This window comes from Protopterus annectens, chromosome 1.part0 (genome assembly GCF_019279795.1).
Source record: "Protopterus annectens isolate FY-2018-M chromosome 1.part0, PAN1.0, whole genome shotgun sequence".
NCBI classification, from domain to species: Eukaryota; Metazoa; Chordata; order Ceratodontiformes; family Protopteridae; genus Protopterus; species Protopterus annectens.
This window is the reverse complement of record NC_056725.1, coordinates 447,252,406-447,324,494: the sequence shown is the minus strand read 5'-3', so window position 1 is coordinate 447,324,494 and position 72,089 is coordinate 447,252,406.

Below are 72,089 nucleotides of genomic sequence, written 5' to 3'. Positions count from 1 at the left end.
GCAATTTACCAGTAAGCCACCTCATCTGCATTGTTTAAGGATGTTTTCTCAAACATACCCTTCTTTATAGCCAGTTTACAATAAGGAAGAGACAAGTGTGCAATTAGGAAGGATTGGTATATATATATATATATATATATATATATATATATATATATATATATATATATATGAATCGAAACATACATAGTGAGAGAGTGAAATATGTAGGGAGATCCATATATGTGTACAACAATATATAGATATATTACCAATAAATACTGAAGTGTATATATGTATGTATATATATATATATATATATATATATATATATATATATATATATACATATGTATACAAATGTATATATATATATATATATATATTATATATGTGTGTGTGTGTGTGTGTGTATATACACGTGTATATATATATATATATATATATATATATATATATATATATATATATATATATATATATATACACACACACACACACACACACACACACACACACACACACACACACACACACATACATACAAACATACATGCATATACATACAAACATATGCTGCTGATAGACCACCCACAACTGGGGCAGCATGCACAGGTGGATACAAATGCAGCCATGACACTCACATCTGCCCCCCTTCCTACAGTCCAAATAACTGAGTGAACAGTACACTGCTACAAAATCATGACAGGCCATACACAATGGCTAGACATATAACAATCTCTTAGCAAAACAAATAAAATGTCTGAACATAGTAAAGAAAATACAACCAGCCAGTAATTCCCACATGTCTATTATACTCTAATGTCTTGGCAAAAGCCTTCAAGGAGTAAACATCACCAGAAATACATGCCTTAATCTCAAGAGGCAATTAACACCTAATTACATAATTGAATGCACAGCCACCAATTACACTCGTCATTTAACCTCATACAGGATAAAGTATCACAGTTAATATTTATACTTTGAAGTCTGTACATAACAATTGTCCTTTTATGAATGCTTGATCACACGGAGGAACAGACGTTTTCAGAAACAATACCTGAGAACCACTAATATCCCCATTGTGTGATTTATTCAAATGTACGGCTATAGAACTGATAAATTTCTTATTAGTAATACATCTGACATGTTCTAACAGCCTAGTTTTAAAACATGTGTTACTGTCCCCCACATAAAATATGTTACAAGACCATCTAAGAGCATTTTCTATACACCTACCTCTTGAATGTACGGACATCAACATGTTTCCCAGCCATTCCCCTCAGCAGGAATTACAGCAGTAAATAATTTATTTATTTATTTTTATTTTACATTTGTTGACCGGGCTAGTCTAGCTGGATATATATCCGTTTACAGTAGAGGCCCGGGGAGAAAAGCTCCGGTACAGTAAAAATTACAGTGTTGAATATACATATACATAAAGTAAAAATATTTAACAATACATCAAAGATTTTCTACATAGATTTTTAAGTGGTACAAGAGTGGCAAGGCAATAACATTTCAGAAACTTATCAGTCTTACATTTCAAGAGAGAAAAACAAACAAATTTAAAATGTACAAGTCTAGTTCTACTAGTAACATAGTAGGCTATAAAAAACAAGACTAAGGATAGAATGATTTAAGGCATAACTAAGATTAAATCTCATCTCCAGGGAGGCATCAGGTAGGGGCTTAATTAGAAGATAAAAAAAATTTAGTTGTATTTAGAATATGTTTCAGTCGGGATTGGTACAGGGACATAGCCAATGTGAAATAAGATGTTCTTTGATTTGTTTTTTGAATAGAGAGGTAGACACTAGGCAAGTTATATTCTGAGGGAGTTGATTCCATATTTTACCAATGGAATTAGAAAATAAAGCATCTCCAGCTTTATTGTATGATTTAATTATGGATACAAGGAACTTATTTGCAGAACGAAGTGTGGTTAGGTTCTTGTATGGAGAAACGAGGTATGCTAGGCTGGGAGTATTTTCAGGGAAATGAAGGGCTTTATGAATGATAGACCAGTATACCTATCCACCTACTACTGTATGCCATCTGGACAAAGCTTGAGATAATTGGTAGACAGAAGCCCAAATACATGGCCATACATGAAATATTGCTGTTACACACTGAGAAAGTTGCTGGTGTTACAGGGTTTGTTGTAGCATATATTTTCTGAGGGATATCAAGTCAGAAAAACAAATGGATATTACCATCTACATAATGCAATCACCAGAGTATGCTACTGATTTGCCAAGGACAACACCTGTCTGGGGAACAGCCCATACATAACAGGCTAACCTGTGGCCATTATGTGGATGGCCCTACAGTTGAGAGCTATGCAGAGACAGAACTTTGTCAGACTTAAACCCATGCAGAAGGAGCATGTGGAGACAAACCCTGTTAAACTAGCAGTATTCCAAACATATAGCAGCAATACTCACATTCTGCTCCAAAGTCTTGAACCTTCCCCACTATTTAGTTGTCTTGTCTCCACAAGTCTTGTTGTAAGAGTTAGTAGCTCACGCAACTCCAGGACATCTTCCTCACAAGTAAGGGAAAGGGCCAATGCCTACATGGAGTGCTCATTTTTAGGAGTGTGTTGCCCTGACATTGGCTATTGGAAGAACTACACAGCTGTTCTGCATGCAATTAGCAAGTGGGGAACCCCAATATGTGCACAGGCCATCACCTGGTCATAAGCATCACCTACAAAAGCCATGCTGCCACCTATCAAACCAGCTCTATCCCTGTAGTGCACAGAGAGAGAGATAGATAGAGAGAAATAATCAATGAAACAAAGTGGAAAAGAGAAGAAAGAAAAAAGGTAACATGTAAGCAAGTAATTGAATGTGTTACTTGGTCTGTAATAATGGGAAATAGGATTTGGAGGCATATATGTCCCAAAAGACTTGCTGTACTAATGTCCTGCTAAACAGCTGCTATGGCCATAGCATCTGGCCCTCTCTACAGTGGGAGATCTCACAGACATACCTCTCAACTGTACAGATCTTCACAGAATGTCTACATTTTACCTTCATGTATTTTTGTCTGTTCCTCCTGAGATTTGTACTTTTCCTGGCAAATAGCTGAGGATTGAAGTCATCAGGTAATGACAAACACTTGAGTTTAAGACTCCACATCTTTAAGAATATTCACTGTAATGCTAAATATATCATTCTACGACCTTCCTATGTTTGTAACAGGTATATTTAAAGTCTGTCCCTATTTATCCCCCCCATCATTTTAGGCTTTGTCCAGATGTGATGCTCTGAGAGGTTGTGAGGTAGGATCACAGCTCAGGAGCCTGACTCACCTGGGAAAGGACAGCTCATATATGACAACTGCAGGGGTGTCTGTCAAACAGTTTTGACTGTGCCACTGCTAGGCCAGTTAATGGGATGTTTTCCATATCCATGTTACCTGTGATTATGAGTATGACAGATCTTTGCCTTGTAAAGCTAAGACACTAATAGAGGGCGTGTGCATAGTAAAGTACTGTTGCAGATGTGTGTTGAACTGCAAGTGATATATTGAATTAATAACATTCAACTGTACAGTGTTCTGCAGGACAATAAGCACATTTATGACTGATATCTGTAGTCACATACACATATACCTGTGTTATGTCAGCCAAACCATTGGCAGGTCTGTGAGCAATGGCATTGTAACATAATAGCCTACTTATGACTGTTGGATATCTTCCAGGTTATCACAGTGATGTCAAACCCTACTGTGAAATCAATGTATTAATGTATGATGCAGCTATATTAATACAGTATCAATATTCATGTTCCTTTTGACACCCATTTATGTGTGCCATTGTCCAGACATATACTGCTATAACAGGTTGAGACGTATGATTGAGCAGCAAGACTGTAAATACAGTGTGCCAGACTTACATTCAACAGAAATGTATACCAGGTATCCCCTGAGCACATGTATGTAAGCATATGTTCAGCACAGAACTAATCACATGGGTTTCAAGCAGTCAGGTAAATAGGTTTTGCATGTTGCACATATGTGTAATATCAGTGTCACTGCATACAACAGACATATATGTGTACAGTTATTGGTGGTTGCATTGCCCTGACACTGATGTGAGGTACTGGAGTAGGCATGATTATCAGGTATTAATCAGAAGAGTATCCACCTGTGTTATGACCCTCTGTCTATGCCTACCACTACCAACTATATCAACACCTATATACAGTGGATATCACAAGTGTACACACCCCTGTTGAATGCCAGGTTTGTGTACTGTATGACAATCAGACCACAGAAGATCATTTCATAATGTTTCACATCATGAATGTGACCTCTAACCTGTACAATTCTATTGAAATGCAATCAAAAGTGTTTCTAGGAAGGTGAGCAACTATTGCTAAGTGAACATGTGCCATGATGTTAGAGTCCAGACCAAGACGGATGAATGCTGTAACCATCTCAAGAGGTCCATACACAAGTTTAAGGGTGTGCACACTCATTCAGCTGGCTTACTACACTGAGTATTATTTCCATATGTTTTCACAGACCAGATTGTTATGTTTTCAATTGAATTGTACAGGCTTTAGGACATACTACAGGTGGTAATTGCTATGAAATGAGTTATTGTGGTTTCATGTTCCAATTGCACAAATACCAGGCAGTGTATCAGGGGTATGTGCCCTTTATATCCACTGTAGCTATATGGACACAGCAGTATCTGACCTGTATATCCAGCCTCCACCAAGGTAAAGTAATCCCCTTTGGTGGACAGCAGCAATACACAAACCACATAATAGGTTGCTACATTGGCTGTACAGGGATACTTAGGTGCAGGCAACAGCTTTGAAGCAAGTCCACCTATATATGAGCAAGCAGGTAAGTTCACAGGTGACGTCCTGTAAGGCTGACTATGACTATGAATCGGACATATCCACACCATCAAGGACAATTGCAACTGTGTCTCCACATATGTTGTAAGTCTCAGATGAAACAACACAATTCACCCTGTACTGGGGGTAAAGAACACCTCATACACACATGCCATGGATATAGGCAACCTGCATCACACAGGTTAGGTGGGAACATCGCCACCCTGTCCACCCCAGTCATACATGGAGATATGCACATCAACCATACTCTGCCCCTCAGCAATGGTGAGCATGTACATATTGCCTACTGATGGCAACAACAGCATATCTCCATGGGGCATAATAACATCAGTGTCTACCTCCTACATGAACTTGGGCATGTGCTCAGAGCTCCATCACATACCACAGTCAAACATAGACCTGCCACCATACACACACTAGCCACATGGAAGATGGCCACTGTCAACCCTCTACATAGAAATGAATAGAGGATAGAGGCTTATGCAATCATGTGTCCAACATTGGAGGGAGTAAGATACCTCAGGGAGAGGCGTGTAATGAAAGCTGCTATAGCCATGATAGCTTGGAGGGTTCTGGTGTAGTCTGGATTATTTGCAAGTAATATCCACTGTTGGTGTGCATTTTGACAACTGTATGAGGTCCTGTGACATTTTCCTGTTTATGTCTTCCAGGTAACATGCAGAGTGTTCACCTACCAGCATTCTCTGTTGGGTTAACAGATATCATCACCCAATATGTGATTGGACATTATGCACTGTCATGTGAAAGGAGAGCAAAAGATGTGCGGGAGAGGACTGCCCTGTGGAAGAGTGTGGTCCACAGGGTAAATGATGCTGGCCTGCACAGCAGAACTTATGTGCATGTGCAGCATCAGGCCACCGACCTCAAATGCCATGCCCATCAATGGGCTGCTCCTGTAGCAAGGGACCAACTACCCACAGGTGGGGGCCCAGTCATCCAGCCCCCACTGACATCCACCAAAAAGCTCCTCACCACACTTGGGCGACACACTGAACGCACAAGCCATGGCACTGAGGGAAGCATTGTGGAGGTGGGTTGCACACGCACACACTCTGGATGAGGAGCATGCAGGTAATGGCCCAGTGGTGATTACTACACTAATGTATCAGACATATATGTATCTGTATTGTATCTACATGCATGTGTCATGTCCGATTGCAGTTTTGGAAGGGGTTTTCTAATGCACAGAGGTACACATCTACGCGTAGGACAGGACATTGTGTATTATTGTGGTTAGTACTGTAGATGTGCAGACATGCTGCATCCATCCTATACCAAGGCCATATGTGCAGCTGCTGAAAATAACTCCCTCTCACAACTACCTAGGACCCTCTGGTCTGCATATGGGACAGCAGCCTGAAGCTGGTGAGTATTAAATTTTTCTGTTGTTGCCTGGCAATATCCCAGGCATGTAAAGCACATGCAATTTACCATACGCACAACCATCAGTAATAGCTATATTGCTTTATGTAATAGCTATATTGCTTGTTGTGCATGTTCACTTGTGCTGGGGTTAATTGTATTGCATCACAGTGGTCACCACTGGGGCCTATCTGACATGAATTCAGCATTCCTGTAGCATACCTCGCAACTTGTCAGTGCCAAGATGTCTGGACACAGGCCAGCAAATTGTGCTGGACAAATGGCTTAAGGTAAGGTCATGTGTGACACATTACTGGTATACAGTGGATATACATTGTGTACACACCCCTCTTAAGATGCAAGGTGTTCCTGTTACATACTAATTAGGACCACAATATGACAGTCCACACCTCTTCCAGCCTTTAATGTGACCCATAACAGCTACAGTTCACTTGTAAAACCAAGCATCTGTACTCATGTATTGCACCTACAAGGCAGGCCACCTGTGAGGGCAGTGGACGTCTTATCAGCATGGTGTTACAGTCGGGTATGATAACTCATGCTGCCAAATGTGTCAGTGCACTCACTGTGGCCTATTTGGCTATAATATCACATACATGGGCCTTGTTAAGGCACACAGACCATTTCCGACCATGTATAGGTTTCAAACATATGGATATTCCAAACACATCTGTACAGAGGACTGTACAATGGTTTAACCTGCTGCATGTGAGGCAGATGCTGTCACCACACTATATAAAGTAATGGCAGTGGGAGGTGGTCACCAGGCGTGTATGGTATACACATCAAAATGGTACAAGCCACACATAATATGATTCTCACACACACACAAACAGTTGCCAGCATTAGGATTAGAACTCCTGCCTATCTAGGTATTCCTACTATAGTGCTACGCAGGTGTCAGACCCGTCACAGCACTTATACATTTCCACCTATTCCAAAGGTACTTCTGAGATGGATGACATCAAATGGTCTACTAAATTGGAGTGAAAGGAAGTGTAAAGGGTAGTACACAGGTCAAAATTATATGAGCCAGATAGTACATAATTCACACACACATACACTTGCCAGTATTGGGGTTAGAACTCCTGCCTATTTGGGTATTCTTTCTATAGTACTACACAGTTATGAGACATGCCACAGAGCTTGTACATATCCAACTCTACAAAATGTACTTCTGAGGTGGATAACATCAACAGACCTTCTAAACTGGAGTGAAGGGAAGTGTAAAGGGTAGTACATAGGTCAAAAATGGCATGAGGCAGATAATACATGATTTACACACCCAGACATGCACACACCTACCTACCAGTATTGGGATTAGAAGTCCTGCCTATCTAGGTATTTTCACTACAGTGCTATGCAGTTATGAGATGCGCCACCGAGCTTATACATACCCAACTCTACCAAAGGTACTTCTGAGGTGGATGACATCAACAGGTCTACTAAATTGGAGTGAAAGGAAGGGTAAAGGGTAGTACACAGGTCACAAATAGTATGAGACAGATAGTACATGATTCACACACACCTGCCAGTATTGGGATTAGAATTCCTGCCTATCTAGGTATTCCTACTATAGTGCTTTGCAGTTATTAGACGCGCCACAGAGCTTATACATAACCAACTGTACCAAAGGTACTTCTGAGGTGGATGACATCAACAGGTCTACTAAACTGGATTGAAGGTAAGTGTAAAGGGTAGTACACAGGTCAAAAATGATATGAACCAGATAGTACATAATTCACACACACATACAACTGCCAGCATTGGGATTAGAAAGCCTGCCTATTTAGGTATTCCTACAATAGTGCTATGCACATTATGAGATGCACCACAGAGCTTATACATATTCAGCTCTACCAAAGGTACTTCTGAGGTGGATGACATCAACAAGTCTACTAAATTGGAGTGAAGGAAAGTGTAAAGGGTAGTACACAGGTCAAAAACTGTATGAGCTAGATAGAACATGATTCACACACACACAGCTGCCAATATTGGGATTAGAACTCCTACCTTATTATGTATGTCTACTATAGTATTACACAGTTATCACACATGCTACAAAGTGTATTGAACTTTCATATGGCCAAAGTTGCTGATAACTGCACAGCTGTGGTAAAATATTACAGGTGGCAGACAGTGCACTTCAACTAGCATTATGGCTTGGCATTTCAACAGGTTATTGTATCATGAAGTGTGGCACACCTGTGACCCATCAGCAGTACTCATTCATCACAGATATCTCCCCAGTACTTACTTGTTATGTCCACCCTTCCTGGCATGTTTGAAGGGTGAGTATCTGTGCTTTCACCCATTAACCTGGTGCACATGTCCATTCTAGGGCACTGTTGCAACTGCCACATGTACACCAACATCCCTCCCCTCTAAACTCCAAACACTCAGACCTGTGAGGGTTACCCCATATATCACCCAATGTGGACATATGCACTCTTCAGCGAGGACTGGACTAGCAGGTCAAGAGGATAAGATCAACACCTGCACCTCACCATGTGGAACACGTAGCTTACCATGACACCCCCTTTGACAGCCATGACATACAGTGAAAAGCCACACACCCACCTTCTCAGAGGCACTCAATGGACATCTACCCAAACAGCACAGACCAGCAAGGCAGGCACCCACTCAGACACCGTGACATGGCACATGCCAAGGGACACATATTTAACCTACACAGTGTGCCCCCAATCTAAGCCCCTAAGGCTAACCACCTTGCACAATACAGTGATCATGGGTAACTCAATACTGAGACACACACATCCCACTCACTGGGTTAAATATGGAGCAGGTAACAGCCAAATATCAATCACATGCCAGCATCTAACACATGACACAGCCAGTCATGTCACTCCACAACAACTATGAGTATCACTCTGTATCCATGTGGGTTTGAATGACTTGTGACACACTTCCCTGGACTACGTGACAGGAGACAAAAGCAAACAAGTAACAAGCTCAAGATAAATTGCTTAAAGGATTACTGCACAGGATATGGACCACACATGACAGATTGGCATTCTGTTTAGTTTATGGGTATAGTTTTCCAGTTTATGGATCCCATTGGTATTCTATCTCATTATTTTAGCTGGACAAGCACTCTCCTCCCTTCTTCCCATCACCCTTGGTGTACCTCAAGGCTCCATATTAGGTCCCCTTCTTTTCTCCCTCTTTATCACTCCTCTCCACACACCTCATGCATGCAAGTTTTTTTCCACTTTTATAATTAATATCTGTCCAACTAAAATAATGAAATAGAATACCAATGGGATCCATAAACTTGGAAAACTATAACAACTTTGGCTTTGATGATTAATGCAGATCTGTGGTGCTTCTCTTATTTCTCCACATCGTGATAAATATTGGCAAGCAAAAAACAGTGACCCTAGTAAATTCAATAAGATTATTCCCCATTCACACATCTGATCTAAAATAATGAATGAATTAATAAATTAATAGATGTAAGTAAAGACAGACATATATATTTTTATACATTTATGTGTATATATAAAATTGTGTGTATGTGTGTGTTGAAATGTCAGTAGATCACCAAGCACAACATCAAAAAACAAAATACACAATGTACATGCTGAAAGACATAACCTCTTGCACCCCTCCCCACACACTTCATGCTACTTAAATATAGTAACTCTGAAATTTCACAATATCAAAGAAAGGCATATTCCCCAGTCCTGGTATTATAGTGACACTGTACAAAAAATAACAGTGTCCTGTTGACCAAATGTACATATTTATATAATTTTGCAGTGTCCAGAATCCTTACAGTGTTTCCCATACATGATGAAGTATCTAAACAACTGGCAAAGGTAACAACAGGATACATGAACAAGCTGTATAGACCAGGAAAGACAATACAGCACTATGTAGTATGATAGTTGCATGGCTACAACTGCAGTTATTCTTCCTACAGCTACTTTAGGCTAGGGAGATATGCAGTAATGCAAAGAATATTAGGGAATGAATGCCTTTTGCAGCACAGGCTGTAGGGAGAAGACCATGCTCAAACAAAGAAGGAGCGACTTTTTTTGTTTGTTTGTTTGCTTATATGCATACTAGGCATAAGGGTTACAGCCTGTTTTGTTTGCTTATTTGTCTACTAGGCCCTAGGGTCTGTCTTCAAGAATAGACTTGTAATGCCTTTTAAATTAATTGATTGACCTGCTCAGGAATATCTTCTGTGCAAAAGATGAAGGAGGGAATCAAACCCAAGAATACAGGTGAACCTCATTAAAAGCTTGGAGTCTTGATCCTCTAAGATTACTAGCAGACCATCCCTTCTAGGTTTAATGAAGAAAAGTGTAAGTGCTGCTTTTTTTGGCACTTCTGCAGTACTTTCTGTAATGTCTCAAGTTAAGCAGATCCTTAGCTGTGTGCACATCAAAACCTGAAGACAACAGAAACATAACACAAGGAAAATACAAGTAATCATGCAGCCATGAGTTTCCTCACATAGCTTTCCATTTTGTTTAAATAATAGATGATGTTCAAAATGCTAAAAAACACCAGATATTTGACAATTCCCAAATGGTAAGGAGATTTTCTTCTTTAACCTACGACACCACCAGAATACATAATATAATATAGAAGTGCAAAACATGTATGCGAACACACACACACACACACACACACACACACACACACACACACGCACGCACGCACGCACACACACACACACACACACACACACACACACACACACACACACACACACACACACACACACACACACACACACACACACACATTACCTGAATCATCTGCTCCACATATCTTCTGCTTCGGTTTCCACACATACAATCGTCTGCTCCATAGATACATCCTCTGGTTTGGTACCTGAATCGTCTTCTCTACTTCGGTTTCCTGCTTCAGGCTTTTACCTAATCCTCTGCCACAGTAAAAGAACATTTCCGCTCCTTGATGTTGATGCTGGAATGTGTGTCATGCACCCTTCATGTTTCCTAGTGCCTGCACGCACAACCTGCAGAACTTGCAGTCTGATCCCCTTCCAGTCTATGCAGTTGTAACTGCATAGACGTCTGGGGTTTTTGTGGACTGCTGCCTTCTTCCCGAATCTGGACTGGTTAAATAGCAGTTCGGATTCAAGTTACTAATCATGCATGTGTGAGTTACGGATTTTTTTATCTTATTTTACAGCTGGGGGGCTGCAGTCCTGCAGTCCAATATCACAAGCCGCCACTGCCAGGATGTACCCCTACAGCAAGGCCACAGGGTATGGCAGTGTGGTGACACATCCATGTCATAGGCAGGGTATAGTATGTGCACGGTAGTTCCTGGTCTGTAACACAGTGATTGCATATGCCTCACAGATTATAGGGCTAAGGATTGTACATAGGTACATGTTGCTCTACAACATCTGCTGTAGAATGGAGAATGGTACACATTCTGGTTTGGACACACCTCCAATTGCTAATAACCACAGCAACAGGGGATATTCATCAACCAAACACACTGGGATTACTATTCACACACACACACACACACACACACACACACACACACACACACACACACACACACACACACAGACACACAGACACACAGACACACACACACACACACACACACACACACACACACACACACACACACACACACACACACACACACACACACACACACACACACTTGCCAGTACTGAGATCCATAGGTTCATTGCTTCATAGTAGTAGTAGTAGGTGAATGGGCCTGAAGGCTCTACAAGGCTAGCCCAAGGGAATACCTTGGCATCAGGCCACATGACAATAGTCCCCAGTGTGGCTCAGGTTTATAGTCACTGGAGTCATCCCCAGGGGTGGGTCTTGTATTCCCCATCCATTTATCCAGGTTTCTATTGTGGATGGCCAGTGATGTGCACTGGTTCCCATGTATGTGATCTATATCCCATAACATGGACAGTGTCTGGGTTGTGCACATGTCCCACATGCATGTTCTTTGATGTGTGGAAATGTGCTTGAGGTCTGTGGGGCATGTTGTGTGGACAGATTAGTATCTTCTGATGTAGCATTCCTGACCTCATTTGGTGAGACCTGGCTATATAACTGAGGTAGTGATTGCACCTACATTGACAGTATGATATGGGTATTCAGTGGAGTTATTGGCATCTGTCCATGCAAGGCATGTGTATAAGGTGTGGTATTCCCTTTGCGGGGTATGTTTGCAGACTCTGGAGTTGTTGCAGGTGTCCAGTGGGGAACATGGCAAAAGCACCACTGTACACACTGATTGGGCTACTGAGGGGATGGAACAGGGAGACATGCCCTTTTACTTGCTGGATAACACACACTAAGTCAGGAGATGTAACACATCAAAGTACTTTTTGATGTCAGTGGAACTGTTGTGGTCAGCAGGCATGCAGTCCATTGCAATCACACTGTGGGTACTATCTATGAGGCAATATGCAGGGGAACTACCTATATAGTGGTTGCTGCCTAGCCAAGTGTGTTTGTGTATGAAACTTGGGTGGAGAATGGTCTCTGAGTAATAGAAGGGTTGCCTATATTGTTCACTAATCCATACTGTCACATTTAGGGCTGTGGATTGTCTACACCAACCTCTACGGTGTTTGACAACTGTTGGCCTTGTAATGTGGACATTGTGACATATACTAGGTCCTCAACATAAATAATTTAGCAAAACCCACCCCCAATGAATCCTGTTATTACACAGTCACACCCCCCACAGGATACTGATGACGCACACACACACTTGCCAGTAGTGAGTTTCTGACCCCTACCTAGCTATGTATTGCTACTACATTGTACTGCATTTATCACACATGCCAGGGAGCTTATAGGATGAATGTTGTCCCAAGTTACTTCTAAGGTGAGGAACATCACCAGCCTTTGTAAATACTGGAATTGGGTGATGTAGTGGGTACATTTGCTAGGGGTGAGGTTCATACCTCTATCTAACTATATTTTCAGACCATTATGTTATGCATTTACCACATGCACCACTGACCTTACATGGGTTAGGGTTGCCAACAGGCACTTCTAAGGTGGATGATATCTGCAGGACTGCTAAAGTCAGGCACTGAGATGTGTACTAGGGTTTAAATGGGGCTGAAATTTTTGAGGTACAGACATACATATGTACACACACAAATACTTGCCAGGGATGAGATGTAAACCCATAACTACGTAGTTATTGCTACTACAGTGCACCACATTTATCACACACGCCACAAAGCTTATGAGATGGATGTTGTCCCAAGGTACTTTTAAGGTGAGGAACATCACCAGCCCTTGAAATACTGGCATTGGGTGATGTAGTGGGTGAGAGATTCCAAAACACTTCATTTGCCAGGAGTGAGGTTCAAACTTCTAATTATCTTTCTGGACCAGTATGTTACACATTTACTATATGTACCACTGACCTTACATGGTTTAGGGTTAACAACAGGTACTTTGAAGGTAGATGATATCTTTTGGATTGCTAAAGTCAGGCACTGAGATGTGTAGTGGGTGTAAATGGGGCCAACATACTTAAGGTACAGACATACATATGTACACACACAAACACTTGCCAGGGATGAGATTCAAACCCATACCTATGTAGTTATTGCTACTACATTGTTCCGCATTTATCACATGTGCCATGGAGCTTACATGTTAAACAGCTGTGCAAAGGTATCTTCGAAGGTGAGTGACATTAGCAGCAGTGCTAAAGGAAGGATAAGGGAAGTGTTTTAAGTGTGAATGACCACAAAATCAGGTCTCTCCAGAGATACACACACTCTCTTACACAAACACACACATTTGGCAGGATCAGGATTGGAACACCTACCTAACTAGTTTGCTATACTATAGTATTACACAGTTATCATGAGCGCCACGGCGCTTATATATTAGAGAGCTGTCCAAAGGTATCTTTGAAGGTGAGTGACATCAGCAGCAGTGTTAAAGGAGGGGTAAAGGAAGTGTTGTAAGTGTGAATGACACTCAAAATCAGGTCTCTACAAAGATATACACATTCTCTCACACAAACATTCATATTTACACAGTTGCCAGGATCAGGATTGCAACTCCTAACTAACTAGTTTGCTACACTGTAGTATTACACAGCTATCACAAGCACCACAGAACTTATATGGTGGAGAGCTGTCCAAAGGGATCTTTGAAGGTGAATCCCATCAGCAGCAGTGCTAAAGAAGGGGTAAGGGAAGTGTTGTAAGTGTGAATGACCACAAAATCAGGTCTCTACAAAGATAAACACACTCTCTCATACACTCACATTTACACAGTTGCCAGGATCAGGATTGGAACTCCTACCTAACTAGTTTGGTACAGTATAGTCTTACACAGCTATCACAAGTGCAAAAGAGCTTATATGTTACAGAGCTGTCCAAAGGTATCTTTGAAGGTGAGTCATATCAGCAGTAGTGCAGAAGGAGGGATACAGGAGATTTAGTGAATGTGAATGGCCTCACCCACATTCATCTAGAAACACACACACCCACACACACACACACACACACACACACACACACACACACACACACACACACACACACACACTCACAACTTTAGATTTGACAGGACTGAGATTACAGCTGCTACATAGATACCTATTTGTACTGTAGTCTTATACAGTTATCACAAGCATCACTGACACTATGGGCTGAGGGCTAACCAAAGATATTTCTACAGTGAATGGCATCAGCACATCATGTGATATAGGCCAATGGGATGTGTAGTGGGTGAGACAGGCCTCATAATGGGATTCTCTCTATCACTGTCTGTCTTTCTCTTCCCCACATCTGTGTGTGTATGTTTGATATATTATATTATGTTGGCCTTCGATACGTGTGTGTATTCCTATCCAATGTGTGTGTGTGAATTATCAATGGTGTACAATTTGGTGTGTGTGCACAGACAGCTGCAAATAACCAATATCTGTAGTCCACTGTGTTGTGAGTCATGGGTTTCATTTCTCTGTTGTGAGACATAGGCTTCATTTCTCTAAGTGTAGGAGCATGCCCAGTATGACCTTCTATATTGAGTGTGTGCATCCATTCCAGGGAGGGTTGGACTCCAGTTCAGGGTTTTTTTTGTGCTACAGCTACATCTAGCAAACTGTTTCTGCAGGATATCTGTTGATAGGTTTCCAATATGGAGACACAATGTGCTTATCATACAGGGGATACCGTAACTATTACTGTCTGTGCTGCTTGTGTGACATATTTTGTTTTAACATAGATATTCTACATATGTACTGTTTTACACTGTGATGTGTCATGTCATCAACTACTGAGTTATACTGACAGTTATAATTCTTTGTTCACAGTTATTTACCGGTAAATACAAGATGAACGAAGCTGAGAGCAATATTCTGAGGCATATAGACTACACATTCTGGCACACACCTGCCATTGTGGAGGGGTAGCTACAGAAAACAGACTGCTGCTTCTGTGTAAATGGTACAGCACCTTGTTAGTATGCTGCCTGGGGTTTCGCTCCATGTGCTTTTCTCAACTTCATGGAATGGCCATATCCTGCTGGGGCCATACCTCTCAGCTGTACAGATATACCCAGGTTATCCAGAGGCAGGACTCGTATATCTGGTCTGTTTACCTTCACATTGTGGTTTACAAGCAGTTTTGTGGCTATTTATTCATGTGTTTGCATTCGGGAGTAGTCTGGTGGACATTGGAGTTTCAGACTTCACATGCTCCATGACATCCATGCTTTTACACCCCCCCGTTATTCTCTCATCCACCTAACATTATGTAAGCAATATCTCAGAGGTATCCCTACAGTTTGGCCTTTATCCCAGTAGTATTTATGGTCTGATACACAGTCCTTGCAGTAGGACATGGGGAGGCATGCTACTGGCATTTGTCAACATGGCCTTGCATTTGTTTTCTGTTTACTGTTAGGTTGTTAGTTGGGGCCCCCTGACATTCCATACATTGGCACTATGGGTGAGGCATGGGCCTTTGCCAGAGGACTGTAGGCCATTTGGGATGGCTGCAGGCCATCTGTTACTGCATTTCTTCATGGGATTGTGGGGGGTTGCACACCTGCAGACTTTAACATTTGATATGACTGTACTGGTATTTCCGTTACTCTGTTGGCTTCCATTTCATATTGTATTGTGACCTATCATGCAGTCAGGAAGTATATTAGTAGAGTACACATGTTAGATCTTAATGGCATATATTTCAGTTTCAGACTTCTTACCCTTCAGAACTGGAATGCAACTGCCAGACCTGTTGTAGTATGTCTGTGTAGGTCTGGTGGTGGGGGGTGTTCACCATTGCCATAATTTGGGGGCCTTAGCCCAGCCTTTCCTCATGGTCATCTACACCTGTCATGCTGGGTGAGGCTGGTGGTGGATATGTGACCCTCATTGACATCCATGTGTGTGACCTATTGACACCCACAGTTCTTTGGGCCATCACATGTACTGCAGTGGGGGTTTTCACTTTGTGTACTGCTGCCTAGTATGTTGACACCAGTATTTGCTATGAATTGTCTGCTGTCCCATACAGCTGTCTGCTGCTATCCCATTCAGCCACCCAGTTCCCTTGCATGCTTGGATCCATATCATACATACAAATATGAGAATATATTACTCCATTCAGTAATCAATAGGAAGAGTGACTTACCTTGTTGCTGGGCCAGTACTGAGGACAGTGTTGAAGGGCTGACTATGTTGGATGCACATAGTACACTCCCTGTACATGGTAAAGCTCAGTTAGTGTCATGTTTGGCATCCTTTTTACTGTATGTGCGAGACAGAGAGAGGTATCAGTCCTTGGGTCCCTACAGTGTAAGTGTGTGTGCTATACATTGCCTCTTTTCCAAGGCCTGGGCATACTGTGCATGCCTCCTTCTGCCTACAGGGGCAGGCTCAGGATGTTCCTTCTCCGATTCCCTCTGTGCCTGTGCTGGCCTTGTCAATGGTGGGGGGCTGTGTGGCTCTGCCCCATGCTGTTCCTGCTGCAGCTGTTTCCACAGGATCATATTGTGTAGCATGGCACATGCTATGAGCATTTGTGTACATGTAGCTGGAGAGTATTGCAAGGCTCCACTGGATATGTCAAAGCAGTGGAACCATGACTTCAGCATCCCAAACACATGGTCTACAGTAGGCCTGGTTTGTGCATGTGCCTCATTATGGTGTTCTTGTTTGGGTGTGTGTACATTTATGACGGGTGTCATCAGCCACAGCTCTAGTGCATAACCAGCATCCCCCACTAGATGGCCATATGGGATGTCCCCTCTGGCAAACACCTGATACACCTGTGAGCAATGCCAGATGGAGGAGTCATGATAGCTTCCAGGGCTGCCAGTACACACATTCATGATAATGCCCTGGGCATCGCACATGACCTGGCAGTTGATGGAGGGGAAGCCCTTGCAGTTTATGTAGACCCTGCCCTGCTCACCGGGTGGTGCTTTGATGTGGATGTGCATGCAGTCTATAGCACCAACTCCCTCAGGGCATTCTGCTATATGGTGGAAGAGATGCATACATGTAGTCAGCGCCTCACAGGCGGTGGGGAAATATATGTGGTCATTGGCATGTTGTGTTATGGCATCCAGGAACTGGTGGAGTACCCTGGGTGCTGATGCCTGTGAGACCCCATGATATCCTCAGTTGGTCTATGGAAGGTACCTGTGACTAGTATTTTTAAGCCTAGACATACCTTGGTATCCACGGGGATGGGTTTCCCTCTATTAGTTCTGTGTGTAAGGCATGGCCGGCACAGCTCAATGATTTGCTGTAGAACGTCCCTGTCCCTCCTATAATGCTCTACTATCTCCAGCTTATGTAGGCCCTGGTAGGTTACCCTGGGTCTGTACACTCTTCTCCTCCTCCTCACTGTAGGTTGGTTGTCAGCATTTTCCTCCTCATCACACTCAGTCTCTAGCACATATTGATGGAGTAAAGGAGCAGCAGCCTCTAACATATTTAGCTATTTCTGCCAGTTAAAAATCCCTTGTCTGTGTACACCGGTGGTGTAGACTTTGTGGGAAAAAACAGTCTGTAGGGTGTTTTCATTGTCTGTATTAGTGTGCTGGGCTGCTGCATGTGTAATTGGCTGATTCTGATACAGTCTACCTGCCAGCTATGCTAGTTCTCACTGATTGCCTTCCTACTGCAGTTTCCCCTTCCCACTTCCTCCCTATTTAAACCCTGAGGCATGCTGCGCTTACCTGGTGCTCAAATGTAGACATTTCTTCTATTTCCTGTGTTTTTTTTTTTTTTTTAGGCCCGCCGTGTGCTGCACACACCTGTTTAGCTAATGTAAGCACTTTTAAGCAGAAATGGCCCTCCCTGGTCATTGACACGCAGTACATTTCATGCTATAAGACAATACAGCCTCAGACACACCCCCCTCCTTAGCTGTGCTTAGCTAAGGGAAAACACGGGCCACAGAGCTCCAATGAGCTTACAGCAAGCATGAAACATCCCCTTATGAAGTCATTCAGCTCTTATATTTGCACTGTTGTATTGCTGCACCTACACGTTAGGTACAAGCTGACACTTTGAGGAAATCTGTGATTCAATATAACTCTCCTCATTTGCATACCCCAGTGTGCAAGTCATTAGTTACTGCACTTAGACGGACCCTTTCCCCTTGGCAATCAGTGCTCCATGGTATTGTTTACATTCTGCATGCCATTGACTATAATGACAAAATGCAGAATTATCTTACAATTGACTTTTCTCATTTTTTTAAATTTATTTTCGACACAATCCTGTTTGCACGCTGCTCCCCTAAGCTTAAACGGACGAGATCGGCCAAAAAAAAAGTTTAATTTAAAAAAAATAAATAAACATTTATTAATGCCAATGGCCTTATGTTTTGCCATTGGCATGTGTGTTTGGCTGTAATACATGCTTTCCACAAGCTGTCCTACCACCGTTTGCTCAGATGCAGAAATGTATTCATCTACTGACTGAATACATTTCTGCTCTGACATTGTTCCTGCACGGAGTCTGGCCAGCTTTGTGGATCACAAAAATCACCTCATTTGCATGGTCTTTACCAGCAGATGAGGTGATTTGCATCCCGCATGGCTTTCCATGCAGGAATAGGGGTAGGGCTGCCCGTGCATGTGAAAACGGCACTTTCCTGGATCGCTTGGCAGCCATTTTCCATACAGGAGCTCCTACATTGTTCCTGCATGAAAAATACAGCTTCCTGAATCCCAGGGCATGACTAATACACCAGTTGCTGGTCTGTGTGAGACCCTTCTGGAGTATACTGACATCATTTGGGGATTCAATGTCTGCACCTAGTTTGCAGTTGTCTGCAAACCTAGTCAGTCACAGCCCCTTAGTTTTAACCTGAACTTCTGAGAAGCATATACCAAACATTTGGGGGTCCAGCACTGACTCCTGTGGCACTCAGCTGGTAACAGGTCTGCTGGTTGATGTGGAGTCACCCACTTTGATAGTGTCCGGTTAGTGAGCCAGTTGGCAACCCAATATACAATGAAGGTATTTACATTCAGTTTGCTAAGTTTATTGGTAATGCCTGAATGTGGGATTGTGTTGAAAGCATTTGCCAAGTCAAGGTATGCTGTGTGCACAGATTTGCCTTCATCAATGGCCTTGGTTGCACTTTCAAAGAAATGTACCAGATTTAACAGGCAGGATCTGCCCTTCACAAAGCCAAATTGGGTGGAATCCAGGGTTTGGCAGTCACCTATGTCTTCATTTATGAGGTCCATAATGATATGTTCCATGGCCTTACAGATGAGGCTGGTCAGGCTTATGGGTCTGTAATTCCCTGGCTCTGTTGCTAGACCAACTTTGTGGACTTGATAACTATAGCTGTTCTCCATTCCGCAGGAACAAAGCCTGTGGTTAGGCTATGATTAAAAAGGGTACTTAGTGGTGATGCTAGTTCATGTTTTAGCTTGTTTAGAAGACAGCCTGGGATTGTCATTGGGTCCCATAGATGCTGTGTTTTTTTCCTTGGACATGGCTTTGAGGATCTTCTCTTCAGATATGTAGGGTGGGGGGAAGTTTGGGGGAGGGTGTTTTGTAAGTTAGGAGGAGATAAGGGAGTGACATTTTTGCTAAACTTATCCGCTAGTAGTTTTGTTATTTCTGGGAAGTCAGTGTGGGTGATACCATTGGGCACTAGTTCTGCACATGCTTGGGTCCTACCCTTTAGGATACTTACCTAGCTGTAAAAGGCCTTATGGTCATCCTTGGCAGTACTTGCTAGGTTTCTCTCAAAGGAGTTCTTGGAGGATTTGACAAGTTGTCTTATTTGCCTGCTCAGGCTGAGGAGGGTGCTTTTCAATTGTTGGGCCTTGCCTTTGTTTTCTTGGACAGCAACATTTTGCATTTATTGCAGAGTTTGTTGAAGCTGGATGTGCACCATGGCCGCTTGTTTTTACTTGGGGCTCTGGGTTTGATTCTTCCTGGTACAGGAGAGTTTATACACTTGTGCAAGTGATTGTACAGGGCTTTAGTGTAAGCTTCGGTTTAGTTATCACTTTCAGCTTGGGGTGGGGCTTGGAATCTATTTATACCTTCACCTAGGAGGGTTTAGTTTGCCTTGGCTATATATTTTTTTATGATTTCACCCTTTGTGTGTTCTGGAGTTACTGTCAATTTGAAGGTGAATGATTTGTGGTCAGTTTTAAATAATGAGGGCCCAACAGTTGCAGCAATCCACCTGTTTGACATGTTGATGAGTACCAGATCTCGAATGTTAATTCCTCTTGTCGGGGCATGACCAATTTGTACCAGGGCATTTAAATTCACAGAGTCAAGGAACTTTTGTGCTAGCGAGTTTGGGCTAGTGGAGGTTTCCCAGTTGATGGTGGGATAATTGAAATCTCCCATAACCAGTGCGTTTGGTAAAATTTGGATTGTCTTCAGTTTGATTAAGTAGGCATTGTGGGTGTTGTGATCCATGGAGGGGGATCTATAACTGGCTAAGACTCGAATGGGGTCTCAACCACCTTAACCTGGACCTGGAGTAACTCCAAGGAGTTGTCCAATCTAACTACACGGGAGGTGCATTTATCTCTAATATAGATTGAGACACTGACTACTTTGGTTTTCACACATTCATTTTGTGGTCTAAAGGTGTGGAAGGCATTGTAGCCTTGCAAGGCTGGGGTACTGTCTGAGGCCTTAAACCAGGTTTCTGTGAATACACAGACATCTACATCTTCTAGGGAGTGCAGTTTTTGGTCTAAGCTCCTAGCATTTACCAACATGACCCTTATTTTGTTCTGATTGATTACTTTCACATTGGTAATGTTGTTTTCAAGACCCTACCTAAAAAAGGCAGTATGGGGGAGGCAAGAGCCTTTGCCAGCAACTGAAAGCCTAGGGGTGCCAGGTACAAACTGTCTCTGGCAAAGCAGTGAGGTTTGTCGACCATGGCTTCCCAGGCAGGCAGGAACTGGATCCCCTTTGAATGACACCAAAAACTGAGCCAAATATTGAAATCAATCATTTTTTTTATACTGTGGTATCATTCTAGGTGATGGTAGCATGCTGCTCAAGGCTAGGGACATATCTGCTTGGGACACATACTCAGAGAGCTCAACCGTGTCTCTCTTCATATAGTCCAGTGAGGTACATCTCAGGTCATTCACACCAACATGAACTATGACAGTGTCCTAACGGTACTTGTTACTGAGAGACCTGAGTACATGTGTGATTTGATGACTCCTGGTACCGGACAGGCAGCTGAGACTTTCTCCTTGTCCAACCTGGTGAGTGGGACATCCATGTAGCTCACTATTGAGTCTCCAATGACAAGAAAACTTAGTTTTTGAGTGTTACGCCTTACAGGGTTGGTGGATGAGACACTGGTGTTGCTATGTGTCATGGATGCTATGGGGACTGTGTTAGCTGTAGCATACTTGTTTTTTGGAGGTCTCTGGTGTTTCTATAAGTTTTTCAAGGGAACCTCCATGAACGTGGATTTACATGTTTGATTCGTACTATGTGTATGAGTAGTGGTATGTGTATGAGTACTGGTAGTATGTGAATATGTAGTGGTGGGTGAGTTGACAACCTTCTCAGTGTTAGTGTTTTGAGTGAGAAAGAGCATGGATTCTAGATTCTTGGTGTAAATACATCTCTCACACTCTGCACTAGATTGTTTTATTAGTAGAGGGTTGGCTGTGTACACGAGGCAATTGCTACACTGCCTCAAGAGACCCAAGTCAACAAGGTTGGTAGGAGAAACAAGAGTAGTCCAACTGTCCATAATGCTAGATTGAAGACTTTTGTCACTAGGGGGTGGATTTTCAGAAATGATCATGGAGGAGCTCGGCAAATGGATATTTCTGCCTGGGTTTTAACTCATTACATCTGAGTGACACCTCCAGATGCATCTGCAGTTAACTCCTACTGATGCTTCTAGGCGTCAAATACTGTTTATTCATATTTGCATCAATAATTCCAAAAGCATGCTATGCACAAAGTGTAAATGATTTCATCTTAAAGATTACACAATGGCAAACTCAACTGGATTAATATTTGACCCCTGGCTAGTGCATGTAAATATATATTGACTTGTTTTTATGATATTAATTTATATAGATATAATGTTCACATTTTTCTAAATATCTCACCAACCAAGTAACATAGACCGAACTACTTAGCCTCATATGAAAGCTCTCAGCTAGATGAATAAAATGCTGCTGACAGTATGTGTGTAACTTGAATGGTTGTTGAGATATTGTAAGTTGTTTACAAAATGCTACAAACATATCAGTTATGTTTACTGTGATTTACAAAATGTGGTTTAACACCTAGAACCTAAAGAAAACTATAAAAATAGTTTGTGCTGAAGAGTTTGCCATTTATGCTACTTTCATAACCCTTATGGTTCCAGAGATATGAACATTTGTTTGAAATGTGAGAACATAATTTGATTCTGTCAAAAGGCTTAGGGTCTGCCCATTGAAAGTTACATGCAAACTTCCTGAGCTCCATTGGAGTGAATGAGTTAAGGGAAAATTTATTGAATTTAACTGTCCAGCTTTAGCGCACAATTTTACAATAGTGTGCAGTGCTGAGTGACGTGCAAATAAGCAGAAATCTGCTCAAATGCAGGGCCGAAATTCCAGAAGCTAAAACTTGAAAAAACTCAAAAGATTCAAAAGGACTAATGAGGATGCTTATTCCAAGGTCTAGACTGGTCTCCCTTTACCAGACAGGTCCCAATCAACACAACTCTCTCACAAAGGTGCAGATAGGCCCCTTCCAATCCAAGATAGCCTGGAAAATGTGCTGAGAACAAACAAATCAGTACAAACAGTCCCAGAAGCAGCCAGCCTGAATCTGGACTATGCTACAGCTGCTATCTGCCCTAGTTTCAGCGGGAAACACTAGAGAATGTTTAATACAGCAGAAAACTAGCAGTGAAACACTGAAAAAATTTTTAAAACAACAGAAAATCAGGCAGGAGTCTCTAAGGAATGTTTTAAACAGTTAACAGATTAGTTAATTAAACACTGCTTGGCAGGAAAACCAGAAAAGGCAGAACAGGTAGCTATAAATTGTGTAAAAATAGTAGTAAATACTTAACAAACAGTAAAAAACAACAAAAAAGCTTTATAAACAGTGAAAACGGCAATAAAATTTGATTTTACAGGCACAGTGAAACAGGCAATTGGAGTACAACAGAGTAGTTTAGTACACAGTAAATAAATACAATATAAAAGTATGTGGCAGGCAATAAAAAAGTGCAGTAAATAGTATAAATAAGCAAAAAGAAAGGCAACTTATCTTTTTTTTTGGAAGCTCAGAAGCCTCTAGTCATCTGGTATCTCAGCTCAGAGTTGTGGCTGGTAGCCCACCTTGCTTCGGCTCAGTACAAACAAGCAGAAACCTGTGTAAATACCAGAAGCTAAAACTTGAAAAAAAAAAACCTGGACCAATGAGGATGCTTATTTTAAGTGGTAGACTGGCCTCCCTTTACCAGACAGATCCCAATCAGCACAATTCTCCCACAAAATTTCTGATGTTAAAGCTGTAAGTGGTTTAAAAAGAAAACATCAGAATGAAAGAATATCCACAATATACACAATAATTCTCCGGTTCCACCAATAAGTGCTCACGACTGCCAAAATTATGGTAAATCCACAATTTAATGAAGTCAAAGTACAAATAAAAATGAACTGATACGACAAAACACTATAAGCACATACAGACAAAGCGAACTGTTTAACAAAGTTAAGCGCTTTCAACCAAATCAGCTGGTCTTCATCAGAACTAAAGCATATAACTGTTACACTGTTTAAATAACTTCAATGGCGCCAAAAAAACATTTACCTTTCCTTAAAGTTGTATTCACTATTTGTTGACATAAAATATTAACGTCCCTTACAATGCCATCAAATTTCGCTCATAAAAATTTTATCTTTCTTGTACATATTATAAACAAATAATACATTTAATAAAATATACTATAATAGATAACTATATTAATTAAAATAATATAATATAATATAATCCACTACTGTGGCTGTGAACTGCCTATTCTATCACCCGATAAGGCTATACATAATTCATAAATATTAATACTTATTAATTCATCATTACTGAACATTGTTAGTAAAGGAAATATGTGTACACGTATATGCGTATATAAAAAAAAACACATCTTCTTTTTACATTATTGAGAATGATAAACCAAAGTTTCCATGTGCAAATTCAACATTAGATAATATAGACTATAATTGTTATAATAATGTAAATAAAATATATGGAAATGGTGACAATGATATAGTGGTTAATGGGAATATTTATTCCTACAATAATTTTAACATATACAATTATTCTAACATTTCTATAGAGACTGTTCATTTTGAATTATTTGAAAAAGGTATGAAATTCATACCTAACCCTAAATTTAACTTAACTGAAATATTAATTGATTTTAAGAAATACATAAGGAAGATTAATTTGGAAGTATTTTTTAAAGATATACCAAAAAAGGACCATATATGTGTAGATCAAGGAATAAACAATCAGATAAGTATAAAGAGTACCTTTACGCCACCTAATCATCCTATTATTGATACTTTTGATAAAGTAGTTACAAGAGAAATATATCAGGAATATAAGAATTTGAAACAGGTAACAAATGTTAATAATTTATCATATGATGAAATGAAATTACTTTTTGAAATTAAGAATGATAATAGTACTAGAATAATGAAACCAGATAAGGGGGGGGGGTAGTGCTATATGATAGTATACAGTATACAAAGAAAATTTATGACATACTATATTTAACTGGAAATTATGAGACTATTTCTTTGAACGAGTTGCATATAGCCTATCAGCGCATTGACTCGTACATAGAGGAATATTTATTAGATGGTAGAATTACAGAAGAAATATATACATTTATTAAGGTTAAATTTCCAAAGGTATCCACCTTGGTAGGTATAGCAAAGGTACACAAAGACACCAAGGACCCTCCCTTTAGACCGATAGTATCTGGTAGTTATTCTAAAACTTTCCCTATGGGAAAGTATATTGATATCAAGTTAAAGAATATGTATTAATTTATTAAACATATGTTGAAGGATTCGTGGGTCTTTCTATCTAATTTTCCTGTCTACACTATAGTGAATAATAATACTATTACAGTGACAATTGATGTAATAGATTTATTCTTCTGCATCCCAAAGCAGGAAGGTTTAGAGGCCTTTAATAACAGTTTAGTGAGACATACAAACCTAGAATGGGATGTAATATGTTTATTATCTGAGATGATGTCCATTGTATTGGATAACAACTTTATTTATTTTGAGGGGGAATATTTTAAGCAAACCATGGGGGTAGCTATGGGGGCAGCGTGTGCCCCCATTTACACCAACCTGGTTATGCTTAATTGGGAAGATAGCATTTTATTCCCCAGCAAATATTACCAATACATAAAATATTATTCCAGATTCTTGGATGATATTTATATTTTATGGGAAGGAGAACAAGACACGTTACTACAATTTATAAATTTCCTTAACAATAGTAGTGATTATTTAAAATTTACTTATTCTTTTGATAAAAATGGATTACCATACTTGGACACATACATATATCATGATGAAGGTCAAGTCTACTCCAAAATTTATAGGAAAAGTACATTTTCTAATAATTATTTAGACTATTCCAGTTGTCATCCTTTTAAAGTTAAATATAATGTGTTTAAATGTCAATGTATTTGTGCAGCTAGAATGGTCTCTGATTATGAAGAGATGAAAAGTGAATTGATATTCATTAAAAAACTTTTTAGACAAAGAGGATATCCTGAGGAAATGATGGAAGAAATTATTAATTATGTTACCCAACAGTGGAACATTAAATATAAACCATTATTGGGAGCTGGAAATACACATACCAATAACTTGGACAATAATTTGGCTATGAATAAATCAGTTTCAAATTTTCAAAGAGTTTGTATTTTACAATATAATTTAGGAGTAGACAATATTAAAAGTATAATATATAAATTTTGGCATTTAATTAGTATGGATATGGGCTTAGTCCAAATATTGGGATCCAAACCCAATTTTATTTATAAAATGGGTAGTAACACGAAGTGTTTAATGGAGTACAGAAATATTGACAGGAAAAGAAGTAGTAAGAAAAATAACAATAGAAGCAGAAAATGTGGGTTTTGTAACCAATGTAGACATATGTCACAGGAAAATAAAATAATATTACAGAACGGACATAAGACCATTATCAGGTGTAGATATGGAAATTGTAACACCAAAATGGTAGTATATTTAGCTACATGTGACATATGCCCAAGCTTCTATGTAGGAAGAACAGAAAGATGTCTCAAATAACGCATCTATGACCATACATATAGCATTAAGACCAAAGATAAAACAAATGCATTATATCGACATATAGAAAGTAAAGGAGAAGAACATCAATTCAAGTTCAGCATTCTTGAAATTATAGAATTAGATCTAAGAGGTGGTGACCATAAGAGTTTATTGGCATATAAAGAGACATGGTGGCAAATATGGTTGTATGCCACCACCCCACCAGGTTTAAATGTATGTATTTCAATTAAATCATTATTATATTCATAGAAAAAGTAATTAGTTAGGAAAGTAGTATTACATAGGAGGAAGGGAAACAAATTTTAATACAAAAAAATTTTTAATACAAAAATATTTAATAATTTGAAAACATATATTTATTTGTATAGAATTTTTTGTATTTAAATAATAGTTGTATATATATTTATTTATTTGATATATCAGCAGATGAGAAGACAGGAGCATATATAGAGTTATATTGAATTAGTATTTTTATACAGATTTTATACAGATTTTAAGAATATTTCATTAGTGATACTTTTAGTAAGTTGAGCAATTTTGATGTGTTTTTTTTATATACGCATCTACGTGTACACATATTTCCTTTATTAACAATGTTCAGTAATGATGAATTAATAAGTATTAATATTTATGAATTATGTATAGCCTTATCGGGTGATAGAATAGACTGTTCGCAGCCACAGTAGTGGATTATATTATATTATATTATTTTAATTAATATAATTATCTATTATAGTATATTTTTATTAAATGTATTATTTGTTTATAATATGTAAAAGAAAGATAAAATTTTTTATGAGCTAAATTTGATGGCATTGTAAGGGACACTAATATTTTATGTCAACAAAGAGTGAATACAACTTTAAGGAAAGGTAAATGTTTTTTTGGCGCCATTGAAGTTATTTAAACAGCATAACAGTTATACGCTTTAGTTCTGATGAAGACCAGCTGATTTGGTTGAAAGCGCTTAACTTTGTTAAACAGTTCGCTTTGTCTGTATGTGCTTATAGTGTTTTGTCGTATCAGTTCATTTTTATTTGTACTTTGACTTCATTAAATTGTGGATTTACCATAATTTTGGCAGTCGTGAGCACTTACTGGTGGAACCGGAGAATTATTGTGTTTAAAAAGAAAACCAAGATTATGGCATGTTTTCTAATGTCTTACTTTCATTGTCAACTTTTTTTAAAAAAAAACACAGTGACAAAATGATGTTAGCTGAGATACTGACAATAATTTACATGCACTAACAAACCAATCTAGGTAATCAAAGCACCATAAGGCACAGTTACATACTTTATGGTTTCACTAATAAATGATCAAATGTGTTCATCTCTAGAGTTTTCCACCACTGAGATATAGTAGACAATGTCTCTTACTAATATAAGATTTTCCTGCTGCACTTAAGATGGAAAAACAGTAGCATGTACTGCAATATAGAGAGTGAGGCACTGTGGGTTGACTCCTTCATCATGCCATGTCAAGAGTTTTCAGATTTAAGAAAGTTTTCAAAGACCGTCTTTGTCACCAAAATTAATTGTAAAAATGACTCACTGTTTCTATCCAATACTGTTAAATTTGATATTGTATATGGAAAGGAGATTAGTTTAATCACTACGGGTTTGCTATTTACATTTACTATTGACAGTGTGACAATATATTTAAGTTTAAAAAAAAATTGTATTTGTATTTAATGGGCTTCTTGGCAAGGTAAAGTTGTTAAACTTAGTACTACAGGCAGCCTGTCTTCCTACAAGGTCCTGCCTGTAGTATCTAGTTTCACATACAGGTGGGGGTCTATGTCAGATGATCAAGTTTACAGAAACTCGAAATTCATATGGTTGAGACCATATGATTGAGTTTCTAAAAACTCGAACAGCAAAAAAAAAAAAAAATAAACATCTACCTTTTTTACGTTTTTGCAGGAGGTGAGGCAAGCCCTCTTGCACCCCCCACATCTCATGCAAATTATATATACCAAATATGAGATCAAACTACAGTGAGGAAAAGGGTATATTTCCCAATCCTCACTGTACCACAATCTCCATTCAAAAGGTTTGAGTTTTCAAAAACTCAATCATATGTATTTTGAGTTTCTGAAAACTCGATCAGCTGATAGGGACCCACAGGTGGAACTTTGCTCTGCCAAGAAGCCCATTATGTTCAATGAACAGTTTTTATTCCAGTGCTAATCCAGTCAATGTATAACACACACTTTCATACTTTACTGTTGGCTGTCATTGTACTGATTAATATATCCCCATATTTCTTCCTAAGAGTGATAAACCCAACTAGTAGACAACTAGTTATTACAGTATATGTGTGTTATTACACAGTATGCCAAGCACTATACACTTTAGAAGGAATCTTCTTTTAGTTCACTTATTTTTTACTTATTTGAATATAAATGCATTTAGTAATTTATTGATTTCTCATTTTCCGATTGCCTGAATGCATGACTGATTGATTGTGCTGTAGTCTGTGACACTTTATTTAAATCTGGTGCAAACTGCAGAAAACATGCTTATCCACTACAAGCTTTTTACTTCCCCTATTGCATCTTCAAAATGCAGGACTGCATGACAGAATCAGGCAGTGCCTGGAGAGCTGCTCACCAAACAGGGAATACAAGCACCGATTTACTAAACATACTAAATATAGTTCCAGTGAAAAAACTAAAGTACAAGCTGCATATGAAAATAAAAATATACATGATGAGAGCATAATTATTGCAAAACTAAGCAGTTAGAAAAATACTTTTGTGCACAATCTTTATCCATCTTCATAGCAAGTAATCTCATGTGCTCCATGATTGCATGCCTGGTATGGTTCATATGTTCCTAATTCAGAAGCAGAAAGTTTTATCTCAAAGCCAACAAGCGGCAGATGGTTGCACCTAAACATTTTCCTCATCAAAAGGAGATTTTTTCATAGCTTCCCTACTACACACCATCTTGCTAATGCTTGCTAACACTAACCCTGCCCTATCCCTCTAAACCTTACCATAGAAAAGCCATTTCCGTAACAACATCATATACACCAGCAACAGCACACATGCACAACTCTAATTTGAGGATTCATCAATGGTCTACCACATCGCATTAAAGGTCATGGTAAAAAGGACCTGTTAACATGGTACAGTATTTTGTGATTCATAGACACATTATTCACAATGAGGAAAGAAGTCATTATTGGCTAATATGGATGCCTATGAATCGCAGTTAACTGCAGCAAAGTGCACTTCCGATAGTAGTTAACTGCACATTGTGTATGCACAGGCATCCCTTCCCCAGCAGTGACTCTCCTACGCACCAAGTAAACATTTAAACACACACACACACACACACACACACACACACACACACACACACACACACACACACACACACACACACACACATAAAACACCCTGCCACAGCCACTCATACATACACACACACACACACACACACACACACACACACACACTCAGACATGTAGCTCCTCACATACGCATGCACGCGCGCACACACACACACACACACACACACACACACACACACACACACACACACACACACCCACACACACCCACACACACACACACACGCAGGTACTCACATACACTCATAGGTTCATAGGTAGGTACTAGGCTATCGGCCCTAGGGCCTATACAAGCCTAGCCAAAAAGGTACCCTAGCTTTCATCACCCAAGAAAATTATTTTCTTGTGCCCCTGTCGAGTGGAGCCACAGAGGTGATCCCTGGGGTGAATTTCCTATCTCCCATCCAATCATCAAGATTTTTTTGAAGAGTGCTAATAAGGAGCTTTGTTTGATATAGATAGGTAGTTTGTTCCAGAGTATGAGTTTGTTCCAGAATATACACACACCATACCATTACACTCCCTCTATACTTACTTCTACCATAAAGGCTGAACAAGGCCTTTTAGCCATGTTGCACAGAAATTTGCTAAAGCCGTCACTCCTTGAGAAAACTAAATTTATTAAAACGCTAAAATAAACCACATTTTTTGTCTAACCTGAGTGGTTAGACTTCTTCAGAACAAAAGCCAAACAATGTCAGTTATGATTCAAACCACTTATTTAAAAACTTCCCCACCAAAAATTTCAAGGGCTTAAGTGTCTCTTAAAGATATAGACTACTGAAAAGCATGGTATTTCATTCATAAAAATCGAACTGCTTTTGTTACTGACCTATATTTAAAAATACATGTATATAATTGCAGCAACCCTATTTCCTTCTACTCACATAAATAACAAAAACATTACACGAATTCGAAAACACAGATGTTATGAGTGCAATGATGAATTCATGGAATGCTGTCTATAAAGCGCTCATCATCTAGGATCCATCCTTTTACATATGTCTGTTATCCTGTTCTCAAAATACATGTAAGCATATACCACAAATTGTGCCATACTAAAAAATTGACAGCAAATTGTACATTTAAAACATTAATGACCCAAAAGCTCAAAAAATGAACAGTGCATCCCACCCAATCTAATAACCCACCCATTACATTCATACTGTGTGACTACTATAACTGTACTAGATTCAAAATATAAAAAAGATATTCTAAAATTACTTTCTCTTATGTTATGGTGATCCACCTTATCCAACCATCCACATAAGTAATAATGCATTCGTAATTTAGCCATAAAAATAATATATATGTGTGTATACATCAATAGTGGTTTAAACGTGATAAACCTATAATTAAATTATCTATCTAAACTTTTAAGTTTTAATAAGCACATAAGGGAACACTTATCATTTAAGCCTGGGCTTGTGTATGCATTAAGTTTGATTTGCCATAATAACTCCATTTTCTCCAGCAATAAACCAAAAGGACCCCCCCCCTCACATCTTGTCTAACTTGGTCGATTACTTTGAATCGAAATTTGTGATCCGGGAAAGTAAGAATATGCCTAGCAAGGGCATTTTCTTCTTTTTGTAGCTTAATACTCCACTGATGCTCATAAACTCTATCCTTTAGTCTATGCTCGGTTTTCCCTATATAAAAAGATGGACAGCATTGACACACAGCCAAGTACACTACTCCCTTTGAGTTGCAATTAAATTTGCCTCTAGTGCACAATTTAAATCCATTAACTTCAGTATTAACCCCCAATAACATTAAGCAACAAAATGAACAATTGCCGCATTGTGTCATGCCTCTATTGACTGTTAAGGGATTATCTTGTTGTTTTTCTTTAATAATTCCTTAAAACTTAATCCCTTTCTCCACACTAATTTTGGTTATGTTCCCAATTTACACACTAGTGTGCTGTCATCATTCAATATGGTCCAATTTTTCATTATAATTTTCCTTATATCATCATAATCTAGGGAAAACCTTAAAATACAGGCTAAATTAAAATTAACCTTACTTTCTTGTTGAATACATCCTTGTGTTACTGCACAAATGCTTACGTCACTTTGATCGTGCAGACGATTAATTTGTTGTATTAATATGGGTGTATATATCCCATTTGTTCTTTTAAATGTTACTTCTTCTATTAATTCTTCAATTAATGTAATAGGATATGCCCTATTCAAGGACATTTGTTTTAAATTGGAGCATTCTTCTTCTAATGTTATCATACGCGCAGCCCGTACCAGCTGACCTTTAACCACTGACTTTTTTTGATGTTTTGGGTGTGCACTAGAATAGTGTAAAAATGTATTTGAATAAGTGGGCTTCCTGAAAATCTTTGCTTCATATTCTTTCAAGGTATCATTTTTAATCAGTGTTATATCCAAATATGAAAATTCGCACAAAACAAACTGTTGAAGCAAAAAAACACCAACGAAACCAAATCCACGGGTCCACGGTAAAGCAGCGGAGGATAGCCAAGCACAAAACAAAAGTAACTTGAACGCAGTTTTATTTTGTAAGATAAAGAGCGTTTTCGCTGCTAACCAGATACAGCAGCTTCTTCAGAAAGAAATACAAACAAGTAAAAAAGAGCTACTATTTTAAATACCTTAAGGAAGTGTGCAAAAAAACATCACTTCCTGTGAAGTGCCAAATGCAAAGAAAATACATAACAAAATGAAATGGAAACACAATCAGCCAAACAATAATAACTTCTCATTTTGAGAACTGCGGAGATGTTGTAAATGAGAACTGCAACATCTCAGCAGTTCTCAAAATGAGAAGTTATTCCAGGTGAAATCCGTTGTGCAGTTAGGCAATACTGTAGTTAATTATGTAAATATATACACATTTTAATATACTATAGGTTTTATGTTTATAGTATCTAATATATTATATATTGAATAGTTTTTATATAAAAATTGGTAAAAACAACGTAAAAAACTCCTGTTAAGAGATGAACGCTCCTGGTTTCAAAACAAGTGTTAATATATAAAGACAACAAACTGGAGCAAAATGACCTCAGTAAAATGACGTTTCCAAAGGCACACAAAAGAGTTATTCAACTCAATAAAAATAGCGTTCCAAAGGCACTGAAAGGTTATTCAACCCAGTAGAAACAAAAGTTCACACTTTTCCAGTCCAGTAACCACGCACAATGACATATAATCCAAACGAAATATTTATTTGAGCTAGCAAACAGTAAGCGCTTTCACCATATGGCTTTTTCAAACTTCAACAGTAGCATTTGAGATTAGGCAGCTTATATACATAAGGGAAGAAGTTCATTAGTACAATCAAATCAAGTTAATTGATTAATTAGTTAAAATCCATCTCATTTGAATCATTTAAGGGCAAACCAAACCTATCCTTATAAAGCATGTGTTGAAACTTGAATAAGGTAACATTTATACATACACAGAATTCTTGTAATACTATTTAATTCAGTAGCCCCTATAACTTTATAACTTCAATTCATTTCCAATCATAAATATCTTTAATGATAATACAATAAATAAATAAGGAAAGTATAAAATATATATAATATAATATATAAAATACATAATACTGAGATATGAGTAGTCATACCAATAGGGAATAAACACATAAAAGGACATATGATGAAAATGTATTCCTAGCTCATATTTAAAAAACTAAGCAGGTAATGAAAAGTGCATATAAAAGTTTATGCATAATGAGTAGGCTGGAAGTGTGTGCATGTATATATAATGTGAGCATTGGAGCATAGACAATAAACTACAACTAAAGGTCTAGGGTCTGATGATATAAAGCTAGTGATAGAGGGCTATAAGGCAGATTAATTCATGATTTAGGCCTAGCCAACCTTTTCCTGCGTAGTAAAGGTTTCACTTGTACTTTATCATTTATGCCTGGAAACTTGTCAGCTCTTAGGCGGACAATCCATCTAAGTTCACATTCCCGCAGGTAAGAGTCTATATCTCCTCCTCTAATACCAGGTTTAACCTGTTGTAACACCTTGAAGTTAAATAGATGACCTGGTGCTGTATTCCTTACATGTTTTGCTAAGGCATTATTCTCAGAAGCAGTCCTAATACTATATACATGTTCTCTAATACGCTCCCTGAGTTGCCTACAGGTCTTGCCTACATAAAATACTGGGCAGCACATACATTTAGCAATATATACTACATTAGTACTCGTACAACTAGTCCCAGTATTAAACTTATAGACTTTTTGTGTAGATGGATGTATAAATCTATCACTGTTATCTATGTATTGACATTGATTACATTCTAGACATGGTGTAGTATTGTAATCTTTCATAGGGACATTGCCTTGTCTAATTAAAGGACGATGACATAATGTCCTTTTCAAATTAGATTTATTTCTGTAGGAAAAACATGGACCATCACCCACTATCTTAGATATATCATTATCCAATTCAAGGATTTCCCAGTGCTTACAAACAATTTCCCTGATACTATCTACATCTCTCGAGAAGAATAGGGATAGCCTAATATTATCATTGCCGTTCTTAGCAGATGCTACATGTGGACTTTCCTTCTCAGAGAAATATGGTTTGGCCACAGTTTCCCTCGACTTATTAACTAATCCTATGTTCCTATCTATCTCTTTCACTTGGTACTTCCTTTCTAATAATCTATTTTTAAGGGCATTAACTTCTTTAGAATGCCCCATATGGCAAGGATTCAGCCTGGACGCTCTAATAAACTGACCTTTCATAATGTTATCAAAAACAAACCTTGGATGCATGCTTTGACGGTGTAATAGTGTGCTCCTATAACATGCTTTCCTGTATATAGAGGTATTCAAAAGACCAGAAGGTAATCTATTAATATGTATATCTAGAAATGACACTTCATTTTGGGAGTAATTAATAGTGAATTTCAAAAAATCTGAGAGTCCATTAACTATTTCAAAGAAATCCAAGAGAGATTCTTCATCCCCTTTCCAGATGAAAAAAAGGTCATCTACAAAACGTCTGTAGTGACCAATATTTTCTTGGAACTGTGATAAAACAAATAAAGAATTCTCTTCCCAGTCAGCCATCACAATATTGGCGTAGCTATTGGCACATGAAGTGCCCATAGCTATGCCATCTTTTTGTATGTAAATATGTTCCTCGAACACAAAAATGTTGTTCTCAAGGACAATTTCTAAAAACAATGAAAGTAAGTCAACAGTCCCTTCATTAAAATCTGAATGGTTTCTAACATACCTCTGGAACCTTATTAGACCCTCTTCATTTGGGATCTTAGTAAATAGACTTACTACATCAAGTGTTACAAGAAAATAGGGTTCCCTATCATCCAAGGTACTAGTATATTCATATAAATCAACTAAAAAATGTTTACTGTCTCTCAGTATATGCTTATTCACATCTACTAAAGGTCTCGTAAAGAATTCCATTTTGAGAACTGCGGAGATGTTGTAAATGAGAACTGCAACATCTCCGCAGTTCTCAAAATGAGAAGTTATTCCAGGTGAAATCCGTTGTGCAGTTAGGCAATACTGTAGTTAATTATGTAAATATATACACATTTTAATATACTATAGGTTTTATGTTTATAGTATCTAATATATTATATATTGAATAGTTTTTATATAAATTTTAAACATGATATTTATATTATATTTTTCTAGTCCCATTTAATAATTATGTATTATTTCCATTCAATGTGATAATTCTGGGTGGCAATTTCACATTGGTTGGGTGATGCTATGGGCTAGGATTGTTTTTATTTTATTCTTGATGTTTGGCTGATTGTGTTTCCATTTCATTTTGTTATGTTTTTCTTTGCATTTGGCGCTTCACAGGAAGTGATGTTTTTTTACACACTTCCTTAAGGTATTTAAAATAGTAGTGCTTTTTTACTTGTTTGTATTTCTTTCTGAAGAAGCTGCTGTATCTGGTTAGCAGCAAAAACGCTCTTTATCTTACGAAATAAAACTGCGTTCAAGTTACTTTTGTTTTGTGCTTGGCTATCCTCCGCTGCTTTACTGTGGACCCATGGATTTGGTTTCGTTCAAATATGAAAATTGATTTTGAATTAAATGTATGTGTTAATTGCAAAAATTCTGTGGATCCATTTAGCATGTTAACTACATTCTTACCCGTATGTTCATCTTCTTCAATAATCATAAATATGTCATCAATAAATCTAACATAGAATTTTACGACATCCTTAATAGAATTATTCCCAAACACATATCTGTTTTCCCAAAATGACATTACCAAATTGGCAAAGCTGGATCTACATGGAGAGCCCATGGCTACTCCTTTTTTTTTGGATGTAGAACTGATTATCAAAAAGTATAAAATTATATGAGAGGATGATATCTAAGAGTTCTTGTACCAAAGAAATTTCATCTTCTGGTGTACCTTTCTGTCTCATCCTTGCTGTTGCCCATTCAATTCCTTGTTGGTGTGGAATGCTGGTGTATAATTGTTTTACATCTACTGTTAAAAATTATTTTCTTGTTGGTATGCAAGATTATTAATTTTCTCTAGGAAAATCCAAGAACCCTTCACTATCCATTGTTCCATTGCCACATATTTTTTCATAATTACATCCACAAGTTTGGCGCAAGCATACGTGGATGACCCTCTCCCATCCACTATTGGTCTGAAGGGGAGTCAAATACATTTTTATGAATTTTTGGAACACCGAACATATAAGGTACTCTTGGTGACTCAACCACTAAATAATTATACATATGTAAATCTATTCTTGCTTCAATAAATAATTCATTTAAGAAGCTTTTGATAAATTGATTCAATCTATTATATTCATTAATCGATGAGAGCTCATATGTATAGATGGTTAAGATTTCCTTAATTTTTCTATCATAGTCCGGTGTATCCATCATCACCAACCCCCCTCCTTTATCTGGGTTCATCACCCTCACATTTGCTGTCAGTAACACCTCCAAGTTCTTTTTTTCCTCCTTACTCAAGTTGTACTTATAATCTAATTTTGTTTCACTCAATTTCCTCAGATCTAACTCACATATTTTCTCAAAAAAATATAACATGTTGTGCAATGGTGGATTAAAGCAACTAGAAACCCTTAATGGGACATTATTCGTGAATTGACCACCTAATAGTTGTTTTAAATTCAATTTTCTCACAAATAATTTTAGATCACAGATTGTGCCAAGTTCATTTTGCGTGCAGGAACAAAAGTTAAACCTTTTGACAATATGTCCACCAATTGTCCCGAAATATGGAAAGATGAAAAATTAAAAACAGAAAAGTCCCCCTACTCATTTTTAATCACATCACATGTTTTATGTTGCTGGTCGATCAATGTTATCTTCTGTTGTTGTGCTTTCTCTTCTTGTTCCATTGTTTCTTTTGGTTGCGTCTTGGAAAACCCTGATTAGTATTAGAAGTGGACGCCTGTTGGCTACTTCTTGTTTCATTGTTATTATTATTGTTGTTATGTGTTCTAATCCTTTCACTTCTCCTAACATTGTCATTATCAGCTTCTTCATTGTCAAGATTATTCTGACCATTATCTTGATGAGCTTCCTCATCCCCATTTTGGTGAGCATCAAGAGTTATGTCTCTCTTATCATTATATCCAGGGCTAACAGCTTGTTGTTTGGTCCATATTTGTGAACCTGGGGGTGAAAGGTAAGCTGTCCCTGTATTATATTGTTTCTGATCCCTTTGAAGATTTTTGATTTTAATTTGCCTTATTTTATCCAAGTGTTGCTCAATGCTATGAAAACAGCGGAGGTAGTCATATTTATATCTCTCAAAATCTGCATGCTGTTTAATTTGCCCATCCAAGGATTCGATACACTGCTCCAATTCTTTATTTATCAAGCTGCAATGCTTGATCATAGTTTGTAATAATTGTAAACCTTGTTGGTTAAACAGTTTAATTAACTGCTGATGGAAAAGTGATCCTGGCAAAAGTCCGGTGGGGTATCGCCAGATTCTAAGCCCTTTCAGCACAATTTTGAGTTTCAAACATTCTTCAAAATACTCTATTTCCAAACACAGCTTTTTATATTTCAACATGTTCTGGTCAAGTGAGTTTAAAAGCTCTGGTAATGTTTTGTCTAAGTTGTTTCTATCTGATGCTGCATTAATCGAGTTATTTGCCCCCAAAAACCCTATTGGGGAAGTTACCCAATCCTTTAAGTTCGGAACTTGTGATGTCTCACTTACACAAATCTGCATTGGTTGTTCATGCATAGCTTGAACATTTTGTGCCATTGAACTATTATTATTATCATTAATGCCAACAGCACAAGTGCTTAGTGGGTTAGATACAAGTTCTCTTTGCATTGATTGTCTATGCTGCCCTTGGTTACGTTGAGCATTACAAATAGGCAAGTACCTGTTTGCAACGATTGTGTTGAAGATGGTACCATCACTTGCCCCATTTGTCCTGGTTGAAGAAGGTTAGAATCAACTTGTCCTGTCTGTGATAACTGACCAGAATTAGGAACGACCATTCGGTCCTGTTGCTGCTGCTGCTGCACAGTTACAACCGTATCCAGTCTATCATTCATCAACTCCACTTTCTGAGATAGGAGTTGAATTAACATAGTAAGCTTGTGCATTGATTGCGGTTCCTCATTTGAGTCCTTTAAAACATTAGGTATACTCTTGAATGAGTTATCGGCCATAGCGATCCAAAACGAACAAATAATACAATCCACTTGAACACCAACTTGCACAGAAATTCGCTAAAGCCGTCACTCCTTGAGAAAACTAAATTTATTAAAACGCTAAAATAAACCACGTTTTTCATCTAACCTGAGTGGTTAGACTTCTTCAGAACAAAAGCCAAACAATGTCAGTTACAATTCAAACCACTTATTTAAAAACTTCCCTGCCAAAAATTTCAAGGGCTTAAGTGTCTCTTAAAGATATAGACTACTGAAAAGCATGGTATTTCATACATAAAAATTGAACTGCTTTTGTTACCGACCTATATTTAAAAATACATGTATATAATTGCAGCAACCCTATTTCCTTCTACTCACATAAATAACAAAAACATTACACGAGATCGAAAACACAGATGTTATGAGTGCAATGATGAATTCATGGAATGCTGTCTATAAAGCGCTCGTCATCTAGGATCCATCCCTTTACATATGTCTGTTACCCTGTTCTCAAAATACATGTAAGCATATACCAAAAATTGTGCCATACTAAAAAATTGACAGCAAATTGTACATTTAAGACATTAATGACCCAAACACTCAAAAAATGAACAGTGCATCCCACCCAATCTAATAACCCACCCATTACATTCATACTATGTGACTACTATAACTGTACTAGATTCAAAATATAAAAAGGATATTCTAAAATTACTTTCTCTTATGTTATGGTGATCCACCTTATCCAACCATCCACATAAGTAATAATGCATTCATAATTTAGCCATAAAAGTAATATATATGTGTGTATACATCAATATTGGTTTAAACGTGATAAACCTATAATTAAATTATCTATATAAACTTTTAAGTTTTAATAAGCACATAAGGGAACACTTATCATTTAAGCCTGGGTTTGTGTATGCATTAACTTTGATTTGCCATAATAACTCCATTTTCTCCAGCAATAAACTTTTCTGTTTTTAATTTTTTGTCTTTCTATGTTTCGGGACAATTGGTGGACATATTGTCAAAAGGTTTAACTTTTGTTCCTGCACGCAAAAGGAACTTGGCACAAACAATCTGTGATCTAAAATTATTTGTGAGAAAATTGAATTTAAAACAACTATTAGGTGGTCAAGTCACGAATAATGCCCCATTAAGGGTTTCTAGTTGCTTTAATCCACCATTGCACAACATGCTATATTTTTTTGAGAAAATAATGTGAGTTAGATCTGAGGAAATTGAGTGAAACAAAATTAGATTATGAATACAACTTGAGTAAGGAGGAAAAAGAAAACTTGGAGGTGTTACTGGCAGAAAATGTGAGGGTGATGAACCCAGATAAAGGAGGGGGGTTGGTGGTGATGGATACACCGGACTATGATAGAAAAATTAAGGAAATCTTAACCACCGATACATATGAACTATAATCGATTAATGAATATAATAAATCGAATCAATTTATCAAAAGCTTCTTAAATTAATTATTTATTGAAGCAAGAATAGATTTACATATGTATAATTATTTAGTGGTTGAGTCACCAAGAGTACCTTATATGTTCGGTGTTCCAAAAATTCATAAAAATGTATTTGACCCCCCCCCTGTCAGACTAATAGTGGATGGGAGAGGGTCCTCCACATATGCTTGCACCAAACTGGCGGATGTAATTTTGAAAAAAATATGTGGCAACGGAACAATGGATAGTGAAGGATTCTTGGATTTTCCTAGAGAAAATTAATAATTTTGCATACCAACAAGAAAATAATTTTTTAAGTAGATGTAAAATAAGTATACACCAGCATTCCACACCAACAAGGAATTGAATGGGCAACAGCAAGGATGAGACAGAAAGGTGCACCAGAAGATGAAATTTCTTTGGTACAAGAACTCTTAGATATCATCCTCTCATATAATTTTATTCTTTTTGATAATCAGTTCTATATCCAAAAAAAAAGGGTAACCATGGGCTCTCCATGTGGATCCAGCTTTGCCAATTTGGTAATGTCATTTTGGGAAAACAGATATGTGTTTGGGAATAATTCTATTAAGGATGTCGCAAAATTCTATGTTAGATTTATTGACGACATATTTATGATTATTGAAGGAGATGAATATATGGCTAAGAATGTAGTTAACATGCTAAATGGATCCACAGAATTTTTGCAATTAACACATACATTTAATTCAATATCAACTTCATACTTGGATGTGACACTGATTAAAAATGATACCTTGAAAGAATATGAAGCAAAGATTTTCAGGAAGCCCACTTATTCAAATAAATGTTTACACTATTCTAGCGCACACCCAAAACATCAAAAAAAGTCAGTGGTTAAAGGACAGCTGGTACGGGCTGCGTGTATGATAACATTAGAAGAAGAATTTTCAGAGGAATGTTCCAATTTAAAACAAATGTTCTTGAATAGGGCATATCCTGTTACATTAATTGAAGAATTAATAGAAGTAACATTTAAAAGAACAAATGGGATATATACACCCATATTAAAACAACAAATTAATCGTTTGCGTGATCAAAGTGACGTAAGCATTTGTGCAGTAACACAGGGATGTATTCAACAAGAAAGTAAGGTTAATTTTAATTTAGCCTGTATTTTGAGGTTTCCCTAGATTATGATGATATAAGGAAAATTATAATGAAAAATTGGACCATATTGAATGACGACAGCACACTAGTGTGTAAATTGGGAGCATCACCAAAACAGTGTGGAGAAAGGGATTAAGTTTTAAGGAATTATTGCAGAAAAAACAACAAGATAATCCCTTAACAGTCAATAGAGTCATGACACAATGTGGCAATTGTTCATTTCGTTACTTAATGTAATTAGGGGTTAATATTGAAGTTAATGGATTTAGATTGTGCACTAGAGGCAAATTTAATTGCAACACAAAGAGAGTAGTGTACTTAGCCATGTGTCAATGCTGTCCATCTTTTTATATAGGGAAAACCGAGCGTAGACTAAAGGATAGAGTTTATGAGCATCAGAGGAGTATTAAGCTACAAAAAGAAGATAATGCCCTTGCTAGGCATATTCTTACTTTCCCTGATCACAAATTTCGATTCAAAGTAATTGACCAAGTTAAACAAGATGTGAGGGGGGGGGGTCCTTTTGGTTTATTGCTGGAGAAAATGGAGTTATTATGGGAAATCAAACTTAATGCATACACAAACCCAGGCTTAAATGATAAGCGTTCCCTTATGTGCTTATTAAAACTTAAAAGTTTAGATAGATAATTTAACTATAGGTTTATCACGTTTAAACCAATATTGATGTATACACACATATATATTATTTTTATGGCTAAATTACGAATGCATTATTACTTATGTGGATGGTTGGATAAGGTGGATCACCATAACATAAGAGGAAGTAATTTTAGAATATCTTTTTTATATTTTGAATCTAGTACAGTTATAGTAGTCACACAGTATGACTGTAGTGGGTGGGTTATTAGATTGGGTGGGATGCACTGTTCATTTTTTGAGCATTTGGGTCATTAATATTTTAAATGTACAATTTACTGTCAATTTTTTAGTATGGCACAATTTTTGATATATGCTTACATGTAATTTGAGAACAGGGTAACAGACATATGTAAAGGGATGGATCCTAGATAATGCACGCTTTATAGACAGCATTCCATGAATTCATCGTTGCACTCATAACAGCTGTGTTTTCGATCTCGTGTAATGTTTTTGTTATTTATGTGAGTAGAAGGAAATAGGGTTGCTGCAATTATATACATGTATTTTTAAATATAGGTCGGTAACAAAAGCAGTTCAATTTTTATGAATGAAATACCATGCTTTTCAGTAGTCTATATCTTTAAGAGACACTTACGCCCTTGAAATTTTTGGTGGGGAAGTTTTTAAATAAGTGGTTTGAATCGTAACTGACATTGTTTGGCTTTTGTTCTGAAGAAGTCTATCCGCTCGGGTTAGATGAAAAATGTGGTTTATTTTAGTGTTTTAATAAATTTAGTTTTCTCAAGGAGTGACGGCTTTAGCGAATTTCTGTGCAAGTTGGTGTTCCAAGTGGATTGTATTATTTGTTCCTTTTAGCCATGTTCACTACTATGAAGTGCAAGGAGCAGCCATGCTAATCCTCAGGGTGAAGTGGTTCCATGAATCACTAAGTGCATAGGAGCCTTCATTGAGACAGTTCTGGGGGCAGATCGCATGACTAATCAGCATATATCACTTCCCCCAGACTGGCTTATTACCATATAACATGGCCATGGAGATACTCTGATGTGGTGCTGCACATCTTCATGCAAAAGCATCATGTTAGGGCTGTGTTTGAATTCGTGGAGATTATATTGATGTTTTTCTCCAGATGTTTAGTTTGTCAATGAAGTGCAGATTCACCAGAGTGAATGATACTCATATACATATATGCAAGAGCTTCATGGAGAGTGTAAATGAAATATGTGTTCTTTTCATGACTGTAAGTAATGAAGGTAGAAGCACTTTCTACCATGTATATGTAAACCATAAATTAGCTAGAGTGAGGAAATAGCAGAGTGTGTGTATGGTCAGTGTGTGTGGAACATAAGAAGAGTATGCTGGAGTGTGTGTTATATGGTTAGGATATATAAATGGGGGTTAGGTGACACTGGCATTGATGATTTTTGCTAAATAACAAGTCCAACCTACTTAAAAGTAAAGTTATAGTTTGAAGGAGTTGAGAGGGGAGAGAGGGAGAGTTAGCATGGTGGATTGCTGAAAAAGCATTTGCAAGTGTTTTTTTTAATTTTACTGATTGCTATCATTTTTAAGTGCTAATAAACCACCTGGTGGCACTGAAAGACAGACTATAATTAGAATATTTAATATTGTGTTATGATTAATGGTGTCCAAAGCCTTTGATAGGTCTAAAAGCATATCTTAACAACGCCACTGCTGTTTGGTTGAGAATATATGAAATCAAGGCTGCATCTGTTCCACATGCTAGTCTGAAGTTATGCTATGCCTCTGGAATGAATCTATAATTGCGTAGATGCTGTGGGATTTCTGAGAGTACATTTTCAGTGTATCAGATAAAAGGGGACACTAAAGCAATAGGTCTGCAATTATTAGGGCTATTGATGCATCTGGCAGTCAGTACAGAGGATTAAGACTATAAACCATTAATGTGTTGCTTTCTTGTAGACTTGGGCTTGATTCCCTTAGTATTACTTTGTATACTGTGTGACTCTGATCAATTTACTTAATGAGATAGTGCTCTGGGGCAACTAAAAGATTAATCTAGCCTCAGTCTCTGGTGAAACACATGGCTACTAACTGCCTATAAACCTTTGAGCAAGGGTATGGAGAGTGTCTATAGGGCACAATACCTTCCTTAAAGGAAAATTCTACCTGTCATTTTCTTCTCTTTCCACTTATTTCCTTGCTACAGATCATGGAGGTACCATATTTTTTTCTATTTGGATCTTACATTTCTTCAGAAAACACAACACAGGCTAGATGATACAGATTCTGTAGTTTTCACTGTGGCTAATGGCCCAGAAATTTATATCATGAGATTGTGTCTTGTTGAGGACACGTTCAATGTAATCTAAAGATTTCTTCACCAACTAGTTTTTTCAAAAAGTGTTTCACTTCTGCTGATAATATGCACGTCACAAAAAACAGGGATTAGTTATACTGCAACCCTTATAAACAGAATGGTAAATATTCTTATTTTGGAAAGTGATGAGTTACCTTTAGCCAAGTAACTGCAAAATTAAGCACAGTACCAAAATGATAGGGGCAGCTATCATTTAATTTAATAGCTCTTTGAAATGACAACTGCAAGTCATTCATGCATGAGCAGAGCTGACAACCTTTACACCTGGCAAGAGTGATAGTGAGTTTTTGTATTTTATTAAGGATTGCAGCCTTGAATATTTAACAACATTCTGATTTTTAACTTCCTTTTTATTGAAGAAAATGTTAAAAAACTAATGAAAAGTTTAGCTAGATCAACTGCTGCCCTGGGTATTGCCCAAATGACACTTCTTAAACAAAAAAAAAGCCCTCAGCAGTTGAGGATCCAAAAACTCCAGATTTGAGAAAAAATAAAAAAAAGCCCTATAGACAAAGCTTTGCTACTAACACACACACACACACACACACACACACACACACACACACACACACACACACACACACACACACACACGCACACACAGTGCAAGTAGTCTTTGAAATAATTTAACCAGCCATGCTTTCAATCACAGTTGCTTAAATGATCTCAGATATTGTTTGCAGTCTTGAAGTTACCAGAACTGACTGTTTTAGATGTACCATCACTCACACCCCACAAAATGCACCACAATGTATGAATGTCAGTTAAACAGCCGTGACTGAGATGACTGCTGCTTAAATGAGGGATTGATTAACAGCATTCTACAGTGCAAATTGCACTCCCCCAACTGCTTGTGCTTATGGCAGCTACCCCTTTGCACCACCCTTGCTATAGGACTGGTATAACACTCTCACTACAGCTAGATGGAGAAATAAAGAAAACTAATTTATGATTTCTAAATTGTGTCATATAGTGACACAAGCTACATGCTGCTAGAAGGAGAAAGAAACTGAAAAAAATCATATCAGCATGGTAGTCCCCATGATGGCTATTTTAAAGTATTAACATTAAAATATGATAAAAAGCAGTTGAGTGATTCTAATACATTAGTAGTACATACAAAAAATATGAAATTATGCTGAAAATGAACAAATAAATATATATATATATATATATATATATATATATATATATATATAGTATATATAGTTTTGTTTTTTCAGTTTTAGAGTTTTGCTTTAACAAGACAATTGAACAGTACTTTACTAAGTACACAATAGTAGATGCTAAGAATTTTAGCCTCTCTAAAGAAAGTTTGTCAACATTTGTAGGTTTATAACAGGTTTAATTGTGTTTAGGTCATGAGAACTATGTGGAATATAGATGCCTTGCAGTCAGAAATAAACTTATGGCTTCCTACACAGTTGTTGAGTAAATGTTTAAAAGTACGAAAATCCTTAGAACTTCTAACATTCAGAGGAAATCTGTTCCATAAGACTGGAATAATTTGTGAGATGTTGTTGTCCCTCTTTATTGCATCATTCAAGGAGATTTTATAGATAAGAGGCTGAAACTTCTGTGATTTTCTTTTAGTTATAGACCCAGATTAGACCTTAGCATGTCATCACAGATAGCTTCACAGGGCATACAATACTTCTCCAAAGTATGTGGTAGTTGATACTGAAAGGATTTCTAGCTTTTAGCTGTTTACTATGTGGAAAATACAAATTCATGGAATTCTTCTCAAAATATTTCTTTGAACTGATTCTAATAAGCTGATAGCCAGTTTATAAGCAAGCAAAGAAGTTTAAATTTAATAAGTGGATAAATAATCAATGTGTACAAATGAGTAAAAGAGGAGGAGGTCTCTAATTGCAGAGCTTCAATATAAGAGGCTGACTTATCTTAATTCATTGTTTTTTTTAATCAGGATGATATTTTTATTAAATTAAACTTACTGATGTTTGTGCCTAAATCATACATTTTCCAAACAGTCTTCAAGGATACATTACTTAGCAGACATGATGTTTCTGGTTGCAGCCACTGAAGCTGATACATTTACATTTATCACAGCTGAGAGTTAACTTAGGGTGTTTAGCTCAGAGTTCAGTAGTTCATGAATAAGAGTTTACTAGGTTAACATCATAAAGAGATGCTAATACAACACCAAACTTCATTCTCGTGCATATTGGCATAACCAGCAGTAGAGAACTTTAGGGAAGGTCAAGAAGACAAAATTGAACAAATGGATGTCAGAACAGGCCGAGGATTCACCGATTACCAGTGTGAGTAACTACCCTTAAGGATAATGTTCTGAATCCTACCCTGAAGCCAAGACATGAATCTGACAAATAAATGGATTGGTATTATGTTTGATTGCAATAATTATTATTCCATTTGAGGAACAGAGTCAAATGCTTTGTCAAGATCTACATATTTATCAAAAGAGAAATGCCTCCAAATGGCACACATACAGGCACAGGTAACCTTATTAAAATGAATTGAGTTTAGCACTTTCATTCCTAATAATATGGGACTTTATCAGAACAGTTAAACAACTGTGATGTAACTTATATATATTTTAAAACCTCGTATGATAAAAATTCTCAACCCAGCATAAACCTAAGTTTTAAAATATAAAAAGATAAGTAGGTTACTTACTTGTCTGTATGTAAATTTTATATTTTAAACCTTGTCCTAGATTATTATGGAAGAAAATGCTAAACCCAATTAATTTCAATACAGTTGCCTGTATGTATGTATATGGCCATTTGGATACATTTTTTTTTGGATTAGTTTGGTTTAATATACATGGTCGTGTCTTTCTGTGGTTCTAAGATCTACATATTTCACAACAGCTAAGCCATTATCAAATATCAGGCAAGCAGTTGCAAATCTTAAATCTCTGAGTTAAATCTGTGCTGTTAAACATTTATAAGCATACTATACCTGTTAGCATCTTTCTTTAAACTAATTAACATTCTATGAGTATTTTTGGTTATCAGAACAAACCCTTAAAATAGTAATACACTGAACAGAATATACAGACTTTCAATGATGATGTCAGGTAAGTTATATATAGAGCTACCTAGGATACTTTCTGAATAACATTCCTGTGAATCATTAAGCAAACTGAATAATAATATTACCAAGATAATTAGAAATGCTATTGTACAGATTATTGGCTATGCTTGTATAATAATTATTAAACATTTCTGCCATATCTTTGACTGAAATAATATGAAGACTATGATGAACAAGAGGACCTTGTGGACAGTAGACATAAATTATAGAACAGATGTATCTCTAATAAGACTTCTTATTATCATGTATAATTGAAAGACAAGACTAAAAGTTGGTTTTAGTTTTAACAATGCCTAACTTAAGCTTCTTGGTAATTATATTTTGAGATGAAATATATTTTCAGTAAATTTGTGCATTATATTTCCTTTTCCTTAGAGGCTCATATGGTAAAATATTCTACTATAAGGGGACATTATTCCCACCAAAGGGTACTGTTCAGGTTTTCACATAAATCTTGTAAGGTATACCAACCTTTGGAAGTAGCACCTGGAGAAGTAAATGTATTCTAGTCAATATTTTGGAGTTCTGAAATTATTTTAGAAAATTTTACCAAAATAAAATAATAAACTACTGTGTTAGTATCATAGAACTTTACTGATGGAGTAATTAACTTAATAGCTAACTGATCTGATGCACTTAATGGTTCAGTAGACTGGGAACGTGTCACATGATCAGTAACATTTGTCATTATTAAGTCCAAAATATAATCACCTCTCACGGGGGCTTTAACCAGCTGAAAAAAATCCTTCATATTTAGAATATCTAGAAATTCTGAAGCATAAAGAAATGCACTGGGACATAAATGTAAATCTATATTAGAATAGTTCAAATACCTAACCAAAATTGTAGCACCATGATTAAGTATATTTAATAAGTTTGACAGAAACCCATTATGATAAATAACATTAAGGTGGAGGCTCTAATAACAAACAACAAATCATATGGGTGAAAAACTAGATATACTTAATAAATAAGGGGTCAGAATAGCTCTAGTTGTGAAGTAAGACCAGAATACTACTTTTATGAGATGAAGACTGAGTTCAAGAGAATTATTTGAAATGTTTAAGGTGAAATTGAGAAGAATCACTTGTCTCAGTAATAATGAAGACTATAGAATTATTATTGGTTATTATGACTTTAACTTGATATCCTTTATTAACAAGACTTCAGGCACTGGAAATGTGATGACTACACTTAAACCCAGGGCAGTAACTAAGGGTCCTCACCACTGTCTCCGATAAGGGAGCATCACTGAAAGCAGATATAAAAATACAAAATTTCCCCTAAGAGTACACTGGGAACAGGATCCAAACTGGGGACTGGACAATATGCTTCACTCCAAGTCCTCAAATGAGTCTTCACACTAACCACTGTAGAGCACTGTGTCCCAGTTCTAGGTATTTGACACACTCACTCTTAAATATTTGATATTTATACATACAAACACTCTTAGGAAAGACTGGCACAGATTTACTTGCTATGTCCTCTTTCCCAAATTACAAGGTAATGGATGCCACCAGTCAAATACCACAACACCCTTCAAAAGGGGTGTTCGATTCTATTGGGTAAAACAAATATTGATATAAAGGATAGCATGTAATACAAGCAGTAAGACTTTTTGGAGTGGCTCTGGTGTTATCACAATAAGCATAAATACTCTCAGATTATTAAAAGTACTTCCTAAATAACCAGACACAATAAAAGGTAGTAAAATATTTAATCAATAAAATGATTTAAAACATATATACACTCCATAATGGATTTCAATAAACTACAGGGTTTCACACACAAGAATTATGAAAATAACACTGTAGAATGAGTTTCACACTAATTGTGGAAAAACCTCTAACTATCGAACTATAGTTCCCTGTCTAAAGATTAACTCTCCCTGTCTAATCTAATTAACTCAGCAAGGCAAGATGACACTCTTATTTCTTCCAGGCAAGATGAATTTATGCCCACTCTTCAGGATGTTGTCTGGTCCTCAGCAACTGGAATAAGAACTCCTACTATTTCTGTTGCACAGTTCTGGAAAACTCATAGTGATAACTACTGATCTGGAAAACAACTGACTACTGAACAACTACAACTACTGAACTTTAGCTGACTAAGAAGCTGCTTTTATAGCAGAATTTTTTAAAAGTCACAGAAAGCTGTTATGAGAATTCTACTCCCTCATATCAGACTTTAAAAAGTAAATAAAACTGTGTCTGTGAAGATTCTATTCCTTTCAGCTCTGGCATAATACGATGACATCACATCTAGGTCAGCTGAGTGGCATAACCTACATTCAGAATTCTTTTAAAAAAACATTTGGTCAGCCAGAAGAACACTGTTCGATTCAAACTTCTTACATAAATCAAAGTAATAATCAAAGAAACAAACTTATTTACAAAATTATAGCTAGTCATGATGGCATATATATAACACAGGGTAATTTACAATTATTTACAAGTATGTACAAAACTTCAGCTAGTCATGCTAGCACAGATAACAATATCTAATATCCTCATATTAATAATATGCCTTTATGGGATTATTAGATTTAAACTGCCTAAATAAAATGAATGCTTTATACCACAAGTTCCTAAAAAAAACCTTCAAAATACCTTTAATTTTCTTGCTCAGGTATTTGTGGTTTGATTAGCTAAGAGGAACTATTCTCAAGCGAACATATTAAAGGTCCAGACCATCCCCGGGATTCAGCAAACTTTCGTGCAGGAATAGCCTAGTCCTGCATGGAAGAGACTACATGGGAGCAGCACGGCAGCGCTCCATGCATATGCATGAAGGCGTGCTGCCGTGCTGCAATACATACATGGAAATTTGTACGAGCACAGGGGGCGTGTGTGAGAGCAGTGCTCTCACAAGATACATGCCCCAGCACACCAGAATTACCATACAGCAATGTAAAAAGAGCGAGATTGCTCTTTTCACAGAATGTAAACCCCCAACAGGAGAGATCCCCAGAGAATGTCCAGATTTCTGCCATATAGTGTACGGCCATGAAATAAATAAGTGGCCACTGCTAAAGTAGTGGCATATCATTATATCATTAAAGAATGAAGTTAAAAAATAATGACAGAACTAAGTTTTAGACATAATACCCGTCAGAAAATGTATGCAAATGCAAACTCTGTTATTCTAACAACTGTCTAAGTTTGTAAGAGCAATATTTAAAAAGTGTCCGTAATGTTTTTTTTTTTCACATCAGCAGGAAAGTTTAAGCGTAGCTGCATGGGTGTCGCTCTTGCTTAGCTACGCTTAGGCCACCTTAAATGGCCCAAGAAGTTAAATAGAAATCAGCAGCCATAATAAGCAGTAGTGTAGTAGTTAGAGCATATGCTTTGCATGTAGGCAGTCAGGGTTCTAGCGCCACTGTAGCCCATTCTGTTTTGTATGTGAAATCACCACAAATGTAAGATTTTAGTATATTTATCTAGTAAGTAACTTATATTTCCCAACCAGAGCAGTGTATTAAGGCCAGATGTGAGGTGTCAGTGTACTGAAGTTGTGAAACCTCCACATAAACACGTGTCTCATACATGCAGTCACACAAAATGTAATATGTCAGAAAAGCACATAGGGGTATGTTAAGGAAGGTCAACATACATATCATAAGCTATGCTAAATGATGAATGAAACCCACCATCATGTTAGTCCAAAAATGAAAGGTAAATAATGCTACATTATGCTCAGCTTAGCTGAGGCAATGTAAGCGTTGCTGAAATGTAAATGCTAAACAGGAAGTACTGTAGCTAAGTAGATGTGCACACTGGTAAGCTGTGCTCAGCACCTGCCCCTTTAAGCACTACCAACCTTAGCTAAGCAGGTTTGCCCGTAGCTTAGCTCAGCATATTCAAAACTGTCCAATCATGGCAAAGGGTGGGAAATCAGCCATATTTAAATGCTGCAGGGGGGAATACAGCTCATAACTGTAGGCAGTATGGCAGGTGCTGGAGAGGCCATGGGCTTTCAGGTGCAGCACTGGGGCATACAGGAGTCCAAGGTCACGGTAGGACTCCTAGTCAAAAACCATGATGTGAGACTGCTGCAGGACCAGTACCAGGGCTCCCAATATAAAGCAGAAACCTGGGAAAGTCTCACCCATAATCTCACCAGTGCTACTGGTATCCCTCAGACTGGTGAGCTGGTCCGGCACCACTATGCTGACTTGAAACAGAGGAAGAGGGAGCTCTTGGAACAGTGGGTCCAAGAAGCAAGAGAGAGGGGAGATGTCCCAGCAGTGTGTAAGTATTCATAACAATAACAGTTTACCAAAGTCCAGCCTGTGTATGTGATGGATAGGTATGCATAAATGGTCCTCTATTTTCATTACAGCTCCAGCTGAGCGGGCTGTGAACCAGGAAACCCATGCCAGCAGGTTGCAAAGGCTGTGTCGCGAGGCTGGTGAGTAATAATCCTGCTTGTAGTAGTCATACCAAATAAATATAAAGGTGTAAAATGTCACCTGGCAGTATAAAAAATGTGCATGCTTTGTACTGAATAACCCAGACAATATGACAGTAATAGTCCCATATAGGTCATATTTAAATAAAAGTGTAACTGCCTGGCAATAAAGTTGTAAATCCTGGACTGGTTGTGTTTACTTTGGTATTGTATGGCCTGACATGTTGCATTCACCAAGATCTGATACCTGAATAGTAATGTTGTGTTAACCACTGTTTCCCACACTGTGCTACATAAAAATATGTCTAGAATGTCTGTATAAGAATGTTGTAATTACAAGGTCAGAGTGTACAACCAAGAGATACTTAGACAGAAAACACTAAAGGAAAAGACAGCAGTTTCTTAATAGCTCACTCTGATGAAACACAAATTGTTGTACTTTTAGCAGACACAGCCATGGTTTGAATCCTGGGAGTGGTAGCAAGCTGTATGATTAATTTTAATTAGGATTTTAGGAATATGTATGTCAGATAGTGTTAACAAACATTCCCCCACATGTCTTTCAGGTAAGAGAACTGTAACTGCCTGCCAATCAAGTTCTAAATCCTGGACTGAATAGTAATGTTGTGTCAACGAAGAGAGACTTAGACAGAAAACACTGAAAGAAAAAATCCCAGTTTCTCAATAGCTCACTCTGATGAAACACAAATTGTTGTGTTTTTAGCAGACACAGCCATGGTTCGAATCCCGGGAGTGGTAGTAAGCTGTATGCATAGTTTTAACTGGGAATATGTGTAGAAACAGTCAGGTAGTGTTAACAAACATTCCCCCCACAGGTCTAGCAGGTAAGAGAAGTAGAATGTAGCTATAAGACGGTTGAAGTATACACTGTGTACAAACATACCACTGCCCAAACCAAAGCCATAGGGTATTATAATAATACCTGTAGAGTAATGATTAGAGCAGTGATCATTAAAGTTGTGAGTATTGCAAGGATATACAAGTTGTTAATTGACACCCCCCCCACCATAACGAGTCTATATTATATTATCGCACGCTTACAAAAGCGAATGATAAATAATTGACCCCATGTAAGCAAAAGCTTACAATGTCAAAACCTCAGAACAGCAATTTTTTTCCCTTGGAAAAAAATCGCTGTTCCAAAATAAAAAAAAATCAAAAAACTTAAAAAAATTACATAATGTGGAGGGAAAAGCCCCCCTCACCACCCCTACTTAAATATACCAACTCCGAGATTGCACTACAGTGCCAAAAACTGCAAAGTAATGAAAGCGGCCAAGCAAATTCTTTCCCAGGGGAAGAATTTGTTGAAAAGCCACTTTGCTATTTTGCCTTTTCACTCTTTTTGGTTTGATCAAGGCGCATTCGACAAACCGCATCTGCGATCTGGTAACAGGAACCCATCATACCTACAACAATAATCTAACCACACAAATCAATGGGTATCTTTTACAACAAACCTACTGTTGGGACATATGTCCTATTGTTCAACAAATATTAAAATGCATTTCTATTAATGTTCCATGTTGAAATACTATCATTGGTGGCCTATTGCTATCAATGTAACCTGCATGCCAATGTAATGGCCACTGTGGTTCCATATATGCATGTGTTCTGTTTGCTATGCAACTGTTCCAAATCTGTTGTTTTGGGTTAATGGGAATATCTAAGAATGCTATTATAACTAATCCTGGATTGTGTTGACTATTACTAACCCACATATGTTCTAAAACCGTAACACCATAGCACGTTTGGTAAGGTCGGTGCCAGCGGATCCACCTCTCCCACCTCATCTGGCCATGGCACCGGGTCCCAGCACAAATGTTTCCCAACCCGGGACCTCCTCGTTTGCTGGTCCTGCACCACCTTCAGGTGGAACTACCTCAGGGGATGGGGCTTGTCCCCCCTTTGGAGCGGGTGCGGACAGGATACCATCACCCAAAGCTAGGTCTGGAAATTAGTGCATAGTGAGCTCCAAAAGGAGTTTGGAGATCTGCTATGCCATCTTGAGGGCCACATGGTGCAATTAGAAGGTCAGCCTGCCCCTCCTGCTCAGCCCCCAACACAACCACCTTTGGGGCCATGAAGGTGCAGTGGTGACTGCCCATGGGTGGGGACCTCAGTCCCACTGCTTCCATTTGGGGGGTTTATGGGCTTCTGATTTCCAAACACCCCTCCCCATCCAAGGTGCTTACCCCCCATGTGTCATATACTGCCTCTGTATGCTGTCTTGTCTGTGTTGCTTGTCTTCCTACCCAACCTACCTCCCCAAATATACCTACTATCCTTCCCCAACATCCCACTCTTACCTTAAAAAAAAAAAGGCAATCTGTTCCCCAAAAAAAAAAATCTCGCCCCATACATAGCTGTCCATTTCACACATGTGTCCACTGGATACATGTAATCTGGTCTAATCGGCTTCACAACACATTACTGTTGTCCTCACCCCTCTCTCAGGGGTTTGAGTGTCCAAATATACCTCAAAATTCAGTATATATGCACAGCTGTTACTGTAGAAGAAATGGACAGCTATGGACCTTCCCTACACCGGTCCTGCACATCCTTAGCTACTTTCCCTATTGTCTTTCCCTCTGCATGCCCCCTTTTTCATCACTTACTTATCACCCCTTTTTTCTTTTCTTTTAAAGAAATGAATGCAGGATTAAGCGGGAGTAAGCTCTTTTAAGCAGTAGTAAGCAGGATTAGCCTGTTTGTGTGGCGCTAAGCAATACCTATACATATTAAGCACTTTTAAGGCTGTCTGTAAGCATATTTAACCAGATGTTAGCATTGCTTACCGCCACGCAAACCAATGTATTTATATATGTATATGTATATATGTATATATATATATATATATATATATATATATGTGTGTGTGTGTGTGTGTGTGTGTGTGTATATATATATATATATATATATATATATATATATATAAATATATACATATCCAAAGCTAACTATGGCCTCATCAAAGCAGAGGTGCCTAACCTCACATCAGCCATGCAAATGGAGACTAGTTGCATGACAGCTGAATCAAACAACAATGCACTATGAACACATACACAAATGCATGGATACCACCTTACCCAATGCAAGCAGGACCCTCCCTCCAAAAAAAGGAAGCTGATCTGGTGATCCCCTGTCATAAAGAAACTGTACAACAGAAGGAAGGGAACTGATGTGGAATAAGGTGAAGTCCCAAGACAGGAAATAAACCCTTATCAGCCTCAATTACTAGTTGAGATCCCTCATCAAATACTACAAAATTAGCTGTGAGAACAGACTTGGAGCACATGGTGCACATAGTAAAGACAACCACCGGACCTCATTCAGTTATGTAAAGAATCTCCATGGCAGTACCAAGAAGTGTTCTGAGCAACTAGACAATGGTACCTTCCAGGCTGAGCCAACAAATAATGCCAATATACTGGCTGGCATCTTCAGTGCAAACAGTACCCCTCACTCCCCCCCAAAGGACTAATCACAATACCAGTACACCACCAGGCATCCAGTATTACTGCAGCACAGGTTACAACACCACTGTCCAAGGCCAAGAATACAGCCTCTATGAGACCTGAGAATATCCCTGGCTGTGTTCTACTTGAACTACAGTGTGACCTGGCACCTTACCTGTGTGCCCTGTTCAAGCACAGCCTCACCCCAGGCTTTGTCCCTACTGAATTGTGCACTGCTACAGTCACCCCTCCCCACAAATGAGGTGTAACTACAGACCCTGGGAAGTACCGCCCCAACTGCCTGACAGTTCTGTTATGTAAAGCTATGGAATGCATCATCATAGGTTCATAGGTTCATAGATTAGTACTAAGCTAACTGCTCTTGCGAGCCATTTTAAGCCTAGCCAGTTATCCCTTGTGAGACTCAAACCCTGCACCTTGTGTTTGTAAGGCAAACACCTTAACCATTAGGCCACCCTCCCAATCATGCACTTAATAAACAGGGATACGGGAATCTGCAGACACAGGATCCCACACAGTTTACCTTTGTAAAGGGTAGGTCATACCTGCTCATTCAACCTGGTCATCCTCTTGCTGTCAGCCACCTGAGCTGTGGATGAAGGAAAGGTGACACCTACAGCCTACATTGATCTTGCCAAAGCCATTGATAGCATTCCCCCCTCACTAAGCTTGGCATCAACCCCTATATCACTAGGTGGAAACAGAGGCACAAACACAGTGGTAGACTGGACATACTGCTGTCATACATTGAAACAGCTGCAGATGTCACTGGGTTTTTTGTAACATCCTTTTTGAGGAATATGATGTCGGTAATACCAACAGATGTGAGTATTTACTGACTGCATTCCCCAGAGTCCACAACTGATTTACCAAGGACACCAACTGTCTGGTGAACACACAAAACGTGACAGGCAGACATGTGGCTAGTCTGTGGACAGTGTGCCAGTGGAGAGGTATGTCAGAGACATATCACTGTGAGTCATGCTATCACACAACTAAATGCATTTCCACACAAACCCTGTCAATCTATCAATCCACCATGTGTATAACAGCACTGATGACATAGAATCTGTTCACAAATCTGGGGATACATCCTCCATGTTGGTTGGCTGCCTCCACATGTCCTGTCCTGTGAAGTATTGCCACCCACTGTATGTGAATCTGTAGGCCACCACCTCTGTAATGTCCCTCACACAGGCAAGGAAATGGGGCAAGGCCCACATTAAGGAATGTCACATATGTCGGAACTAGCAGCAGTGTCTAGGCCCACAGGACAATACAATGTGGGCACCTACATAGTGGTATGGCCGCAGCAATACCTGACATTTGCACATCTGTACAGAAGACAGACAGAAAGTAGATAGCCAACAGGTTATGCATTAGGATGAATGTATTGAAATATATACATCTGAAACCGAAGGTATGCCATTACTACATGACAGCAGTCCCCAATGACATGTCCAAAGAACATAGTAGTCTACAGCTAATACCAACATATCAGATCAATATCCAATAGGAGATACATATAAACATACAGCTCAAACACGTAGAACAAGATACAAAGTACTCAGACTCTAGCTTTGCATGCAGGGGTATATGGTTCCAGTACTACAATCTGCAATCCAATCTTACTTGAAAAGCACTGTTAAAAGTACTAACATAATGATACCATATGCATTAAACTATTTCTGTCAACCAGTGCACTGTAGCTGGTGTAACATGCAAGTATGACTGCATATAACTTGGGATTCTACCCATGTATGAAACAAATCCAAAGAGAACAGATTGCGGTACTACCCATGTATATCCAGGTGTCCCATACAGTATACTCACACCCCTTGCTACTGTAATGACAGCACATAGAAGCATATTATGTACAGGGAATTAAGTACACTTATTAAAGATGTCATTACCCTGCCATTTTATCAGACTGGAATGTGATCACTGGTTACTAAGGCTGAGCTATGCTTAGCAGGTGTAACCATTGCTTAAATGTAAATGCTATGTGGATTTGTGCACTGGTAAGCAAAGCCTATACGGTGCAAGTCCGTATCTGTTTAACCGTACGTTAGCAGCACTTACCATCATGCAAACCCATGCAAACCCACTTAAAGCTGCTTTAAAGTGCCTTAATCACCCTGTCTCCGTCAGCTCTTGTTCTGCCAGTAACAAAATGAATAGCCAATGCAGGTCTTGAGCCCATGATCGTGTACACTATAGTCACAGCACTTAACCACTAAGCCATCAGAGCTGTAAGGACATCTGTTGTTTTTCAAATATATCATTCAGTACACTCACTGAAGAGTAGTGAACAACTGCTTTGACTACTGCAGTTGTTCACTACTTGTTAGAGGAAATAGTGTGGTATCAGTCATGTTCATATCTAAATATATATATATATATATATATATATATATATATATATATATGGGTTCCTATCAGATAGTCGAACTTCTGCAAGTTTGAACCTCATATGGTTGAGACCATATGTTCGAATATGCAGAACTTTGAGCGTTTCAACGGAAATCTCCGTAAGGGGAGGTTTCCGTTTTGTTCAATGCAGTGTGATCCCGGAGTTGGTATATTTACGTAGCGGGGGTGGGGGTGCGGGGGGGCTTGTCCCCCCTGCTTACAACAGTTTATTTTGTTTTGTTTTCTTTTTTTTGTTTTTTATCCAGAGTCAAAGTTTTTTAACTTCGAACAAGATGGTTCGAACATTCCGTGTTCAAAATTCTTAAACTTTGACTATGTAATATAGACCCTATATACATATACATATACATACATATATATATATATATATATATATATATATATATATATATATATATATGTGTGTGTGTGTGTGTGTGTGTGTGTGTATAACATATGCCCATAACATATAGTGGAGTCATACCTCAGCACCATAACTCAAAACCTCTTAGTGCAAGGGAACATACTATACATATTGCAGTTATAAATATTGAATGTTGCTACAATAACAAGGGTTGTGTCAACATACATGTTGTGAAGGAAGGCTCTCTTGAACCTGATATGCACGCCATCAGTTACTGACAGATATCATAAACTCATCATAGTGAAGTACCAGACAAATCACAGTAATAATCCTGTGGAATACAGCAAATATATGAGCAATAAGTGTGGACAGTCTGAAACAAAAATGGTCAGTCGAGAGGTATACACAGAACACCTAAGTGCAAGAAATGTGGACCAAGCCTGATAAAGAGGATGTTTAAAGCCATGAAAATTGGGATATATCACAAATACTGGAGTAGATAGGCTCACACAGTTGATGCATTCACACCCTCCTGTCTGTCCTAACATATATTAACTGTTGGAGCACAGGTCCCAAGACCACATAGTTTCCACTAGTCAGAGATGGACATCTTCACAGCATCCCACTGCTTTGTCAGTAATACACAACATGTATGGTGGCCAGGCAACAGTACATCTGACAAATATCTGTACATAACATCACATTAGGGTATATACACTGAGCTGCTAGGTATGTCACCAAGCACTGTGTAAACTACAGGCAGACTGCCACAACACTATCCCTATTTTCCTATGAGAGAATACATATGTAATTGCAAATATAGCAGGCACTACAGGCATGTAACAGCACAGAGTAACAGACACCAGTGTGAAAGTGCATACCCACAACCAATCTCAATACAGTCACAGTCACATAATGGTAAGCCTAATTAATAGTACAGCACATGGACTGCATGAACAAAACCCATCATCATATTTGCCACTCACACACTAACCTTACATAATCTGGCCCAATTTACAGTGTAGTCTGATACCTGACTGTAGTGTGGGACATGTCTCAGTCTGGCCCTACAAACATAAGCTGATAGGGTACCAGAAACTGGAGCAGCATTCAACGTCAGGTAGAATAGGATCAAGAACACTGACATCTACCCCAGTCTGTTCACAAGCCAAATATATTCACAATGCACTATTACACAATACTGGCACTCTTTCAAAAATCACCATTAGTACACAGACCTCACTACTGTACTGACTACAACAGAATGTCCAGGTTCTGTCCTCAAATATAAGGCCTCCTATACATAACATGTCTGGCAGTCTGATATATCACTGGCATGATATCAGGAATGATGTCAGTAAATAATGATATACTGTACATATTCACCTCTTACTGCATAACATATGGACAAAGGGTGATAAACTTGGGGGACAGAGGCACAAACACAGGGCCACTATTGACATATTGCTGTTATAAACTAAGAAAACTGGTGGTGTAACAGGGTTTGTTGTAACATGTCTCTTCTGAGGGATATGAAATCAGTAAAACACATGGATGTTACCATTTACTGACTGCAATCATCAGAGTATGCTACTGCATTTATAAAGACAGACAATGTATGAGTAACACACCATATCTAAGACTCCAAACTCTGGCCAGTCTGCAGATAGCCCTACAGGTGAGAGTTTTCTCAACCACATAACACTGTCATGCCAGACTTTACATCATGCCGGACAGCCATATCCACGCAAACCTTGTTAAACAAACATGCTTCATATGTAGAACAGTAATACTTACATTTTGTTCCCATGTCTGGAACATCCCCCTCCAGTTTGTTGGCCTGTTTCCACAGTATTTGTTGTAAGATGTATTTCCAACTACCCTCTGTTTTGCTGTTTGTCAGACAGCCACATGAAGTCCTGCTCACAGTGAAGGAAAAGGGCCAACACCCACATGAAGTGCTTAGTTGTAGGAGTGTGTTTCCATGCAATTGGCTGTAGAGATGTTACCACAGCTGTTCCACATACAATTATCAAGTGGGAGACTCCAATTCATGTACAGGCCACCATCGGATCATGAGCATTACCTACAAAAGTCAAGCTGCTGCCAATGCAGAACAGATGTGTTTTCCCACATCTATCAGAGAAGGAGAGAGACAGAGAGAGAGAGACAGAGAGATAGGAAGAAAGACAGAAAGTGAGAAAGAGTCAAGTGTGTTTGTGTATGATCCATGGGAGGAGAGTGGTCTCTGAGTATTATAAGGGTTGCCTATATTGTTCACTAATCCATACTGTCACATAGTCATTGCAAATGGTAGTGGATTGTCTACATCAACCTCTATGGTGTTTGCAACTGTTGACCTTGTAATGTGGACAATGGGACATATAGGTCCTCAATATAATAGTGTAGCAAAACCCACATCACAATGGATCCTGTTATTACACAATCACACCCACACAGGATACTGATGACAGACACACACACTTGCCAGTACTGAGTTTCAAGCCCATCCCTACCTATGTATTGCTATTACAGTATTAGGCATTTATTGTACGCACTACAGAGCTTATATGTTGGAGACCTGCCTAAAGGTATCTTTGAAGGTGAGTGACATCAGCAGCAGTGCTAAAGTAGGGGTAAGGGAAGAGTAGTAAGTGTGAATGTCCACAAAATCAGGTGTTATCAAAGACACACACATTCACTCACACAAACACATACACAGTTTCACAGTTGTCATGTCTGGGATTAGAACTCCTATGTAACTAGTATGCTACACTACAGTATTATACAGTTGTCACAAGTGCCATAGAGCGTATATGTTAGAGAACTCTCTAAAGGTATCTTTGAAGGTGAGTCACATCAGCAGCAGTGCTAAATGAGGGGAAAGGGAAGAGTAGTAAGTGTGAATGTCCACAAAATCAGGTGTCATCAAATACATACACATTCTCTCACACAAAGTTTTAGAGTTGCCATGTCTGGGATTAGAACTCCTACCTAACTAGTATGCGACACTGTGGTATTACACAGTTATCGCAAGCACCATTGAGCTTATATGTTGAAGAACTGTCCAAAGGTATCTTTGAAGGTGGGTGACATCAGCAGCAGGCTAAAGGAGGGGTAAAGGAAGAGTAGTAAGTGTAAATGTCCACAAAATCAGGTGTCAACAAAGACACACACACACTCACACAAACTCAAACACTTTTGCAGCTGTAATGTCTGGGATTAGAACTCCTATCTACCTAGTAAGGCACATTATGGTATTACACAGTTATCGCAAGCACCATTGAGCTTATATGTTGGATAGCTGTCCAAAGGTATCTTTGAAGGTGAGTGACATCAGCAGCAGTGTTAAAGGAGAGGAAAGGGAAGAGTAGTAAGTGTGAATGTCCACAAAATCAGGTGTCACCAAAGACACACACATTCTCTCACACAAACACACAAAGTTTCGGAGTTGCCATGTCTGGGATTAGAACTCCTACCTAACTAGTATGCTACACTATGGTATTACACAGTTATCACAAGCACCACAGAGCTTACATGTTGGAAAGCTGTCCAAAGGTATCTTTGAAGGTGAGTGACATCAGCAGCAGTGCTAAAGGAGGGGTAAAGGGAGAGTAGTAAGTGTGAATGTCCACAAAATCAGGTGTCATCGAAGACACTCACTCTCTCTCTCACACAAATAGTTTCACAGTTACTATGTCTGGGGTTAGAACTCCTACCTAACTAGTATTCTACACTATGGTAATATGCAGTTATCACAAGCACCACAGAACTTATATGTGGGAGAGCTGTCCAAAGGTATCTTTGAAGGTGAGTGACATCAGCAGCAATGCTAAAGGAGGGGTAAGGGAAGAGTAGTAAGTGTGAATGTCCACAAAATCAGGTGTCAACAAAGACACACACACTCTCTCACACAAACACACACACTTTCACAGCTGACATGTTTGGGATTAGAGCTCCTACCTAACTAGTATGCTACACTATGGTATTACACAGTTATCGCAAGCACCACAGAGCTTACATGTTGGAAAGCTGTCCAAAGGTATCTTTGAAGGTGAGTGACATCAGCAGCAGTGCTAAAGGATGGGTAAGGGGAGAGTAGTAAATGTGAATGTCCACAAAATTAGCTGTCATCAAAGGCAAACTCACTCTCTCACACAAACACACATAGTTGCCATGTCTGGGATTAGAACTTGTCCCTAACTAGTATGCTACACTACAGTATTACCCAGTTATTGTGAGCACCACAGGGTGTATAGGGCTGAGACCTACCAAAGGGCTATTGCAAGGTGACTGACATCAGCAGGAGTGTTAACATGGGCAATGGGAAGTGCAGTGTGTGTGTGTGTGAATGGGCTATAAATCATTCCTCTGGAAACACACACACACTCAGTCACATAAAACTTTACATTTGACAGGACTGAGTTTACAAATGCTACATGAATACTTATTTGTACTACTGTGTTACACTGTTATCACAAGCACCACAGGCACTATAGGGCTCCGGGCTGCCAAAAGGAATGTCTACAGTGATTGACATAAGCACATCATGTGATAAAGGCCAAATGGATGTGTAGTGGGTGGGACAGGCCTCATAATGGAATTCTCTATGTCACTGTCTCTCTCTCTTCCCCACATCTGTGTGTGTGTATGTTTGACATATTATAGTTTGTTGGCCTGAGATATGTGTGAGTATTCCTATCCAATGTGTGTGTGAAGCATAAATGGTGGACAGTTTGGCAGTGTACACAGACATCTGCAAATGACAGATATTGCATGCATATTCCACTGTGTTGTCAGACATGGGCTTCATTTCTCTAAGTGTATGAGCATGCCCAGTATGACCTTCTGTATTGAGTGTGTGAATCCATTCCAGGTAGGGTTGTACTCCAGTCCAGGGTTCTGTGTTCTACACCTACAGCTAGCAACCTGTTTCTGCAGGATATCTGTAGATAGGTTGACAGTATGGAGTCACAGTGGGCGACAGTTAGGGGGATACTGTAACTATTGCTGTCTGTGCTGCTTGTGTTACATGGTTGGTGTTAACAGAGATATTCAGACATATGTACTGTTTTACACTGTGATGTATTATGTCATCAACTACTGACAGATATAATTATTTGCTCACAGTTGTTTACCAGGAAATACAAGATGAATGAAGCTGAGTCCAGTATTGTTGGCTGCAGCCTACACATTCTTGCACAGTCCTGCAGTCACTTGCTGATGGGTCTGTGTAAATGGTCCAGCACCTTGGTAATATGGTGGCTAAGGATCCCCTTCTTGTACATATATCAACTTAACAGAATGGCCATATCCTGCTGTGTCCATACCTCTCACCTGTACAGATTCACCCAGCTTACCCATAGGCAGGGCTCATATATCTGGTCAGTTCCCCTTCACATTGTGGTTTACGAGCAGGTTTGTAGCCACCCATTAATGGGTTTGCAGGCAGGGGTTGTATGGGCACACATCAAAGTTTCAGACTTCACACTCTCCATGACGTCCATGCTTCTACACCCCCCTCTGTTATTCTATCCCCTTCCTAACATTATGGGAGTGATATCTGAGAAGTATCCCTATAGTTGGCCTTTCATCCCAGTGGTATTTATGGATTGGTCCACAGTTCTTGCAGTAGGACATGGGGGGCATGCTACTGGGATTTGTCAGCATGGCCTTGCATTTGTGTTCTGTTGTCTGTATTAGGTTGTTAGGACCCCATGAGACAGCATACATTGGCACTATGGGTGTGGCACAGGCCTTTGACAGAGGACTGTAGGCCATTCGGTAGTGATGCAGGCCATCTGTAGCAGGCCAGTGCATTCTGTCACTCCTACATTTCCAGGCTGCGAGCCAGTGGATTCCCCTGGGGTCACAGGGTAAGTTTGCGAGGTGTTAATGGCAATACTTCCTGTCCATATTGATTCATTGGTCTGGATGAAGGCAGGGTGCTGCTTACAGCTCAGGACGCACCTGCATAGGACACCTCTTCAGCATGCTGCATTCTGTGGGTATTCCCATACAGAAGTGGGGTCATACTGTACTCATTCCAAACAGTGAAGATGTGACCTGTGATAAATATGTGGCTAAAGGTGGGGTGAGCTAAGTGCATGTGTGGTATGGCAGTTACTTGCAGCTGACTCAAAGATATACCTGGGAAATTCCTCTTATGCTGCCTTGTGAGGGGACATAGGCAGTCTCTCATTACTTCATAACTGTGCCTTTTGTGGTCTGCCAGTGATTGTCCAGACTACATCAGTATTCCATACTACACAGACAACTAATGTGCTGCTAACCTGTATGTACAATTCCAAAGTTGTGCAGATGACAGTTACATTTTATACACTCTTTGTCTAGGGTACTTCCACCTGTGTACTGTGTGTATGTCTGGTCCCACATTCATGGCATGTCCATCTTTCAAACAGTGACAAATATTGACATCTGGACAGTGAGTATGGATGACTGTTGACATGGGTATTGCTGAGAAGCATTGTGGTTGGCATTGCAGTTGTCGGAACATGGCCCTGTCAACCACAGTCCTGCTTATATGCCACCAAGACACAACCCTCCATGCCTACATGCTGACCACTTCCAGACAATATTGAACACACAACAACCTAACACACAGACCCCTGCATATTGTACACATGCAACAATCTAGCCTGTAGATTGGGCCAGCTCGGGTAATCTGTACTCCACTGATATTACTCCTCACACTTACATGTTACTGCATTTCTACATAGAATTGCATGGGGGGGGGGCACACCTGATGACTTTAAACATTTGCTATGACTGTACTGGTATTTCAGGTACTCTGTTGGCTTCCATTTCATATTGTATTCTGACCTGTCGTGCAGACTGGAGGTATATTAGTAGAGTACAGATCTTAGTTTTATTGACCTATATTTCAGTTTCAGACTTCTTACCCTTCAAAACTTACATACAACTGCCAGACCTGTTGTAGTCTGTCTGTGTAGGTCTGGAGGGGGACTGTTCACCATTGCCATCAATTGAAGGCCTTAGCCCAGCCTTTCTTTATGGTCACTTACACCTGTCCTGCTGGCTGAGGCTGGTGGTGGGTATGTGAGACTTACTGACATGCATTTGTGTGTCCTATGGACACACACAGTTATTTGGGCCGCCAATGTACTGCGGTGGGATTTGTCACCTTGTCTAGTACTGCCTAGTATGTTGACACTAGTATTTGTTATGGATTTCATGCTGCCCTTATAGGTGTTCACTATCTGCTGCCATCCCATTTAGCCACGCAATTCCCTTGCATGCTCACATCCATACCATAGATACAACTATCAGAACATACTACTCCATTCAGTAATTGATAGGAAGGATGACTTACCTAGTGGCTGGGCCAGTACTGAGGATGATGCTGGAGGGCTGACTATGTCAGATGCACATAGTACACTCCCTATACTTGGTAAAGCACAGGTAGTGTCATGTTTGGCATCCCTTTTACTGTATGTGCAAGTCAGAGAGAGGTGTCATTCCCTGGGTCCATACTGTGTCAGTGTATGTGCTATGCTTTGCCTCTTTGCCAAGGCCTGGGCATACTGGGCATGCCTCCTTCTGCCTACATGGGCAGGGTCAGGTAGTTCCTCCTCCAAGTCACTCTGTGCCTGCTATGGCCTTGGCAATGGTGAGGGGCTGTGTGGCCTTGCCTTGTACTGTTCCTGCTGCAGCTGTTTCCACAGGATCATATTGTGTAGCATGGCACATACTATGAACATTTGTGTGCATGTAGCTGGAGAGTATTGCAAGGCTCCACCGGATATGTCCAGGAAGTGGAATTGTGACTTGGGCATCCCAAACACATGCTCTATTATAATTCTGGTTTGTGCGTGTGCCTCATTATGGAGTTCTTGTTCAGGTGTGTGTGCATTTCTGAGGGTTGTCATCAGCCATGGCTCCAGTGCATAGCCAGCATCCCCCACTAGGTGGCCATATGGGATGTCCCCACTGGCAAATGACTGGTACAGCTGTGTCATATGCCAGATGTGGGAGTCATGATAGCTTCCAGGGCTGCCAGCACACACATTTAAGATAATGCCCTGGGCATTGCACATGACCTGGCAGTTCATGGAGGGGAAGCCCTTGTGGTTTATGTAGACCCTACCCTGCTGGATGGGTAGTGCTTTGATGTGTATGTGTGTGCAGTCTATAGAACCCACTACCTCAGGGTATTCTGCTATTTGGTGTAAGAGATGCATATTGATGGTCAACGCCTCATGGGTATTGAGGAAATATATGTGCTCATCGGCATGTGCTGACATGGCATCCAGAAACTGGTGGATTACCCTGGATGCTGATGCCTGTGAGATCCCCATGATATCCGCAGTTCCCCTTTGGAAGGTACCTGTGGCTAGTATTCTTAAGCCTACACATACCTTGGTATCCACTGGGATGGATTCCCCTCTGTTGGTTCTGTGTGTGAGGCAAGCCTGGCTCAGCTCAACAATTTGCTGTAGTATGTCCCTGTCCTCTCTATAGTGCTCCGCTATCTCCAGCTCATGTAGCCCCTGGTAGGTTACCCTGGGTCTGTACACTCTTCTCCTCCTCTTCACTGTGGTATGGTCGTCAGCATTCACATCCTCACCACCCTCAGCCTCTTGCACTTATTGATATATGAGAGCAACAGCAGCCCCTAACATTTTGTTAGTTTTGTCAGGTAAAATTTCCTCATCTGTGTACACCGGTGGTGTAGAGTTTGTGGGAAAAACCAGACTGAAAGGTGTTTGCATAGTTTATAGTAGTGTGCTAGGCTGCTGCCTATGTAATTGGCTGATTCTGATACATTTCACCCGCCAGCAATGCTAGTTCTCCTTGATTGCCTTCCTGCTGCTGTTTTCCTTTCCCATTGCCTTCCTGTTTAAGCCCCAAGGTGCATCCGTGCATACCCAGTGCTCAGATGTGAGCAGTGCTGCTATTTCCTGGTTGTTTTTTTTTTTTTCTTTTTTTTTAAAACCCGGTGCACAGCATGCTCACCTGTTTAGGCAATGCAAACACTGCTAGGCAGCCTCAAACACACCCCCTTCCTTAGATTTGCTTAGCTAAGGGCAAACAGAGGCCACAGAGCTCCAATAAGCTTACAGTATGCATGACACACCTCCTTATGAGGTCATCCATCTCTTATACTTATACAATGTTGTTGCTGCACCTACACGGTTGGGTGCAAGCTAACACTGAGAAGAGATCTGTGATTCAGTATCAGTCCCCTCATTTACATAAACCAGAATGCTAATTCATGGTTACCACCCTCACACTGAGCCTTCCCCCTTAGCAACCACTATTCCCTGGTATTGTTGTCTTATGCATGCCATTGACTATTATGGCAAAATGCTGATTTGGGTATAAAAGCTTATTCCCCCTTTTTTCTTATTTTCGTGGCAATCCCGTTTGCGCACCTCTGCCCTACACTTAAACGGCCGAGATCGGCCAAAAAAAAAAAAAAACTTGTTTTTTATAAAATTGCAACTGTTTTTCATGCCAATGGCATGCCTACTCCATTGAATACGTACTTTCTTTCGAGCTGTCATGCCTCTGTTTTGTAATTTGCAGAAATGTATTGGGTTAGTAACCGAATACATTTCTGCAGGTTACACTCTTCTTGCACAGATGCCTGCCTACTTCCTGGATCACTAATTCACCTCATTTGCATGGTTTTCACTAGCAAATGAGGTAATTAGCATATGGCAGTGGTGTCTGAGCAGGAATAGTGTAGGCACCCTTGTTCACGTTTCGAGGGCTCATTCCTGGATCGCTCGTCAGCCATATTGCATGTAGCAGCTCTGACAATATTCAGGCACTCCGTGCAGAGCTTGCTGACTCCGGGAGTATGCCTTTCCAATTCAGAATGACTTCAACTTTACATTTAACTTTAGTCTATGAAGCCAGTTTATCTTTGGTGAATTTAGACTGTTTGGGAGAAGGAATGATTTCACTGAAGACTAAGTTGACTTTGTTTTCCTCACAACACTTAATAATCCTAAGAACTGCCTCCTTCATATGATTAATAGGAGGGTGAGCCAAATCACTTACCTTGCATTAATGGTAACTCACCTAGAGACATTATAAGAGGTGACATTTTGAAACCTGATCTGGAACATCTAATAAATTTAGGCCTACAAGCATGAAACTATAACTGTTTCCTTACTAATGTTAAAAACTGACAAAGTTTGCAGTTTTACCATAGAGATTCCCCAAGACAAAAATTCTTTGTATTTTAAAAGGAGCTGTGAGCTGCTGGTACAACAAAGTCTTCTAGTGATGGACCTAAAAGGGGCAATACATTTCCTTCCAGTGTATGATATTTTAGTACTGTAGGTATAGCAGTGAATTCCTCAGTAGGATTTTCAGGCAATAAAGCACATTTATCTAATCTTGTTTTATTAATCATCCTACCAAAGGAAGAAGTGGGAGGAAAAGCAAAATGTTCTGCATTAATACTTGGACCTGATTCAGCAAGGGAGGGAGAAACAATAGAAATTATTTCAACTGTAAAATCAGGCAAAGTTTGTGAGATGTTTGGTGTTGAATCCCTACTATGTAATAAATGAGTGAAAAACTGATGTTGGGGAACACATTTTGACATATTAATAGTAGGTATAAAAGCTGCATACTCAGTCTGACATTCCATATCATTAAACATTGCTGTTTGCAAATGTTCAGTTTGATAGTCTGAGGACATCGACTTTAAAAATAATACAACACCACACTGCGGACTGTTTGAGTAGAAATAGATGGCATAACAGCTGAACCAGTAGCAACCAGATGCTCAAAGCTAACTATGTCTAAAGAACCCTCATAGAATGCATGCTTTCTTTTACATGTGATTTGTGATTAGGGTTTATTTCTTAATAATTGAGAACATGTCATACTTACAATATATAAATATGGCTTTTTCCCTCTAAAAGAGAGATTAAATACATCTATGCAAACTATCATTGTTAAACTGAGAAATAAAACTTGTACAATGTAATGTAAATTGGTCCCAAATTACAGTAGCAGTAGAGAACCTTTGATACGGACAGTTTTACTCGGTATCGCCAGCAGATAAACTCTAACTTTCAGACTGAATAATGAAAAGATTGAATAGCAATAAGTTATTAGTAAAGACATGAAAACGTGTGGTGTAGCTGAGAACTTAATGCAACAAGTAGACATAAAAATTGAATAATCACTAAAAGTTAGAACTGATGTGCCCACACATTCAGAATTAATGACTGTAGCAACTAATTAGCTGGATACAATTTAATATGCATTGACATTAAATATACAATGGCAGTCTCACAATTCAAAGGCTAGGCAATCTTACAAAGTTTGACAATAAGTAGAAATCAAGAAATTTGCCTGTACCAATTCAACAAACAGTAATAAAGGGCATACCATCATGTAACATAGCACAGACTGTCAGAATACAGCTTTATGGAGAATTGGACAAAAGATGTCTAATAAGAAATTTAGAACAAATACTTTAAAAGAACACAAGTCCCTATGAGCTGAGACTAAAGTATAAAATCAAAACTGATAATGAAAGTATGGACAAAACAAGATACTAATAAAACCAAATAACAGACCTACATACAAAAACTAATTGAAAGAAAATGCTGCCACTGCTGACCTGATGTTTCTTCACATTAAATCCACTTCTACTAATCCAGGCTGTAGTTTAAGAAGTTTATACACCTGACTAGTTGCCTGCTATAATTTGAAAATCACAGACAAGAAAGGGAGAACCAAAACAATACTCATTCCCCTTTGTATTTACATAGGGAAGCAGAAAAGACATTTGGATTATGTCTTGCATATAGTGCTTTATCAGTACAGTTCCAGAATTTCCTTAGATTATGGCAACTGGTGCACTGCTGTTACTGGTAACAGCTTTACTTTCCTGTATGTAGAGTTAAATTTGCTTTATTTCTTGCTTTTCTTTGGAACCATTGCAAGGTTATCTTCTCTCATGTGCACTTCCTCAAACTGGTGCCCCCTCAAGTAAAAAGCTCCTGATTTTTGTTCTGAAACTGTAAGAAGCTGAATGCAACAAATGTACCAGGCAGCTTGTTATAAATAAATCACCACACATTTGAAGGTCTCGGTGCTTCATCCATATCTGCAAATGCAGCTTCAGCATTAATTTATGATGAAACAATATCCTTACAGTTTTGTAAAGTAATGTCAGCACTGCACTCCCGCACCATTGGCACATAGAGCCAGATCATGGTCAAATGGGTCCCTAGGCAGGGGAATGGACCAGTGCCCCCTTCCGCCATTGTGGTGTCCGATTGAAGCCTCTCTCCCACCAGTTACCATAAGCTCTGCTCAAACCTGTCAGCATGCATACTGTTTTCTTCTTTATTCTGAAATGAAGGCAGGGATATTGGCTTAATTTAAATATCTTTTGTTGACCAAGTTAGTCCCACTAGGCTAGTAGCGTCTTTTCAGGAGAGACCCTTGGTGGTATTTATACTACTAGGGGAAAATTGGTCAGGTCATCAGGGAGCTTCCCCTACTCTTTTCGATAGCTCAGGTGGATGCAAAATATTTCATAGCACTACCATTAATGCAGACAGATGGGGCATTGGTTTAGCATCCCATCAAAAGGATGGCACATTCAGTAGTGCTACCCCCCCCCTTAAAGCACACTGCATTATCAGCAATCCAGCTACATGGTGAGGGAGTAGAACCCACAGTTGTCTATACCAAAGACAAGTAGGCTACCTGTTGTGCTACTAACACTGCTTTCAATCCCATAGCATAAACATTGATGGGTATTTGCTAAATAGAACAGTTGCACGTTGAAAAGACGCTTAGCCTGAGCAGCAGTAAACCTCTCTTTGCAAGAAGCTCACATTCCTTGAAAATGCATTGAAACTCACATTCATTGAAAATGCACCCCTGTAGTTTTGAATATTTTTTCCATTAAGCAGTGAAACAACATGGCATGAGTACCTGCTGAAGGAATGCTCGTCTCCCAGTTCGTGGCACTTTATGCATTCCAAATAATAAAAGGATGATAGCAAAGCAGCAGCAGCTCTAAATTCTCTTGTTCATGGTAGCCATAAAATGAAGTGCTAACGTGTTTGAGAAATCAAATCCCTTGTGTTGCTGTGTGTGTGTGTGTGCGTGTGTGTGCGTGTGTGTGTGTGTGTGTGTGTGTGTGTGTGTGTGTGTGTGTGTGTGTGTGTGTGTGTGTGTGTGTGTTGTACTAAAGATGTACTCACAGACCACAGATGCAGAATGTGTTCTTAAAGAAAAAATGTAAGAATTGTTTTAATTGTTTAATTAAAATTAAATGTTGTGGCAGGTACTAGTCAGTCCCCTAGCTACTGGGCCCTAGACAACTGCCTCAGTTACCTAGTGCTGGATCCACCTTGTTGGTGTCCACCAGTCACACCCCCAAACAGCTAGTGGCTGGAGCAGTCACCCCTTTCACCCCATGCTAGGTATGGCTCTGCTGTCCTCTATTTCATATGCTTTGCTTGGTGGTATTTGTACCTAAGTCATTCTCTAAGTGACATTTTATTTTATTTTATTTTATTTTACATTTATTTACTGGGGTAGAAAACATATTCTTAGT